The sequence below is a fragment of the Helianthus annuus genome, chromosome 6, assembly GCF_002127325.2.
Source record: "Helianthus annuus cultivar XRQ/B chromosome 6, HanXRQr2.0-SUNRISE, whole genome shotgun sequence".
Lineage (NCBI taxonomy): Eukaryota > Viridiplantae > Streptophyta > Magnoliopsida > Asterales > Asteraceae > Helianthus > Helianthus annuus.
This window is the reverse complement of record NC_035438.2, coordinates 4,102,164-4,174,252: the sequence shown is the minus strand read 5'-3', so window position 1 is coordinate 4,174,252 and position 72,089 is coordinate 4,102,164. Positions and strand designations below refer to the sequence as shown.

Genomic DNA, 72,089 nt, shown 5'->3' with positions numbered 1-72,089 from the left:
AGTAGGCTGTTAACCCTTCAAGCCTTTTGGCTAGTTGTTTTTGGGTTGAAGCCTTCAACGTTTCAAGCTTATTACCCTGTTGGTTTGAAGCCATGATAGTTTCTGGTTTGGTTTGTATGTTTTATTGATGGGTCTGCTTATTTTTCCTTTGGCAATTGTCATTCTTTTTTAGCCTTGTCTTTGTTGAGTTTACTTTGTCTTTATGTTTTTTACACTTTAAAGGGTTCAGTGCTGCAGACACTTAGCCTTAGTGTTTATGAACAAGAAGACGTAGTATCTATCCTCGTTATCATTTCTTTGTAATTTATTCGATTTCGTAAGCCTATTTGTTGGTTATATTTCTAAGGCTTAAGGAACGATTGGTGTAGGTTGTTCAAACCTGTCTATGAGACATTATTGTTTTTGCTTAATAAGTCTCATGGAGTTGTATTGATTTAGGAACTCACCCCTTATATAGGTTCATTCAACCCCTGAACCTATTGAGCGATATGGCCTGGGAGCTCATCCCCTTACATGGCCCTTGCCATGGAGTTTTTTGCTAGGTTCTCAACCTGATATTAGGATAGAAAGACAAGTTTGATAAATCAACTTCATTCATTCAAGCAGTACCTGCTGGATTACATAAGGTTTTCATTTTGATACAAACCAAACTTTTCTGTCTAAACATAGAATTTTCTCAGGGTTTTTCCGTTCCAATGTCTTGGAAGCCTTTTGCCTTCTGAGTCTGCTAGCTTGTAGGATCCGCCCTTGTGTGCTTCGAGGATAGTATATGGACCTTCCCATTTTGGGCCCAGCTTCCCTTGACTTTCCTTTTTGCTAGCTTCGTTGTTTCTGAGGACTAGATCTCCTGGTTTGAATCGTTCATTCTTAACCTTTTTGTTGTAGTAGGCTTCCATCTTCTGTTTGTACTTGGCTTCTTGTATTGCCGCTTGATCTCGGGCTTCCTCTAGGAGTTGTAAATTCAACATGGTCTCTTGTTGATTTGTTTCGGGATCCATGTTGACAACTCGTTGGGTTACAACTCCTATTTCAGCAGGGATTACGGCCTCGGATCCAAATACCAAGCTATAAGGTGTTTTCTTGTGACTTGTTTTTTCGGTTGTTCTAATTGCCCATAGGACACTAGGCAATTCTTCAAGCCAATTGCTTTCATATCTTCCTAATCTCGTCTTGATGCCTTCCACTATGCTTCAGTTGGCCCTTTCAACCTGGCCATTTGATTGCGGGTAAGCCACTGAGCTAAAGATCTGGTTGATCCTGTATTCCTTGCACCAAAGGCTGAAAGGTTTCTCAGCAAATTGCTTTCCATTGTCGGTGACAATTACTCCCGGCAACCCATAGCGGCAGATGATGTTTTCCCAAACGAAGTCTATGACTTGTTTTCCTGTGATCTTGGCAAGGGGTTTAACCTCTGGCCACTTGCTAAAATAGTCAATTGCTACTAACAAGAATTTTACTCCCCCTTTGCTCAGAGGGAATGGCCCAACAATGTCCATTCCCCACTTATGGAATGGCCATGCCGAGGTTATTGGAACAAGATCATGTTTGGGACTTCTTGGGATTGGGGCATGAATTTGACAGGCATCACATTTCTTCAATTGCTCAATGGTGTCACGATGCATCGACGGCCAGAAATATCCAAGGTTCATGAGCTTTGCAACCACCGACCTAGCTCCAAAATGAGCTCCGCATACTCCTTCGTGTGTTTCCTTGATCAAATACTTGCTTTGTTCGGGACCAACACATCTTAGCAAGGGGGCAAGGTAACCTTTCTTGTAGAGGGTTTCTCCTTGCAACACATATTGTCTTGCTTTGATTTTAACCCTTTCGGCCTCAATTTGATCATTGGGTAGTTCATTACTTTGAAGGAATTTTTTGATGGGAGTCATCCAATTTGGATCTTCCTCAGTGACTACATCTTGGACTTCCAATTCATCAATCGATGGGGTCTTCAACACTTCAACCAACACCTTTTTAGTGAGGTGGGCAAAGGTGAGGGATGCTAATTTACTCAAGGCATCGGCCTTTTTGTTTTGGGACCTTGGAATTTGCTTGATGCTGCATGTTTGGAAGGTGTTCATTAACTCCTTGGACTTCTCTTTGTATCTTCTCATGTTGGGCTCTTTAACAATGTAGCTGTCGTTAACTTGGCTTGAGACTAGCAATGAATCTGTGAACACTTCAAGCTTCTGAACTTTCATTTCTTTGGCCAGTCTTAAACCAGCGATCAATGCCTCGTATTCAGCCTCGTTATTGGTGGTCTGAAAATTAAAACGGAGAGCATATGTGAATTCTAACCCTTCAGGGTTGATTAGAACTAAACCGGCTCCTGACCCTTCAACGCTTGAAGCCCCATCAGTAAATAATTTCCAGGCTTCAGGGTTGGAGGGTTCAGTGGTTGTGGTGTTTACTTCGTCAATTGTTTGGCTTGGGACTTCTACCAGGAAGTCGGCCAGAACTTGAGCTTTAATGGCTTTTCGTGGGACATAGGTGATGTTGTGTTCACCCAGTTCCACTGCCCATTTTGCTAGCCTTCCAGAGTTTTCAGGTTTTTCAAGCACATTCTTGACAGGTTGGTCAGTGACCACTTGTATAGGATGTGCTTGGAAGTACCTCCTAAGCCTTCTAGCTGTTTAGAGTTTTGCTGAAAAAATAAACGGGTACCTGGGCCTTGTCTCGCTCAATGGTGAGGACTGCACTGATGGCTTCGTCAGCGATTGAAAGGTACACCGATATTACCTCCCCAGTTTCTGGTGCTGCAATATTTGGTAGGGAAGCTAAGTGTTGCTTCATTTGGTTGAAAGCTTCTTCAGCTTCATCAGTCCATTTGAAATCTTTCTTGTCTGAGCAGTTCTTGAGCGTTTTGTAGAAGGGCAGGGATCTTTCGGCCAGTTTTGAGGTAAAACGCTTCAAGGCTGCAAGCTTCCCATTTAAGCTTTCAACCTCCTTCTTGGTTCTTGGTGGTTTAGCTTCAAGGACGGCTTTTACTTTGTTAGGGTTGGCCTTGATGCTTTGCTTTCCGACAATGTGACCCAAGAATTTTCCCTCCTCGAATCCAAATGAGCATTTCTCCGGATTAAGCTTCATGTTGACCTTTCTGAGGTTCTTGAAGGTTTCTTGAATATCGTCAAGCATTTGGTGTTCCGTCTTGCTTTTAATCACCAAGTCATCAATGTATGCCTCCATGTTTTTGCCAATTTGGTTTTCGAAGGCCTTGTCGACGAGTCGTTGATAGGTGGCTCCTGCATTTTTGAGGCCAAAAGGCATCTTTTGATAACAAAAGATCCCTTTGTCCGTGTGAAAGGCTGTTTTTTCTTCATCCTCCTTCTTCATGAGGATTTGGTGATAGCCTTTGTATGCATCAAGAAAGCATTTAAACGAGTATCCTGTGAGGGAATCGACCTTGAGATCAATTTCCGGTAGTGGGTAACAATCTTTGGGACAAGCTTTGTTAAGATCTTTAAAATCTATGCACATTCTCCAAGAGTTTTCGGGTTTCTTGACCATAACCGGGTTTGCAACCCATGATTGGTACTTGACTTCTCGAAGAATGTCGGCCGACACAAGTTTTTCAACCTCTTGGCAAGCTGCCAGGCTTCTTTCGGGTGCCAGGCTTCTTTTCTTTTGGACCACCGGTTTGACATCCGGTGGTATTCTTAATTCGTGCTCGGCAATGTTCCGAGGGATCCCGGTCATATCTTCTGGACACCAAGTGAATACATCACTGTAATGTGCTAGCAGCTTTTCAAGGTATGAAAGGGTCTCCTGAGAAAGGTTTGGGTTGACTCTTATCCGTTGCTCAGGGTATTTAGGGTTTATGACCAACCCTTGCCTGTCTTCTTCACTGTTTGAGCTTTCACCCTCAATCATGTAAGCTTCCTGCGAGGGTTGAAGGGTTGCTATCCCCCTTTCAGTAGGGAATTTGACCGTGCCATGGCCAACAGACACTGCCATGTAAAATGCACATTGTCCGGGCCTCCCTATGATCACGTCATAACTTGAGGGGATGTTGATAACCACAAAGGTTAATGATTGGGTTCTCTCTTTTAATCCTTCACTGAAACGAACATCAAGGGTTAGCTGCCCCAAAGGCTTGAGGGGTATATCAGCGATACCTTTTATAGAGGTTCCAGAAGGTTGAAGCCTTAAACGTTCTTCATTGCTTAAACGGTTGAAGAACTTTTCGAACATGATTTCAGTGGCTGCCCCAGTATCTATGTATGCTTTACATGTTTGCAGTGTTCCCACGGTGGCTTCCACCACAAGAGGACTGGGAAGTGGGTCCTTCTTCGTAGGGGGGAAGCAAACACACTGAAGCTCCCAGGCTTCCAACCGCTGCTTCTTGTGAGGAACCTTTTCATCAGAGTATACCATATTGACTTCCTTTCCCTTGCCTTCAGCCATCTTGTCTCGAACTCCTTTTACCAAATGGGCGAGTTCTCCTGACTTAACAGCCTCTTCAATTCTCTTTTTTAGTTGGAAGCAGTCGTTGGTGTGATGTCCCCTTTCTTCATGAAACTCACAGAATTGCATGGAGTTCTCATTTTTTCTGCTTTTGGGAGAGGCCTGGGAGGTCTAAAGTTTTGTTTGACTTCTTCTGTTGCCAGGATTTCCTGAGGGGTTTTTGTGAGGGGAATGAAACTTATGCCTTTTTCTCTGCTTGAAGGGTTCCGACCTTCAGACCTTCGAGAGTCTAAACCCTTTGGGCGCCTGTCATAGGAGTTGAAGTTTCCCCTCTTTCTAGCTGGGCTATTGCTTCGCCAGCCGGACCCTCTTTTCCTTTGTTCCTTGATGTCTACAGCTTCCTCTCCCCGAATGTGAGCTTCGGCCCTTTCAAGGGCTTCTTCCAAGGTTTTGGGCAGAGATTTGTTGAAATCTCGTGTGAGGTATTTGGAGGTTATGGCATTCATAAAGCCAGCCACTCTCATTTTCTCATCTGCCCCTACATAGGTCAGACCTTCCTTCTTGTATCGTTCAATGAATGCTCGAAGACTTTCATCATCACGTTGTTTTATCTGGAAGATTACTGTTGCGACTTTGACATATCGCCTTTGTTGGGAGAAGTTTGCCAGAAAACCCCTGCTGAGATCGTCAAAGCTTCGAATGCTTTGAGCAGGTAGGTCGTTGAACCAGATTCTGGCGGATCCAACAAGAGTCTGTATGAACATTAGGCAACATTCAGCATTTGACCATTTTTCTATTCGAGCTGCACCAGTGAAGATCTGGAGATGGTCCTCGGGATCTTCATTCCCATCATACGTTCTGATGTGGGTTGGCATTTTGATCTTTGATTGAAAATCATAATCGGCTATCTGCCTTGAGAAGCATGAAAGGTTGCTTGGCTTATAGGGTTTAGCCAAGTCCTCTTCAGGCCTTGTATCTACATTGTTACTATTGCCGTGATTCCCCTGAGTGGCTAGCACTTGATTAATGAAGTGTTGCCACGGGAAGTTGGCCATCATCTGGGTCATCATATTGGGTATGAGGTTGAAGCCTTGAAGGCTTCCTGGACCAACCGAGCAGTTTATTCCAAGAGGGGTGCTAGTAACAGCACTTCGTGCTAAAGGGAGCACGGACAGAGCTTGCTCCCATGTGGTTGTTACAGAAGCTGGATAGCTTGTCACTGGGGACTGTAGGAGCTGGTCAAGCGTTAGCTCGTGTCCCAGAGGAGCACCACTAGTAATTGGTTGGGAAGAGAGGATAGGATGTACCGTAGGATTTGTCATAGTGGACATATAAGGGTGAGGGTTTGGAGGGTTGCTGGGACCAGCCTCACTTCTTGTGGTAAAAGGAGGTAGGGGTGGTCCGGGAGACAGCGTTGGCTCAGGTTTGTCATAATCTAAACGAATCCTTATACCCTTTTCCCTTTCTTTGCTCACATGCTGGTTGAGAAGTGACCTTAACTCAAGGAAATTATTAGCGACCCCCTCGGGGGTAAGTTCAACACGCGCCGGGGTGTCAGATACACCGACATTGGGAGACGGAGCCCCAGATCTGGATGGAGTTGGTGTGTTGAAGGTAAGGAACTCGGGTGTGCTCCCTGGAGTCGAGAAAGGTGTTGTTATAGTCATATGAGCTTGGCTACTACCCGGGGTGGAAGTGTTTGGAATCTGGTGTACTTCTCCCGGAGATCCACTTTCAGACACGGTGACTTTAAGTGAAGAGAGCTACACTACTAGGTCTTTTTTGAGAAGAAATAGCGGCGTAGCCCCACGGTGGGCGCCAACTTGTTGATGCAACAAACACGAGACCAAATAAGGTAGCTGAGTTGATTAGGCAAAAAGGTTGAAGGGTTCAACCTTGCCTAACGCAGGTCGCGGGGTCCCCCCACGTTTGCAAGACGTGGAAGGAGGTTTACTAGTTTGTAATTGTTGTTTGCTGAAAGTTCTTTCTCCGAGACGTACTCGAATCCAGAAGTGAGAGCAAACAGAATGTGTGTGGTGGATGTGACGAGGAGTGACTTGGACGTAAGCAAGTACTCCACGAATGACCAGAGATGAGAGAATCTCGACTGATCAGAGGATGTTTTTTTGGAGTAAATGAGATGTCTTTTTTATAAGGGAAGACATCTCCCAAAGTAGCATGCACAAGACTAGTAATCCTGCTTGCAGTGGAGGGTTTCCCCTTTTGGGGTTGAAGGCTTTTGACCCCTGGGTAATAACGTGTATTGTGCAGACCTGCTTTGCTTTTGCGGGCGTGGGTTGGTGAAGCAAGCGCTGGATGTGATTGATTACTGTTCACTCCTCGCTTTTCCCATCTTACAGCTTTTCAACCGGTGAACCATTTAACCATTTAAGCATTTGCATATCTAGTCACTTTATTTAATCTTGGGCTACCCCCGTCATCAGTACTTTTTTTTTGCTTTTAAGTTTCCATATTTTTGATAAATAAATCCAAGGCATTAGCAGCCAACATACATTTTTTTTTTTTGGAATTATTGAAATTGCATCAGAATATCAACAACGTATAATAAAGCTTAAATGAATTTGGGCAGGAGCATCAAGACGTGTTCCAGCAGAAATCAAAACATAAATTAGTTGAGCGTTAAAAGAGGATTTGTAAAGGTTTGAACCAGAACCTAATCTGGGACCTAAAGGAAACCAAAGAATAGAGTAAACTGCCATTTTGGTTCCTGTGGTTTGGTCACTTTTGCCACTTTAGTCCAAAACTCAAACCTTTTGCATCTGGCTCCCTGTGGTTTCAGTTTTATTGCCATTTTGGTCCAAAAATGAAATCAGATCATATTTGTCTTATAAAATCCTGCAATTTTGTCCTTTTCCTCAGGGGCAAATCAGGTCATATTTGTCTTATAAAATCTGGTATTTATTTATAAAAAAGAAATGATCATTTTGCCTCTGAGAAAAACGACAAAATAGCAGGATTTTATAAGAAAAATATGATCTGATTTTATTTTTGGACCAAAATGGCAATAAAACTGAAACCACAGGAACCCAGATGCAAAATGTTTGAGTTTTGGACTAAAGTGGCAAAAGTGACCAAATCACAGGGACCAAAATGACAGTTTACTCCAAAGAATACTATTGTGAATTACCACTCCAAGTAAATGGTTTTTAGCAAAATATATACTTAGTACGTCTGCTGGGTTGATCCAGGTGGCAAACCGACATAACACTCGGTTTGTCAGCTGTGAACCAAACTGTAATACTTCTAACCCACGCTGAACCGACCACTTTGACTCGGTTTGGACCATAGTTATCGATAGGCCCTGTTGGGATTGCTAAATTATTTGAATATTAAAGCATGATATTTATCTATATTTATTATTCTAAACAGGAAATTTATGAGCTGAAAGGCCGAATGGACTCCTTGGATGCTAAGTGGGCTGCCCAACTGGAAGGAGTGATGGCAAACGTGGAAGCTGCAAAGTATGAGGTGAAGAAGTATTGTATCGGAGCCGTTATATCGGTAGGAAGTCTTGCTATCGGGGCCATCTGTATGACGGCGTCACCACCAGGTGCTAAGGACCCTGATCGGCTGTTAGCTGTTTGAATATTATGTTTCATTTGTGGTTTTATGTGAACTGATTCATCGTTGTATGTGAAGGTAGATTGAATTGGACAATTGGTTGTAAGTTGTGCGGGGGGGGGGGGGGTTTGATTTTGGAAATGAGTCTGGTAGGGTTTGATATTAGTGTGTGACATTTTACTCTAAAGATACATCTCCGTTTCCACCAATGCATCTTTTAAAGTTTTTTGTTATCATGATCAACAATCACTTTTTCCTGATTGGTTCTTCGACTTTCGGTCAGCACATCATTTTGACTTTCTTCTTTCCTTTCATCATTATTGAAGTCTTGGTGTCTTGGTACCAATTCTGTAATATATGCAAACCAACGGGACCAACCAGACATTTAACTCTATTATTAATAAACTTTAAACTATATATATATATATATATATACATACACATTTATAAACTTTATATTGTAAAATCAAAGATAAATTATTTTCCAACTTTCCTACCAACGAAAATTCAACGAACAATAAAATTTCAGTTTTTTTTTTATTTTTTCACTCACAAACAATATTTAAATATTTTTTGATACTTGATTACAAGAGGATTAATAATTAAAACTAAATATAAAAGGTGTTGATGATGACGTGTCAATGTTTTTGATTGCCTTTTTAGATTTCCTTATTCAGTGAGTTTTAGATGTTTTTAAGAATGAATATGTTTTTTTTGGTTTCCTTATTGTGGATGGCCTTAAAAGTGTTAAATGTTGATCTCTCAAGCACACGAACCTTTATGTTATAGAACCAATGTCTAGGCAAGAAAGTCGTACGAAACTAGCTTCTAAATTAAAATATGTTAGTTGGCTTTGATCTTGGATCCACGCCATGGTTATACATAAGTATTTGAGTGTATGATCTACAAAGACATAACTATGAGTTGGGTATGAACAAGAAGTAAGATAAATACAACACATTGTCTTGTTTCTGACACGAGTTCATCAAACCAAGAAGATAACTTGGTGGGGGTGTTAGGGTGAAGGCGTAATAAGACTTAACCACTCTACAATTGCTACACTTGGAATTTCAACAAGAGGAACTCGGATTCCTTTAGTTATCATAATTCAGTAGTATTCACACTTCCAATAACAACCATATGACTAAACCAAGTCATATAGCCAAGAGACGGCCATAATAAGACTTAACCACTCTACAATTGCTACACATATGATGTATTTGCAGACCTTGATGGTTCCACCTCTAAGTTCTTCGGTTAGACAGTTTAATTTATTGATCTTAGGTTCTAGGTTATGCTCCAATGCTTCAAATCTGGTGTTTATTACTTGAATCTCTTGTTGCAAATACAAAGATTAACTGTTAAAATATGTTTTCTAAAATTCAATAAAATACATTACTTTGCCAAACGTTTTCATAACGCGAACTCTTTTTTTTTTTTTTTTTTCAAATCGTGTATTTTAAAAACCGTTCTTTTTAAAATAGTCCGTTTTTTACACATTGTATTCTATAATTTATTTATAGCCGTTAGAAAAAAATAAACATAAAAAATAGAACGATTTTAAAAATCAAAGGAATTTAAAAGTCAACGATTTTAGAAATCAAAGGAATTTAAAAATGAACAATTTTAAACAAACGAATGTTTTTTACGAAAATTTAAAAGAACGGCGTTTATAAAAAAGCAAAAGGTATTAAAAAATTATGTTAAAAATATAAGGGAAAAATTATGTTAAAAATACAAGGGATTAAAAATCGAATGATTTCAAGAAACAGAAGGTTTTAAAAATGAACGACTTAAAAAGACGAATTGTTTTCAAAAACACATGATTTTGAAAAAGATGGTAAAAAAATGAAATGTTCATTTTTTTAGAACAAACGACTTGAAAAATCAAACGGTTTATAAAAAGAAACGAATTAAAAAACGATAGACGGTTTTAAAAAGGTTTGAAAAACAAATGTTTTTTGTTTTCTAAAAATGACGTGTAAAAAAACAAATTGTTAAAGAAAATGTGTATTTATTTGTAAATTTAAAACGTATTTTGTTAAATAACAATTGTGAAATAACGAAATATAAATAATTGAGTAATTACACAAATAAAAATATTAAAAGAACTTTGTAACTTACATAAACAGCCCCTCAGGTGTAAAAGGACCATAATACCCTTACACTTAACTGGAAACAAGTAATAGAGTGTGTTAGGGGCCAAAACCATGCAATTTGAGGTAGTCTGATATGTTAAAAGATTCCCTTTTGGACTGAAGGGGTTAAACCACAAGGGCCAAAACAGTAATTTAGTCTTTTTATTTTATTGTTTGTCCTAATATGAACTACAAGTTATTAATATGTAGTCTGCTGCGGTTCATGATGCTCACTTCAGTGCCTTCAAATGAGAAATGAAGTGCTTACAGGTATAAATCTCTAAAGTATAGATCTTTTAGTTTAATATTGGACCATTAATCAATTTTTGTCTGAATTTAATGCTTCAGGACAATCAGTTGTTGATGCTAGAGCAGGAACGCCTGAAGCTAAAGAGTGATCTGGAACAAAAGATTGAAAGCCTAAAAAGGAAGTTAGAGAAGAAGCATGCCGAGTTGGCTGCATATGAAGCTGCTGCAACAGCAGAAATCAAAAACCAGTGTGACAGGGTAAGGCTTTTATAAGTTGTCAAACGTAAACCAAACTGGTTGGTGGTGGTTTGGTGGTCAAAACATTATGTCTAGACGGGTTGGTACCTTTTGTTTTTCCCTTTAAGTTTCCATATTTTTGATAAATAATCCAAGGCATTAGCAGCCAACATACAATTTTTTTGGAATCATTGAAATTGCATAAATATCAACAACATATAATAAAGCTTAAATGAATTTGGGCAGGGGCATCACGACATGTTCCAACAGAAAATAAAACATAAATTAATTGAGCAATCAATGTAGAGGGTTAAAAAAAGACTAAAGCGTTAAAAGAGGATTTGTAAAGGTTTGAACCAGAATCTAAGAATCTAATCTGGGACCTAAATGAAACCAAAGAAGACTACTATTGTGAATTACCACTCCAACTAAATGGTTTTTAGCAAAATATATACTTAGATCCCGGTGGCAAACCGGCATGACACTCGGTTTGTCAGCTGTGAACCAAACTGTAATACTTCTAACCCACGCTGAACCGACCACTTCGACTTGGTTTGGACCATAGTTATCAATAGGCCCTGTTGGGATTGCCAAATTATTTGAATATTAAAGCATGATATTTATCTATATTTATTATTCTAACAGGAAACTTATAAGCTGAAAGGCCGAATGGACTCCTCGGATGCTAAATGGGCTGCCCAACTGGAAGGAGTGATGGCAAACGTGGAAGCTGCAACGTATGAGGTGAAGAAGTATTGTATCGGAGCCATTATATCAGTAGGAAGTCTTGCTATCGGGGCCATCTGTATGACGGTGTCGCCACCAGGTGCTAAGGATCCTGATCGGCTGTTTGCTGTTTGAATATTATGTTTCATTTGTGGTTTTATGTGAACTGATTCATCGTTGTATGCGAAGGTAGATTGAATTGGACAATTGGTTGTAAGTTGTGCAGGGGGGGTTTTGATTTTGGAAATGAGTTTGGTAGGGTTTGATATTAGTGTGTGACCTTTTACTCTTTAAAGATATATCTATCTCCGTTTCCACCAACGCATCTTTTAAAGTTTTCTTGTTATCATGATCAACAATCACTTTTTCCTGATTGGTTTTTGGTCAGCACATCATTTTGACCTTCTTCTGTCCTTTCATCATTATTGAAGTCTTGGGTGCTGTTTGTTTTTGCAGACAAAAACTGTCTGCAGTCTGATTTCAGCTGATTTTATGTCTGCAACTGAAGATATGGTCTGAAGGTCTGCAAGCTGAAAATATAATACTGTTTGTTTTATAAACTGGATATCGTCTGTATAAGCTGAAAATTATTTAACGATCATACTTATCACAGTTGATAAAAGTCATTTAACATTCAAGTTACATAAAAAAAAACCATAATAGCACCAAGTATCAATAACCTAAACAATAGTAAAATAAACTCAAAGTACATTGTTTTGCATTAATTCTTGTGCTATTTGATCTCGAAGTTGACTCATAAATTCACGGTCCGCTGAACTTCCATGTCGTGGTACTTCTTCTTCCCTATTTTCACCACCATCTTGTACATGTTCATCTCCATCTTGAAGGCGTACATTTGGGTGATCATATTCATCAAAAAGGTCATCGCTTAAACCCTCTTTCCGTATAAAATTATGAAGCGCAAAACATGCAACGGTAATATTTCGTTGCGTAACCAACGAAAAGGGAGCCATTTTCTTTAGTATTGGAAAACATGCTTTTAATACACCATACGCACGTTCAATAACATTTCTAAGCTTTGCATGTGCGTGGTTGAATTTTTCCTTGTCGTTTAATGCACGATTTCGACGAAAATCTCCAAGCCAATACCTCACATTTCTATATGGTGCCATAAAGCCTCGAGTGTGTGCATAAGCAGCATCACATAGATAATATTTATCTGAAAAAAAAACAATTCAATCTTCAAACTATATAATATAAAAAATAAAGTTGGAATGATAGATATATACCCGGAGGAGGAAATGGGATGGTGCATTTGCATTTGTTAAAGATTCGGACAATATTCTAGAATCATGTGCCACTCCTTCCCATCCGGCCAGAGAAACGTAAACATCATGTTGAAGTCACATATGGCCAAAACATTTTGATAGCAATCACCTTTTCCTCTTCCCCTATATAAATGTTGTTTCTCAACAGGGACAATAGCATGTATCAAAGTACCATCAAGTGCACCAATCGCTCCCTATGTAGAATTTAATAGTTACTAATATACGTGGAAGGAAATCACAAAAGTATTTGTATAACGTACCTTAAAAACTTTTCGTAATCTCTTATGATGCCCCGGAATATTTGGATTAGGATTAAAAGATGTTGGTACAATAACCTCTTTAGCAAACTCCATCATTCTTGACAATACTTCATGAAAATACTTATGAATTGTTTGTTTCGAGTGTTGAAATCTACGCTTAACAACCGAAAAATGTTGATTGTGACCAAGCATCATCAAAAACATTGCCATTTTTTCTTCAAGGGATACATGTTTACTATTTTTTAGCCAACCTTTTAGTCTAAAATGTGTGCAAAGTCGAACAAAAGAATCACGTGACATACGTAGGAGTTCAATGCATTGCGTATCATTCCCTTGCAACAACTCTAAAGTAAAATGGTGTCCAGACATAACCGAAGTATTATCTCTTTTTCTTTTAAGATGTCTCGGCCAAAAGTATCTAACATAAAAGAACATCACAATGAGGAGCAATAACCTTTGATTATAATCCATGAGAAACCTGTCAAAAACAAGCAAAAAGACTCAAAAACTACCATTTTACTTAACAAACACACATAATGTCATACCAAAACAACAAAAAACAGAACACATAGTGGTTCAAATTACACCAAACACATATAATGTCATACCAAAACAACCAAAAACAAATACCCATATCCCTCCCTACTTGAACATCCCCAGTGTTATCCCAGTCATCTTAATCCACTCTTTCAACACCTCAGGGTCTAATGGCAATGTCATCCATGCTTGTCTCATGTATGTTGACTGACCAAAGATGTTAAATGCTCCCAAAAACAAGGGATCTATAGGCTCTAACCCAACTGATTTCAACTTTTCATAACATTCATCAATCGATGGTCCTTCCATGTTTTTCACCATATGCTTAAGTGCATCACGCATATCACTAGCCAAGTCATCTAGGGTAATGGAGTTTTTAGATGTTTTAGCCTTTTTCTTGGGCCTAACTTCTGAATCATCATTGGGTCGAACACTAGGTCCCTCATTATTGATAGGATCTTCATCACCCATTGGAAAACTTTGTTCATGAGAGTCTCCATCATCATCTTCTAAATGAACACTAGCACCTTCTATCTGAAGTGTTTGGACTTGTGGGGATGATGAAACCCCAGATGTTTGGGTGGATGTCCATTGATTACCACCAGTTGCACTAAGGCCTTCAAACACAGCTATGAAAAGGTCAGGATGAGGCAATGGTCGTGTTCTCAATGACATTGCCCTTGGGTGACCCTGCGCCAAATTAATAGGGACTATAATAAATACTTTTCTATTCTCATTATTCTTATTAATATTAATATATAACAAGATATTGAAATTCTAAAAATCACACCTTCTTAAAGTCATCCTATTCTTGAGGCGTTAAAGTGAACATATTTGTTCGTGGGTTGTAGAGATTTCCAGTCTTGTTTCTCAAATAGCACCATCCTACGTATTTTGATTTCATGGTATCAAAAGCATTTCTAATTTGCTTTTGATTCAAATCAAATCCAAACTCATCCTTAAGTTTCGCTCCTACCCTACCCCAAGACTCTCTATGCAAGCTTTGTCCATTTCTACCTACTCTCCCTATTTCTTCAAGACATGTTTCTAACATGCATTTGATAGCCTCATGCGTCCATTGTTGTCGACCATCATTAGTTTCCATCTAAAATTCAATCACAAATAACATACAGTCGCAGCCATAAAAAACGCAGCCATAACTAACAAAAAACGCAGCCATAACTATCAAAAAACGCAACCATAACTTACAAAAAACACAGCCATAAAAAAACGCAGTCATAAATCACAAAAAAGCAGCCATAACTAACAAAAAACGCAGCCATAACTATCAAAAAACGCAGCCATAACTTACAAAAACGCAGCCATAACTAACAAAAAACGCAGCCATAACTAACCAAAAATGCAGCCATAACTTACCAAAAACGTAGCCATAACTAACCATTACTGATAGTCTTATGGGTCAAAGGTTACATAAGGAAATAATTATCAGATATGGTTGTGTTTAGCAGACTGTAATTGGGGCTGGGTCAAAGGTTAGTATCGCAGCCAAGTTTGAATAGATGATTTAAGTTGGAGGTAATTTTGGGTTACCTGTAATACACTCACTCCTAGTTTTGATGATGATTATTTTGGAGATTTAAATCCTTCTCTCTACTTTTTTTTTTTAATTCCCACCAATCCACGTACATATGAGTCAGTAACACAAATGCCATTAAATATAAAGAATGAATCTAAAAAACTCAACAGACTACAAATGCCATTAAATATAAAGAATCCATTCCTGTTATGTATCTAAGCTATTTACCGTTCAAAAACAAAAAAAAGACTACAAATTCAACCTATAAAATCGAAACCCTAATCCTAGAAAACTGCAAACAATCGGAGTAGATTAATCGATTCGATAGATGAAAATTGTACCTGTGGAAGTTCGATCGACGATGGCCGGAGGAGAAGATCTGTGGCGGCGGGAGGAGAAGCGAATGAGTGAGCGTGATATGTTTGAAGATCTGAGGGTTTGTGAAGATGTTAAATATGGGCTTCTTTTTTAAGCCAATAAAAGAACTTTTCGGATCTTCTTTTAAAAAAAAAAACAAACAGTCTTTTAAGCCTTATGTCTGCCCGCCTGCAGACATAAGCTCCTTGCAGACATTATAAGCAAAAACAAACAGCCTCTTGGTGTCTTGGTTCCAAGTCTGTAATATATGCAAACCAACGGGACCAACCAGACATTTAACTCTATTATTAATAAACTTTAAACTATATATATATATATACACATACTTATAAACTTTATATTGTAAAATCAAAGATAAATTATTTTCCAACTTTCTTACCGACGAAAATTCAACGAACAATAAAATTTTAGTTTTTTTTTAATTTTTCCACTCACAAACGATATTTAAATATTTTTTGATACTTGATTACAAGAGGATTAATAATTAAAACTAAATATAAAAGGTGTTGATGATGATGTGTCAATGTTTTTGATTGTTTTTTAGATTTCCTTATTCGGTGGGTTTTAGATGTTTTTAAGAATGAATATGTTTTTTTGGTTTCCTTATTGTGGATGGCCCTAAAAGTGTTAAATGTTGATCTCTCAAGCACACGAACCTTTATGTTATAGAACCAATATCTAGGCAAGAAAGTCGTACGAAACTAGCTTCTAAATTAAAATATGTTAGTTGGCTTCGATCTTGGATCCACTCCATGGTTATACATAAGTATTTGAGTGTATGATCTACAAAGACATAAATATGAGTTGGGTATGAACAAGAAGTAAGATAAATACAACACATTGTCTTGTTTCTGACACGAGTTCATCAAACCAAGAAGATAACTTGGTGGGGGTGTTAGGGTGAAGGCGTAATAAGACTTAACCACTCTACAATTGCTACACTTGGAATTTCAACAAGAGGAACTCGGATTCCTTTAGTTATCATAATTCAGTAGTATTCACACTTCCAATAACAATCATATGACTAAACCAAGTCATATAGCCAAGAGACGGCCATAATAAGACTTAACCACTCTACAATTGCTACACATATGATGTATTTGCAGACCTTGATGGTTCCACCTCTAAGTTCTTTGGTTAGACAGTTTAATGCATTGATCTTAGGTTCTAGGTTATGCTCCAATGCTTCAAATCTGGTGTTTATTACTTGAATCTCTTGTTGCAAATACAAAGATTGAGTAACTGTTAAAATATGTTTTCTAAAATTCAATAAAATACATTACTTTGCCAAACGTTTTCATAACGTGAACTCTTTTAGCTCTTAAACCTTTACTAACTTCCATTGACAACCGTTTGTTGTTTTCTTCACTCTATGAAATCTTAAGTTCTGTTTCATGACGAAGTTTTTCGTTTTCATCTTTCAGGGCCTGAGAACCGAAAATCCCACCAACATGTTTCCTGCTGAATTCAATGAAACTGGAATTAGCGAAATCTCGAAACTGACAGTTAAGAAGTTGCTTGTTGCTCGTCGGCCGGTGATGGAGTCTACCGGTGACGGTGATGACGTTGACGTGGATGGGAACAAAGGTTCGTTGCTTACTTCATCGTCAGTTGTCGATGCTAAGTTGTGTAGGTTTTCGAAGAAGATCCCGAGGAGAATCGATTCGATTTCTGGTGACGGTGAATTTCCGCCGCACCATTTTCGGCACTGGTTCAACACAAATCCAAATCTACACGACTATGGTTTTCCGATCTAGACGGCGGTTCGTTCATTTTAACAACAGTTTTCCAAATCTACATCAACACGACAAACGTATGGGGGGTGTTTGGGATTCCTTTTAACTTATGACTTATTAACTTTTTGTAAGTCATAAGTCACAAATTTTAACTTTTCATTTTCTCCTTTTCAAACCATAAAACTCATTTTCAACCCTTATCCAAACACAATCAAAATCATGGCCTTCCCTCCTCAATTCATTAGAGAATCAGTTGGTTGGTATATCCTTTAAGTTGATATGACTTTGTTGTTGACCGAACGATCTATCAGTTAAGGGCTTGTGTCTATGTTAATTAACTACTTGCAGACATTACTCAACTTTTGTTTGAATGAAATGTTGTAGGACAATCTATTAACCAATCCCGATCACTGTTTCAAAGAATGCAACTGAGAAAAACTTGCATGTATATAGTACAATGGAAGGAATTTCTTCTTCATTTTCTCCTTCATTTGCTACCATGAACTGATCTTTTCTTTCCTCCTTCGTTCCTATTGTAAACAAGTGTAAACAAGCTTAAGAGCAACGATCTTGGCCTTATATTAGCCTGCTTATAATCAAAAGCTTATTCAACAGAGCGAATCCATTCCACAAATTCACCAGGATTCAATTTGCCATCATACTTATATATTTCTACTTTTATATCATTTGGATGCTACTCGGTTCCCTACTTTCCACCACCGATTCTTGGATGTCCACGGGGTTCATCATCACCATCACTTCGCCTATTCTGGGAAATAATCAACTCTTGTAGTTCTTACAACATTTTCATTTGTTGGCCATATCCCTCTTGTCATTTTCGAGAGCCTTAGTGATCAATTTCTTCAATTGAGCAGAGTTTATAGTCTCCATATCTCTAGCTTTGATACCAAATATTATGAACATGGGTAAAATATGAGGAAAAAGCAATAACCAGGATTGGGATTAGGGTAGTTCTAATAGATCACATGATGTTGGTTTTAAAATGCGCGCATAATGTGTGATGTGCATGATACGATGCTGAAAACGCATCAAGTGTGGCGATGCTCTAAGATTCCCTGATGCGAGATTATTGCGGCGGAATCGCATGATGCGCTCTGTTGCGTGCAATATGAAATGGTTCAGATTTTTTAGTTGCAATTAAGGCCTTTGCATCTTTTAAGCATTAGGAGTGTTTAGTTGCAGGTTCATGGTGATTTCTCTTTGAAGGTAAGAAAGTAAAAAGGAGAGAAAGAAAGAGATATCTGCCTATTAGTGAATTACAAAGTATATAGAAATATCAAATACTTAGGTAAACAAAAGAATAAAATGATAATAAAAATATGTATTCTGTTACTTCTTGCAATGGGTAAAAACTCTACCTTTTCTAGAGTAGTCAAATGTACGGTCAAAATAGTACTTTTTCTGATTTTTGTTGTTTTTGCCATCTCATCCGGTCATCCTTTGGCTGATTTTTTAAAAGTTTTTTTGTTTCTTTATTTGTTTTCTTTAATTGTTATAGAGCTTACTTGGTTATACATTAAGTTTGTTTGGTATGTTTTTATGTTTAAGAATTCAGTATAAATGTCTTTAATGTTTAAGTATCAAGAATATAATTTTTATGGATAATTAGTTTTTTATAATGACAAACACATCGCATACGTGAAGCGCGCGCATCACGCATTGCGCATCACATTTTGCAACCAAACAACGTCGAAGCGCTTCGCACAATTTAAAACAAAAAGAGAAGTGAAAACTTAGGAAAATATATTTAGATGGTTGAAAATTTAACTTTTTTTTTTCACATTTTATGTCACACCCCGATATTTCCACGTATTACCGGTGGGCCCAGTGGAGAGTATCGTGACGTAGTTGATATCATCATTGTTAATACACACAATAATAGAGCACAGCGGAAGGCTTGGTAAAATAAACTATTACAAACCATAACGTCTTAGCGTTCGAGTTTATGAATGTACAGACAGGAATGTAATAAGATCCACAGGCGGATCATGATGTACAAAGAAACAAAAACTACAGACTTCGGGTATCTATTGGATTTGCAAGATCCTCTATAACACCCTATAGCTCCAGCCTATTTCGGGAAGTACCTGTCAATCAATCTTTAGGAAAATACGTCAGTTTACACTGGTAAATACAATTTAACTGACTCGTTTTGAAAACATTTAAGAAAATTGATTTAGGTGCACAGGGCACAAATCCTTTATAACTTGGGACAATCTTATTAAAATCTTGTATACAGTTTTACATGCTTGTCATACATGTGGGGCCGGTTTGTAAGCCGGACATGATTAACTGACTCACCACTTATAGAACCCACAAAGGAGTTATCCCCAACTTGTGGGTAATTTAATATTTAGCATTTGCACCTGTCGGGTGCATGCCTGCACCCCGTGCATAGGTCGTGGCCATTAATAACTTAAATGAGCCGAGGATATCCAGGACACGGTCGTTAACCCCCAAATGTTTATGTTATCAAACAATACAAATTAAAACGGGTTATGCGGATTTATTAAATCAAAATCCGAAAAAATAATCCCATACCCGACCAAGCGGTATTAATATACCGTATCCCAAGCCCGTATAGAGAAATAAGTTAAAAGTATTTACCTGGTGATAGCAGTAAAATTCCTAAGGTTCTTGAAAGGCACTTTTTACCGGAAGCTATTAATCTGTATAGAAGGTTTAATTAGCCTATTAGGATGCTAACGGGTCTTTAATTAAGTCAAGGACTTAAACCGGCTAGCTAGAAGGAAACCTTATGGTTCTAAACACTAGATTAAGCGGAGACCGGGATAGAATGTGATTTAGACCCGACAAGCTTGGATACTTGTATAATATGGGTAAACTAAATACATTCTGGAAAAATGAGAAACAAATGATAAGGTTAAGCCCGTTTCAGTTATTTTACGTAAACTAGTCACGTAGACCGATCCGAACGCGTAAATGCGTAACGGGTAACCAAATAAATTATATACAGGTCTTAATCATTATTATGCTCAAAATATGCTAATATATCAGTAATATATTAACATATATGCCCAAAAAGCAAATTAAACCAAAATGAGTCCCATAAGGGCATTTTGGTAATTTTAATGCCCATAAAAGAGTTTATTTATAAAACTGAGTTTCAGGTCTGATTAAATTAGTAAAAACATGTATTTTAATAGGTTATATCAGTAGGATACTTAATATGTGAGAAACATACCTTTTATAACCATTTATGCACCGTAGGGGCATTTTGGTAATTTTACATAAGCTTTTAAAGGTCAAAATAGACTTCTGAGTTTAAAAACTTTAGCTTACTGTAATATTACATATATTAGTTTAATACATCAGTAGGTAATGAGTTTTATATGCCAAATATAGTTTTGACCCATACTAGGTGCTAAAAATGCTTAAAAACCGATTTAAAGGGTTATTAGGATAAAAATAGGAAATCTGAGATTTTGATCAGTTTATAAGGTTCAAAATATTATATTTATCATATAAAATCAATAGCAAAAAGTTTGGCATTAAAATGTTATGTAAAACTTATTTTATGTATGAAAAGGGTAAAACCGACAATAACCGAAATTAGGCTATAATCCTATGTTATGCTCAGCCTAAAAATAAATAAAAATCTTCAAAAACCCCAAAATATTATTTAACATCAGTAGGTAAAAAGTTTGGTGTCAAAAATCGGGTTTAGATAGGCTTTATGTTAATTACGTCTTTTAATTACTAAAAAGCTCCTTAATTACGCTATTGAGCATAACTCCCATTCTAGACCTCAAACTGATGTCAAATTTTCGGGACATGTCTAAATATCAGTAGCGAAGGTGTTAGTACGTTCACATTGCTAAAAATCTCGGTTTTATACAAAAAGGGCGTTTTAGGCATTATTAAGCATAATCACGATCAAGAGCATATAATTCAAACCATTAGGCACCATGTAATATAACTCCAGAGGGTCATACTACTAAGTAATGTGGTCCTAATGGAAGTTTAAAATATAGAAGAATTAAGCTTGGACGGGTCAGAACTGAAAGTCAAAGCAAAAGTCAAGCTTTTGCGACTTTCGGTTATAAACTGCCCTTAGACTATTAAGTGTCGAATTAGGACTGATGAAACATGATTAAATATTAATTACCAAGTCATTAGAATGTTAATATATAATTTAGAACCTCTGGTTTACTAATTAGAATCATTTTTGTAATTTCTGTCCAGTTTGACTTTTTGTCAAACTATTTTGACCCGACAATTAATTGGTCAAACGAGATAATTAGGAGATGCCCTTTTAAGGGTTAATCACCTATACTAATGTGGTTCTATAACCACTTTCAATTTGATCAGTGGTTAAGCCACTTGTAATTTAAACGAAAGTCAAACTAATTTTACAATTAGTTTGACTTTAGAGTAATTTAAGCTAATTAAAACAACTATACAAGAAATTAGAGGCTTACATATGGTCCTAGCAAACTTTTCTACACTTGATATACCTCTTCTTACTGATGGAAGCTCCAGAGCAAGTCCCTCAAATGAAAGTTTGCAAGTGTGTTTATGAACACAAGAATAGGTTCACTTATATAGCAATTCCCATGAATCTTGATTACTTCGAGGTGTTTTTGGGGGCTCTGAGATCATCCCAGGTGTCCTACCTAATGTAATAAACCGACATATAGACCTCCAGATCGTTATAACCAAGAATAAGGCGGTGGAACAGCTTAACCCGCACCTGGCAGCAAGTTTCTATAACTGGCACTCCCTCGTGGCCCGCGTAAGAGTTCTATGTGGACTTACGCGGCCCGCCTGGACCCTGAGAACTGGCAGAACAGGTTTCAAAGTTGGCAGTTTCAGTCCCTGGACGTTTTTTTTATCCTTTTTAGCCTTATTTTTGACACATAAGGCCCTTGTAGTTAGTTTGATGAAGCTCTAGGATGAATAACCAAACTTCGTTAGGCTCGGGTTCGATAAATATCTTCATGAACGCAAGTTTCATTAAGTTGACACTTTTAACCCAAAGTTTGGAAAACATGCTTAACGATCTCGAAACTACGTGAAATTTTTACCACTTATTCTCGGGAGTATATTTGAATATTTCGAAGCCTCGGTTTCGTTAAAAGGTCACTCAGAGGTCAGAATTGACATATTGACGCTTTTAGCCCTTGTAATTTATAATCTTCCGATTATTTTCATAAACAGCTTCTTATATCCAATTGATCACCCGTTTAAGAATATTTTCTTCACGTATGGTCATTCAGAGGCTCAAGTTTGGCATGTTGACACTTTTAGTCCTTCTGTAAGCATAATTTCACTGTTTGTCAACTTTAGTCCTTCAAACTCAGTCTTTCTCACAATTAGAGTGTAGGACACGTGTCTATACATTATTGGACACGTTTTTACGTGGTGTTACATCCTCACCCCCTTAAAAGAAATCTCGACCCTGAGATTTACTGGAACAAGTGAGGGTACTTCTGTTTTATTGGTACATACTTCCTTTGGAGCTTTTTGACTTGTCGATCCTCGATCGATATAGGTTTCTCAATGAACCTCAAGCTTTTATCAACTTGTACATCTTTATGAGACATAGCTAGCGATTCATCGGCTTAGCATTTCTTGAGATTACAAACGTGGAATACATCATGAATTCCACTCAGCTCCTCTGGTAATCTTAGCTTATAAGCTACACTGCCGACACATTCGATGATCTCGAATGGTCCGATATATCTAGGGCTCAGCTTGCCCTTTTTACCAAAGCGCATCACACCTTTCCAGGGTGACACTTTCAATAGAACTTTATCGCCTACTTCAAACTTTAGAGGTTTTCGCCTCTTATCGGCATAACTTTTCTGCCTATCCCTGGCAGCTTTTAGGCGATCACGAATCTGGACAATCTTGTCTGTTGTCTCAAGGACTATATCAGGTCCTGATATCTGAGCTTCTCCTTCTTCTGCCCAACAGACAGGTGTTCTGCATTTCCTACCGTATAATGCCTCAAAAGGTGCAGCCTGAATGTTGGTATGGTAACTATTGTTATAGGAGAACTCGATCAAGGGCAGGTGGTCATCCCAACTACCACCCAAATCAATAACACATGCACGAAGCATGTCTTCCAAAGTTTGAATAGTACGTTCACTCTGACCATCAGTCTGAGGATGGTAAGCAGTACTAAAATTCAAACGAGTGCCCAAGGATTGTTGGAAACTTTTCTAAAAATGAGAAGTGTATCTAGTATCTCTATCAGAGATAATAGCCACCGGTACTCCATGAAGAGCTACAATCTTATCGACGTACAACTGGGCTAACTTGTCGGAGCTATGAGTCTCCTTGATGGGTAGGAAATGTGCTGACTTTGTCAGTCTATCAACAATAACCCATATAGTATCGTTTCCCTGCCTCGTTTTAGGTAACTTGGTTATGAAGTCCATGGTTACCATTTCCCACTTCCATTTAGGGAGTTCTGGTTGCTGAAGCAGACCTGATGGCTTTTGATGTTCAGCTTTAATCTGTGCACAAGTCAGGCATTTCGCTACATGGGTGGCAATAGATTTCTTTAAACCTATCCACCAATAGTTAGCCTTCAAATCTTGATACATTTTGTCACCTCCAGGGTGAACCGAATACTTAGAATTGTGGGCTTCCTGAAGGATCACATCCCGAAGTCCTCCTTGAATAGGAACCCAAATTCTACCGTTCATCCTGAGAATTCCATCCTTCCCAGGTGTTAACTGTTCGGCAGTTACACCTAACTTCTCATTGGGTAGGTTCACTGCTCTTAGCTCAATGCTCTTAGCATTAATCCTGATTGGTTTAACTTTTTCCTTTCGGCTTAGAGCATCAATGACCACGTTCGCTTTACCTGGATGGTAGCGTATCTCACAATCATAATCATTCAGAGTTTCCATCCAACGGCGTTGTCTCATTGAGCTCTTTTTGGTTGAACAGATGTTGGAGACTTTTGTGATCCGAGTAGATTACACATTTTGTTCCATACAAATAGTGTCTCCACAACTTTAGTGCAAATACAACGGCACCCAATTCCAAATCATGGGTGGTGTAATTCTTTTTATGCACCTTTAGCTGTCGCGATGCATAGGCAATTACATTGCCTCGCTGCATAAGTACACACCCCATGCCGGTGTGTGATGCATCGCAGTATACAACAAACTCTTCAATTCCTTTTGGTAAGGATAAAACCGGAGCATTGCTCAATCTTTGCTTAAGAGTCTCGAAAGATTCCTGCTGTTTGGGACCCCAGACAAATTTTACATTCTTGCGGGTTAAGGAGGTTAAAGGTGCAGCTATTCTTGAGAAGTTCTCAACGAACCTCCTATAGTATACAGCTAAACCCAAAAAGCTGCGAATTTCCGTAGGTGTCTTAGGTGCTTCCCAACTCATAACAGCTTCTACTTTGGCAGGATCTACTTGGATGCCCTGCTCACTGACAACATGTCCAAGAAACTTGACCTTACGAAGCCAAAATTCACACTTGGAGAATTTGGCATACAACTTCTCTTGTCGAAGTAGTCCTAAGATACACCGAAGGTGTTTCTCATGCTCCACATGGCTACGAGAGTAAATAAGTATGTCGTCTATAAAGACAATGACAAACTTATCTAAGTATGGTTTGCAGACTGTATTCATGAGGTCCATGAATGATGCAGGCGCATTAGTGAGCCCAAAAGGCATCACTAAGAACTCGAAGTGTCCATACCTCGTTCTGAATGCCGTCTTCGGAACATCTTCAGTTCGGACCTTGAGTTGATGATACCCAGATCTTAAGTCGATTTTGGAGAAATAACCCGCTCCTTGGAGCTGATCAAACAAATCATCGATCCTGGGTAAAGGATAACGATTCTTGATCGTCACCTTATTCAGTTCGCGGTAATCAATGCACAAGCGCATTGATCCGTCCTTCTTTTTCACGAACAGTATTGGAGCTCCCCAAGGCGAAGAGCTGGGTTGAATGAAACCTTTTTCCAATAAATCATCCAGTTGAGTTCTGAGCTCTTTCATTTCGGTAGGCGCTAGACGATACGGAGCTCGTGCAATAGGCGCAGATCCAGGGAGGATGTCTATCCTGAATTCTACTTGCCTCTCAGGAGGTAATCCAGGTAATTCGTCAGGAAAGACATCAGGATACTCTGAAATGATTGGAATGTCTTCCATCTTTGGCTTTGGATCATTCACAGTCACTTGTGCCATGTAAATGACACATCCATTTTTCAAGCACTGAGATACTTTGAGAATAGACACATTGCTGGGTAATCCGTACTGGGTATCTCCTTGAATAGTGACTGATTCACCAGAGGGGGTTTTGATAGTGACAAGCTTTTTATCGCAGGCAATTTGGGCTTGGTTATGCGACAACCAATCCATGCCTAAGACTATATCAAAACCAGCCAATTTCATTGGCAGGAGGGATAGCGGAATAGAATGATGCTTAATGGATATGGAACATCCATCAAGAAGAGTTGAGGCTGACTCTAAGGTACCATCAACAAGTTCTACCTCATACTTTATGTCTAGAGTCTTAATAGGCAAATTCAACAACTTACAGAACTTATGGTCTACAAAGGACTTATCCACATGTAACAACCCACACCTTTGTGCGTTGTTACTACTCGATACACTCGTTACGCCTAGCACCAGAGATTCGGATCATAATGTAACTATATCAGATATATCGCTAAATCGAAGTATAATCGAATAATTACGCATGTTCTATCGCTATTACAAACCTATTTTCATAAATTATAACACTCACGATGATGTTGAGTGAGGGCTTAATCTACCCTCCTCGATAACCGTGAGGTGTCAGAACGTAAGCAAGCAACGCTAACAAAGACTATCGGGTGAGTACCATGTCTCCAGCCATCATGACGATGACGGCAACACGAGCAAGTAGTGCCCCGATAATCATTGTGGCACATCACATCGAAGAACGCACTCGAAGGCACGCGTAACTCGATCATCGCACCGAATATTGGTTATATAGATACGTATATACGGCCCTTTTGGTGAGTAATTATGATAAATAATTAAATAATAATATAAATATACGAAAATATGGCCCAAACAGTCGAAAACGCGCCAAAAAGGAGGATTAAAGGCTTCCGTACGGACGGGCCAGCCGATCAGCTGGGCCGCCCGATCGAACGGGCCAGCCGATCGGCTGGGCCGGCCGTTCGGACAGAACAGCCAACCACTTGTTGTTGCTGCTACTACTCGACCAAGACATTCCAGTCCCTTAATCTTCCGATTTCTCACGATTCTTGTAAGTTTCCAACTCAAATCTTGTACTTCCTTGATCTATATGCATTCTTTCTTCTTCCTACCTTTCAAATCTCAACTTTTAACCGTGAAATCATCGGATTTGGAGTGTTCCAGGGTGATGTCACCATGGAGTTCTTCAAGGGTGATGTCATCCCATGAAGAACAACTCAGATTCGAATGGTTTCCATACAACTTTACATAAATCTCGTCTAAATCAATGTTTTCTAATCAAGAAGCCATGGATTTGAGATGTTCAGAGTGATGTCATCACAAAGTTCTTATGAACTTCAAGTATTGGCCTCATTCCACCAAGAACAACTCAGAACCCAGGGATTTTCCAAGAATAATCAAGGTTTCCACATCAGATCTATATATAAAAACGGTGGAAACAGAGCTTAGACCGACCTTCTACTCATTCCTAGTGTCGTGTTGGTCAAGGATCTGATTCCTGCCGAAGAGACGACCGGTTTCGGGTTAAACACGGAAAAACCGCCAAGAACGGCCAGTTCTGATGAAACGGGGTGATTCCCGGCCGTTAGAACAGGTCGGAATTGATGGGGTTTCAGTTGTTCAACACGTCACGACAACGCCTCGACCAAGCAGTCCATCCGAACGGCCCACTCGATGGAGCAGCCCGGCCGATCGAGCAGTCCATCCGAATGGGCCAATTCCAATCCAATTTTCGTTCAATTTCATGTAATTCGATACCGTTTAACGCGTAACCCAATACTCATGTAATTAGTCTGAAATCAGGACATTCTCAGGCATCATCCCGTCAATCCAACCGAATACGCACTGTGAGTATACTTGACCCCTTTTATCGAATTTTGGGTGTAACATACGTTCCTTATAAATCGAACTTATCAAACGAATGAATCAAATTGTCAATCTATCACTTGCGAATAACTGTTTGCATAGATATACGTGATGCTAGTTGCATGTATGCTAGGACTTATACTCGTGACATCCCACCAAGACTAGTATAGTACTATTGCGCCCAACGGGGTCTAGTTATGCCATCGAAGAGTCGAGCATCGAGGACTTAGCTGGTAGTATCAGTTTTGTGAGTATATATGTCGTGTATTACGTTTATGCTTATGGAAATTCGCAGCACTTTTAATCTATTAATCTATTACATATCAAACCTGTATACTCGCCAATACTTTTGTATTGACAATATTTTAACGTATGTTGCAGGTTTAGTCGAAGTCTACATCAAATCAAGCTAGGAAGTCTAGAAACTCACCTAAAATCTAGGTTGTCGGATTTGAATTGTTCGAGAGGACAAGAAATCTATGATGACTTATGTGATTGTATTATTTGTTAGTATGGGATAACGAATGTAATAAATATTATCGCAATATAGTTGTTATGGATTCTCTTGAACAATCTGATTCGCTTAGTGCCGCGCCCCGATGATTCCGCCATCGGTTGGGGTGTGACAGATTGGTATCAGAGCCATAACTATAGGGAACTAGGCAAGACTCGACCTAGTACGGGTCGACGTCTTAGAGAATGACCTAGTCTATAGCCTAAGCACCCACAGGCTGCCTCGTACGAACCCAGTAGGGTTTGTATTGCGCCTACCTGATGCTTCTGATCGAAATTGCAAAAACTATGACTTTGTGTGAACCCCGCATACTACAACTTCACACGAAGAAGCCTTTCCTAAGGCTGGAATACTACTAGCCTTTCCTAAGGCAGACATAATGCACATGTTTTCGAAAATACTCGCATCTCACAACCGAGCGATCTAGTTGAGACCATGTGTGAAAACCAGTAACTCTCGATAGGATTGCTCACTCAGCGCATTTTTTTTAGCACGAGAATCTTTCGTTGAGTCAAGAGTGACATCCATACCTCGACGAAAGCCTCCCTTCGAAATTCTAGTGAAGCTCTCGGATTCATTCGATGAGCGTAACCACAAATTTGGAACGAAACTGTTAAGTTAGGGGTGAAACCCGCATCTTAATGAACCGTTCCGCTCCCTAAAATATTTTTCAAAAAGCTCTCACCAGGGACTCGACCATCACAATGACTCGAGCCTCGCGATGACTTGGAGGATGAATGCCATGAGCTGCATCCCAGTGGAAGCATAAACCCCAAGAGTCAACGCGTGTGCACGAACTTGTTGGGTGTGATTGAGTTACCTTGGGTAGTCGACGCCTAAACACCCAAGGCACTCCGAGTATCTTACTAAGCCTACAACTCGCCAGATTTTACGATTTGATGACCTCAGTTACGTTTTATGTGTTTAATTACGATTATCAATTTTCGCTCCTTGTTTTACAAAGCACACAACTCGCACAGCCATCGCAATCCAAAACAAAGACCGAATGATCGCAACAAAACTAATGTCCAATTGTCCGATTTCCCTCGCAATCCCTCTCTTAACGCGTCCTCGCGCATTCTAAACCGTAATATATGTGTATGTAAGTATGAACTACAACTATCTATATCTAAGTACAATCGAGACATTGTGTGAAAATCTAGGAAGTTTTCGTGTCTCTTATATGGCTCCTATGTGAAGTTTACTTATATTACCCATTACAAGTTTCGATCGCGCCAAATCGCATCGTAAACCCGAAATCATTATGATCGAATCTCATTCCAAATCTCTCTCTCTGTCTAGATGCCTTCCAACAACTATATCTCGAAACGAATAGCTAGGAGAAGAGCCAAACGAAGCGTCGATAAGAGGATTGCCTCGCTTGTGACCAAGGAAGTGGTCAAGCTCATTCCTCAAATTGTCGCTCAAGTGCACTCTCTCAGCAACGCTCGAGCTGCGAAGGACTCTAAGACGGAAGAGCCGCAATCTACTTTCCTCTACAAACACTTCAAAGCCTGTGACCCGATGGAATTCACAGGTGAAGGAGGTGTGACCCAACTGCTCCAGTGGTTCGATTCTATCGAAGTCACCATTCGACAAAGTGGGTGTCCCGATAGTTTCCGTACTACTTGTGCTACCGGAGTATTTCAATCGCGAGCACTCGACTGGTGGACCGCCGAACGCAACAAACGTGGGATCTGGGACGAGCTGAAGGAACTCATGAAGGAAGAATATTGCCCCCCTCATGAAGTCCAGAAGCTAGAAAACGAATTTTGGGAAGTCAAGCAAACTGAAGGTGACAATGCTGACTACACAGCAAGGTTCAAGCAGCTTAGTGCAATCTGCCCAAGTCAAGTTGACACTCCAAGGAAAGCCATCGCGAAGTACCTCCACGGCTTACCTGAGTGTGTGGGTGATTTTGTAGAAGCTGCAAGACCTGCTACCCTCGAAGAAGCCTACCGTTTAGCCGCAGAGATCAACAGCAAACGAGTCTTGGACGGGTTCTTCTCCAAGAAGCCTGTCAAACAAGCTCATCAAGCAATCATCATCAACTCCTCCGACGATTCCTCTGGCGAATTGGTCGGTGGATCATCCTACAACTCCTCTGAAGGTTCTTCTAAGGATCGCTCCGACAATGTCTCTGTCAAATCATCAGGCGAATCCGACAACGACACTGCATCATCTCAGGAAGCGCAACCTAGCCGCAAGCGAAAGACCGTGAGCCCAGACTCTTCAACAACCGGACTACCGCAACCCGAACCTCTCCAATCAGTTCCAGTTCAACCGAAACGTGCTTACAATGGACCCCATCCCCTGTGTTTCACGTGCACGTATCATCACCCGCCAGAAGCAAATTGTCGCTATTGCGCAAATTGCAACTGGTATGGTCATCATACATAGTACTGCCGCACAGGACCGTAACTCTGAAGGAAGTCAACAGCAGCCGCAGTCTCCGCAGGTGTCCTCCACAGCAACATTATTTTGCTTCTAATGTTGTAATAATACGACTTATCGTTATCGTTTTTTTATGTGTGGAGCTTATTTCATCTATCGTCGCATGTGAACTCTATTTCTCTTTTACTCTAGCACCATCTAAACGCTAGCACTATGCACTATATAATGTATTTTACCCTTACAACACTCTTAGAATGAGGTACGATGTACGTGCAAGGAACAACTAATCGTGGGTGCACACGGGATTTTTCTGGTCAGTGCACGGAGATCGTAGTGAAGTTCTAATGGTGCCATAACGTTCAAAAGCATGATCAAGGTTCTTGGCCATGTCAACGAAGCATGACACCAAAGCACGGGGCATAAGTAGTAGGGGTAACGCAAGGTGTGCTTTACCATACTACCAAAGCTTCGTGAAGAAAGTGCCATGTGGAGTTGGACGTTATTAGACCTATTATATTATAATGGTTATTTTCGACACACTACAATCGATCGCAAGGCGTAACAAAACTAAAATCGCATCACTGCGAGACTTCTCGTAAGTCTGCGTACGCAACACAATTGCCACGTAGATGGACTTAGGTAAGTTCACCCCGAAGAGCAATTGGAGCAACGCAAGACTGGTCGTAAGTCTAGAATGCAACTCAATCGCAGTTTTGCTGGATCCATCTCGCAATCTAAATCACTCAATATACGGCTCGAAATCGCAATCGTATCTGGTGTTTATCCCGCAATCTCTAACGCTGGTTATTGACTACTGTGTGAACTTCTACCGCCTGGTGTGGATCGCTTATTGTGGATCGCTAGACGAGTATCGAAAATCACTCGCCGCTTTTCGCTTTAACGCATTTCGCGCCTATTTCATCAACTCGATATTCTCATCGCGTGTCACTATCACTCATCGATACTCGTGTTATCTGTGTTATGTTAGCACGCACGACCTCGTTTCACGAGACAAAACTAATAGGGTCGAAACATGGTGGTGTTTCAACCATATTAGCAGACTTTCGTGGAAAAAGGCCATGTGGGCTAGCATTAGTTACTGTTTGTGGTATATTTAACTCAATCGAACCGCGTATCGTTCGCAACGCAACGATCGTCACTTATCATCTATCAGGGTCTATTGCCTATCAATATTCGGTTACCGCTTGGAAGTCATCGCAGTTGTGTAGAATTAGGATACATGACATCGCTTCACGAGACAAAACTAATATGGGAAACGTGGTGTTTTCTATATTAGCAACTCTCGTGGAAACATGCCATGTGGGTGTTATGTGGAACAAATCGAAATCGCATCTAGTCAAATCAAAATCGCGTCATTCGCCATCACTTATCAATCGTCGTCTAACCCAGTGTGCCATATCAATGTTTCGTATGATCGAACTACTCGCATTCGCTATCTATGCCTTGCTTGCATCCGACTCGCTCCCATTCACGACTCGGTCTGGCATTCTATCGCTCGAACCGACGAAACGAAATTCTATCTGTGTCTTATCGACGCACGTGACACCGCCTCACGAAACAGAGGTAATATGGGCGAAACATGGTGGATACGCCGCTGGTACTTCCTATATATAAGTGTTTTAATCATATTAACAAACTTTCGTGGGCAAGTGCCATGTGGGGCTCGATGTAAATTATTTTCCGTACGGTTAAAGAAAAACCAATTTTTATAAAATTTTGTTAAGACCATTGGACAAGTGAAATTTCCTTACAACATGGAGAAAACATCGAATCAGTTTAGCTCCGTGCCCAATGGAAGTTTCATAAGTCCAGTTTTTTCTTAAAACTTTTGCAATGACAAAAAGAAATCTTCCCGAAAACGATGGTTCGACAATCGAGTTTCAGCTCGAACTCACGTTGTAGGAAAATTTTCTTAAAACTTATTTTGCCGCCAAAATTCTTTTGCAATGTATAACTCAAAATCTGTTATCAAACTAACAAAAACCCTCCCCATAGCGCTGGAGTGGACATCGATGCAGTTAGCGCCGCGCCATGAGGGGATTTTCCTAAATATCTTCAAAGATTAATCGATTATCGGTAAGTTTAAAACGTTATGGAATCGCTTTTGTGTGTGTCATCGCTTTTGGTTATTCGAATCGTATTTTCTCACCGCTCTCGCTCGTCGAATCTTAATCGATCGCTCGCTCATCTAGACGCTTTTAATCGCTACCCTCATTCGCATCGACTCTTACGACCCTACTAATGGATTAATTTCGGGACGAAATTTCCTAAAGCAGGGGAGACTGTAACAACCCGCACCTTTGTGCGTTGTTACTACTCGATACACTCGTTACGCCTAGCACCAGAGATTCGGATCATAATGTAACTATATCAGATATATCGCTAAATCGAAGTATAATCGAATAATTACGCATGTTCTATCGCTATTACAAACCTATTTTCATAAATTATAACACTCACGATGATGTTGAGTGAGGGCTTAATCTACCCTCCTCGATAACCGTGAGGTGTCAGAACGTAAGCAAGCAACGCTAACAAAGACTTTCGGGTGAGTACCATGTCTCCAGCCATCATGACGATGACGACAACACGAGCAAGTAGTGCCCCGATAATCATTGTGGCACATCACATCGAAGAACGCACTCGAAGGCACGCGTAACTCGATCATCGCACCGAATATTGGTTATATAGATACGTATATACGGCCCTTTTGGTGAGTAATTATGATAAATAATTAAATAATAATATAAATATACGAAAATATGGCCCAAACAGTCGAAAACGCGCCAAAAAGGAGGATTAAAGGCTCCCGTACGGACGGGCCAGCCGATCAGCTGGGCCGCCCGATCGAACGGGCCAGCCGATCGGCTGGGCCGGCCGTTCGGACAGAACAGCCAACCGGCTGGGCCGCCCAATTGAACGGACCAGCCGATCGGCTGGGCCGTCCGATCGGCTGGGCCGGCCGACCGAACGGGCCAGCCGATCCGGCCCGCCTTTCCTCCTTTTCTCTCCTTCCTTGCCTATAAATACCCCCTCTTCACCCCCAAACACTTGTTGTTGCTGCTACTACTCGACCAAGACATTCCAGTCCCTTAATCTTCCGATTTCTCACGATTCTTGTAAGTTTGCAACTCAAATCTTGTACTTCCTTGATCTATATGCATTCTTTCATCTTCCTACCTTTCAAATCTCAACTTTTAACCGTGAAATCATCGGATTTGGAGTGTTCCAGGGTGATGTCACCATGGAGTTCTTCAAGGGTGATGTCATCCCATGAAGAACAACTCAGATTCGAATGGTTTCCATACAACTTTACATAAATCTCGTCTAAATCAATGTTTTCTAATCAAGAAGCCATGGATTTGAGATGTTCAGAGTGATGTCATCACAAAGTTCTTATGAACTTCCAGTGTTGGCCTCATTCCACCAAGAACAACTCAGAACCTAGGGATTTTCCAAGAATAATCAAGGTTTCCACATCAGATCTATACATAAAAACGGTGGAAACAGAGCTTAGACCGACCTTCTACTCATTCCTAGTGTCGTGTTGGTCAAGGATCTGATTCCTGCCGAAGAGACGACCGGTTTCGGGTTAAACACGGAAAAACCGCCAAGAACGGCCAGTTCTGATGAAACGGGGTGATTCCCGGCCGTTAGAACAGGTCGGAATTGATGGGGTTTCAGTTGTTCAACACGTCACGACAACGTCTCGACCAAAACCACCGAAGAACATGCGAAAATCGCCGAAAACAGCTGGACAGGCTGGCCGATTGAGCGGCCCAGCCGATCGGCTGGACCAGCCGATCGAACGGCCCACTCGATCGAACGGCCCACTCGATCGAGCAGCCCGGCCGATCGAGCAGTCCATCCGAATGGGCCAGTTCCAATCCAATTTTCGTCCAATTTCATGTAATTCAATACCGTTTAACACGTAACCCAATACTCATGTAATTAGTCTGAAATCAGGTTATTCTCAGGCATCATCCTGTCAATCCAACCGAATACGCACTGTGAGTATACTTGACCCCTTTTATCGAATTTTGGGTGTAACATACGTTCCTTATAAATCGAACTTATCAAACGAATGAATCAAATTGTCAATCTATCACTTGTGAATAACTGTTTGCATAGATATACGTGATGCTAGTTGCATGTATGCTAGGACTTATACTCGTGACGTCCCACCAAGACTAGTATAGTACTATTGCGCCCGACGGGGTCTAGTTATGCCATCGAAGAGTCGAGCATCGAGGACTTAGCTGGTAGTATCAGTTTTGTGAGTATATATGTCGTGTATTACGTTTATGCTTATGGAAATTCGCAGCACTTTTAATCTATTAATCTATTACATATCAAACCTGTATACTCGCCAATACTTTTGTATTGACAATATTTTAACGTATGTTGCAGGTTTAGTCGAAGTCTACATCAAATCAAGCTAGGAAGTCTAGAAACTCACCTAAAATCTAGGTTGTCGAATTTGAATTGTTCGAGAGGACAAGAAATCTGTGATGACTTATGTGATTGTATTATTTGTTAGTATGGGATAACGAATGTAATAAATATTATCGCAATATAGTTGTTATGGATTCTCTTGAACAATCTGATTCGCTTAGTGCCGCGCCCCGATGATTCCGCCATCGGTTGGGGTGTGACACCGCACCAGAATCAAATAAGACTCTAGCATAAATATTATTGATGAGGAAGGTACCTGTTATGACGTTATCGTCATTCACTGCTTCCCTTGCCTGCATCTGGAATACTCTGGCGTTGTTCTTCTTTGCCTCTTCAGGCTTCTTCGCATTCTTGGGGCAGATGGTTTTGATGTGCCCTTTTTCATTGCAACCGTAACAGGTTGCATCCTTAATATTCCGGCACTCAACAGACTTGTGCCCTATCTTCTTACAGATCCCGCATGGTTTGGCCTGTGGGTCCCGATTGCACTTTCCAAAGTGCCTTTTGTGGCAAGTTTTGCACCTGGGCTTATCACCAGATTGCCCTTTCTTGGAACCAGGGTTCCCTTTACCTTTCTTGTTTGCCTGAGAGGACTGATCATCCTCTCTCTTCCTCTTCCCCTATTCAGAAGTCTTCCTCGCCCGACTCCTCACAACATCCAATGTGAGGGACAATGATAGATCCACAGCGGATCTATAAGTGGTTGGCTTAGAAGCCTTTACATTCCCCTTCACTTCAGGGGCCAGACCACCAATGAAACACGCGATGCGTTTGGGCTCAGGAGTGACTAGGTATGGAACAAGCCTCGACATGGAATGAAACTAGTCACATAGGATCTGCAGTCCAGTTCCTTCATCACAAGGGTGAGGAAATCAGTCTCTATACGCTCAACTTCATGCTGCGGACAATAAGTGTCCTTAACCAACTCAACAAACTTCTCCCACAAGAGATTATACAAATGAACTTTCCCGGTGGACTGTACTAGCGCCTTCCACCATGTAAGGGCATCGCCCTTAAAAGATTGGGATACAAACAAGACCACATCCTCCTTAGCGCAACCGCTAATATCTATCACCGTTTCCATCTCATCTAACCACTTCATACAGTCTATTGCCCCCTTTTCTCCTCTAAAGTCTCTTGGCTTACAGGAAACAAAGTACTTGTAGGTACAACCCTTGGCGTGCCTAGGGGTAGGCTCAAGAACTACCTGCTTCTTGGGCTCACTGCCTTGGTTAGATGAGTGTCGAGACTCGCTCTTCTTATGAGTGTGCGATTGAGAATGGGTTTTTGAGTGAGTTTGAGACCGAACAACACTCGGCTCCTTAAACTTAGCATCTTCCGCCTATGAAACTGCCGCGGTAATCAATGCTTGCAGCTCGGCACCCGTGATATTTATCCTGGTATTGCCCTCTGCTGGATGACTGTTTGCTTCGTCTGAGCCAGCCATTTACTGAATACTATAATCAAACAATAATGATTATTCAAATCATATATATAAATACATCGCATTGATGATCAGATGGTCATGGTATTATATAACCCATTTAGACCATTTTAAATAATAATTAAAAGAATACACTATTCTTTATGCTATTAGGCAGGGGGAATAATAAAATTTCCACAACTGCTAATGTCGTGAAAGACATTTTGTTTATCATTAAGCTCGTCTCGAAGGAAATTTAGATAGCTTAGGAAGCTTGTCACAGGGACGATTTTAAGATCTAACCATCGATCTCTTGGATCAATGATCTTTTAAGGGTCGAACGAAGTTCATTACCATTTTTGACAAGAAATTTATAAATTAAACTTTCATTGTCATTTTTACACCTTTGCTTAAAAGCATGCATCTCAAACGGACGTCTTGGTGTACATATTATATTGATGTTTATTAGCCATGACTCGTATTGATCATTTTAGGCTATATGTGACTTGGAAAAATCCAAATACCGTTTGGAAGCTTGTGTGGTTTTTCGTACCGCACAGCTGAGAATGTTAACATGTTTTCAGATGTTAACAAGGATTTGCTATCTTAAAAAGGTTGTACCATCATAGCCAATTAATACTTTGGCTAGGTTATACCTCTAAGAATTTCTTTGGCGGATCAATTATAAATTGAAAAGATATAACATGGTGTAATAAAATACACAATTAAAACCAAAGTTAAAACTTCATTAAACTGAAATCAAGTACAAATGCCCTAAACGGGACTTAGAAAAAGACAAACTGCCCGCGCAGGGGCTTACAGGAAAGGAAAATAAGTCCACGCAGGGACTTTGATACAGAATTTAAACAAATATCCTCACAGGGACACGATTACAAACAAACAAAAAAATAAACAATCCCTTATTTCTTCTTCCCTTTGATAAGGTTTGCGAGGCCTTTCATGAAGCTAGTATGCCTCTCCTTGTTTTTCTTAGTCTTATGCTCGACCTTATCTAACCTCTCTAGGATTTCCTGAGTTTGTTGTTGCTGCTGAAGTTGCTGGGGAAGAGGAGGCTACTGATACGGAAGGTATGGATAATCCTGACCCGGGTATCCAGTTGGATAAAAAGGTGGGTAGGATGATGGGTAAAGGTGATGGTATTGAGCAGCCGTGAGGTAGGGATCCTGGTTTCCGTAATCTGACGGATATCCTGACGTGTTTTCATAAGGATTATACCCAGAAAAACCTGGGTAGGTCGGGATAGGGTTATCAAAACCCATGGGCGACTGAGGTGGCGCAAATGAAGCTGGCGGAGGGTCAATCTCCGGTGCCGCGTTTGAGGGCCCACCCAATTGGGGGTCCTCTGGAATGGGAGGATAGGAACTCGAACCACGAGGAGAGCTAAAACGAGGTCCTCCTCGTACTGACATGCGTGCATTCCTCCGTTGCCTCGGAGGCTCGAGAGGTGGTTGCGGTGGCTGCTGCGGTGGCTCCTCTATCGGAAGTGGCGGTGGTGAAACAGCTTGGAGTTGGGGTTTAACCAAAGGTGGTTGGGCCGGAGAACTATGATATGAAGGGGTAAAGAACCAATCATATGTGGCCATTTTCTCTTGGAACGAGTCGGGCCCACTATAAGGTGATCCCTGAAATAGGGACCCACTTGATATACTTATTGGATGGCCCGGCGTTCCGGTCTGCATCTCCGGATCTGGATCATCATCTGTTTCCATCTCCTGAGAGAAATGGTCCTCAGGGCCCAAAGGGTTATAACCAAGAAAATCGTTAACATAATCGTTAGGGTTAAACTGCCCCGGGGAATAGAGAGAATCAGAATGATGGAACGAATGGGAGTGCAAAGAGTGGTGTGATTGGTGAGACTCGTGAGAATGATGGGATTGTTGAGAGTGTTGGGGCTCATCTGGAACTAGCGGCCCAAACGATGGATGGAAGGAAGGCGAAGAGCTTAGCGAGACTGAGTGTCTTGCTGGCTCAAAAGGTTGACCCCACATATCGTGAGAGTCGGAGGTGGAAAAGGACGCCGATGGAGTGCGTCTATGAGATGGTCCTGCTGACGACGATCCCCCACGCATGGGACCCTTGCCTCTTCCTCTTACTCTTGGAGGCATGTTGACGAAATTCCTGTTGAAACAAGGAAACAAAAATAAAATAAAACATAATAACAACAAAGGAAAGTTAAAGACATATCCTAGGTCATTTGCCTAGACTCGAGAGTCTAAGGAATGTGCTTATTGTGTCATTGAGATTAAACACAAAAGGTTAGTGTTTAACACTCAATGTTGGCTCTGATACCAACCTGTCACACCCCGATATTTCCACGTATTACCGGTGGGCCTGGTGGGGAGTATCGTGACGTAGTTGATATCATCATTGTCAATACACACAATAATATAGCACAGCGGAAGGCTTGGTAAAATAAACTATTACAAACCATAACATCTGAGCGTTCGAGTTTATGAATGTACAGACAGGAATGTAATAAGATCCACAGGCGGATCATGATGTACAAAGAAACAAAAACTACAGACTCCGGGTATCTATTGGATTTGCAAGATCCTCTATAACACCCTATAGCTCCAGCCTATTTCGGAAAGTACCTGTCAATCAATCTTTAGGAAAATACGTCAGTTTACACTGGTAAATACAATTTAACTGACTCGTTTTGAAAACATTTAAGAAAATTGATTTAGGTGCATAGGGCACAAATCCTTTATAACTTGGGACAATCTTATTAAAATCTTGTATACAGTTTTACATGCTTGTCATACATGTGGGGCCGGTTTGTAAGCCAGACATGATTAACTAACTCACCACTTATAGAACCCACAAAGGAGTATCCCCAACTTGTGGGTAATTTAATATTTAGCATTTGCATCTGTCGGGTGCATGCCTGCACCTCGTGCATAGGTCGTGGCCATTAATAATTTAAATGAGCCGAGGATATCCAGGACACGGTCGTTAACCCCCAAATGTTTATGTTATCAAACAATACAGATTAAAACGGGTTATGCAGATTTATTAAATCACAATCCGACAAAATAATCCCATACCCGACCAAGCGGTATTAATATACCGTATCCCAAGCCCGTATAGGGAAAATAAGTTAAAAGTATTTACCTGGTGATAGCAGTAAAATTCCTAAGGTTCTTGAAAGGCACTTTTTACCGGAAGCTATTAATCTGTATAGAAGGTTTAATTAGCCTATTAGGATGCTAACGGGTCTTTAATTAAGTCAAGGACTTAAACCGACTAGCTAGAAGGAAACCTTATGGTTCTAAACGCTAGATTAAGCGGAGACCGGGATAGAATGTTGTGACACTCTAGGTTTTTCCGAACGAACACCTTGTAATATTTTTGTGTACATATATGTTATTAAATGAAAACGTGATCCTTTTTGCATTTTATGTGTTGTATGTATGTATTATATATATATGTAAGTGAGTCGAGACCACGACTCGCAACCACTCGGTTGCGAGTGGGCCACTCGGTCTCGAGTGGGCCTCTTGGGCCGTAACCGGTTTGGGCCGAAACCCCTTAGCCTACTTCGAAACCTTGCATATAAATCCCCACTTTCCCCACTTCCCTTCATTTTACACAAACACATACACTTCTATTCTCTCTCACTAGGAAAACCCCAAACAACACCAATCTCTTCCAACTTTCGGACCAAGCTCGGATCTCGCAAGGAATCTCGGTCAAGACCATCATCACTCGGATACTTCATCTTCTCGGTTTCTTCCTTTTATTCGGTGCCTTTTTCACAAACCGGTTAGTGTTACATATGTGTAATAGTTGTCTTGTATGCTTGATGAATGAAATGGTTATGAACTAGAAAATGTTTAGTTAAAATTGTTATGCATGACTTTTAGGATGATTTGTGAAGTTTGACATTATGTGTACAACCCTTTAGTAGGAAAGCTTGATAACATGTTTAGAATGGCCAAAGAATAGTGGTTTAAGAATGATTAGGGCCAACCGAGTTATGTTTAAAGTCACAAAATGTATGTTCCTTTGTTCTTGCATAATGATCTTGATGAAATATGTGATTTTTCGGTTCAAAAATGTATGATTATGTTAAGATGAAAACCCTAGGAAACTATGAACTTGTGATGAACTTGTTGAATAAGGTTTGAAGATTTCAAAAAGGGCAAAGTTTGATCTCTTTTTTTCTAATGGTCAGATTAGGAAAAGTGTTAGTGAAACCTTATTGGCTATTACTTGATTTGGGCCTGATTTCATAGTACCATTGGACTGATGTATCTGAATCTACACGTGAACATGAAAGGGACAGCATTACGACTCGCAACCACACAGTTGCGACTCGCAACCACAGCGTGATAACTCGAAACCTCATGGTTGCGACTCGAGACCATAGCATGACAACTCGAGACCACGCGGTTGCGACTCGCAACCACAGCATGACAAGCCGAGACCTCCTGGTTGCGACTCGAGACCACCTGGTTGCGACTGGGCTGTCCACTTTGGTTATTGGGCCATAATGTGTGTAACATGGGCTACCTGTGACTGAACTATGTGTTGCTGTTTGACTATGTAAATGTTAGGGCCGGCCCAATAACCCCATGACTGTCTACTTGCATACGTGATACGTGTTAGTTATGTGTAAGTTTTTATGTGAATGCTTGTACACCAAACCTGACCTATACCGGTAACCATGTTAGGACGTGGTGACCAATGTATTTGACAAGTAACCTAATCTGCCGAGCAACCCAAGGTGAGTTCACACACTAAAAGCATGCGTCCCGCGGAGGGACACGGACCAACTACCAAACTTTGGGAGAACACTTTTGACCCATTACTCCGGGGGAAAACAGAATGGGTAATTACTATCTCCGAGGGAGATACGTTTGGATATTATTTATAAATCACAACTAGCCATGCTAAACGAAACTCTATCACTTTAAGTCCCTGCTTACAGTACCGATTAATCGCCGGGGGCGAACGGGTTATTAGTTGATAGCGCTATTAGGTTTGACAACCTCACACCGTGACCGGGGGAGATCGGGCGTGAACTAGTAGACCTTGCAACATGGTCAATGACGATAGACATTGACTCGGGGCACGATAACATTCCGTCAACAGTTTCGGTATCTACAGTTTAGTGAGCTTACAGATGGGGTAGCTCCCCACAACGTGATTATAAATGCTTTATCTAAACAACTTAAGTTTTTGGTAAACTAAAACTGGACAACTAGTGAACTCACTCAGCATTATTGTTGACCCCTTACTGCATGCTTTGCAGGTAACCAGTAACTCAGGAGCTGCTGCTTGGGGATGTGTAGTGTTCGTCAAAACCCGTGTGTTGGGTTTAACTATCTTGAACTAAGAACTATCTTTAAAACTATTTGGTTTATGCTTCCGCTGTTTTGTTAAACCCATTATCGAACTTAACTATGGTGTTGCTAACTACTTTGGATATTAAATATTTCTACTATTAATTCAATGCTCAGTATAATTGGTGGCTGGATCCTGGTCAGTCACGCCTCCAAGCGGTGGTGTTCCGCATGTGGATTTTGGGGGTGTGACAGATTGGTATCAGAGCCATTGGTTATAGTGAACTTGGTTTTAAAAAGGGGAAAATCTTTTTGGGAAAAATCAGACTATAACCTGTGACTCGCGACGACACTACACTCCAAGTGCAAGGCTCAACACATTTGACCTCATAGCTCGGACTAGTGTTTACTTGTTTGCTTATCTTATGTTTCCTGTTCTGCTATACGTACTAGTGTGCCTAAATTAGATAGATACACCTCTCTCTTCTATCTCATTCTCGCTACGTTACAACATCACACTCATACTGTGTTTTCTGGTTATGAAGACAATGAGTGGACGCGGAAGAGGAAACATTAACATGACTCAGGCTCAATTCACTAACCTGCTTAACACGGTGGCTGCAGCTTTCGCGGCTCACCCTGGAGGTAAACTCGTTACCCTAGGATGTTTAGATCCTACCGCCACATCGCCTTTTATCCCTAAAACTGTACGCTTCGCTTCTCACGAACAGGTCAACATGCACCGGCGCAACCACCCGTGTGTACTTTCAAAACTTTCATGGATTGCAAGCCTCTCCCTTTCAACGGCACTGAGGGTGCCATAGGTCTTCTGCATTGGATTGAGAAAATTGAAGCTGTCTTTGCTATCTGTGAGTGTCCCCCTGCAAATTGGGTGAAGTTTGCTACTGCTACACTTGAAGGAAACGCGCTCTCTTGGTGGAAGGCGCAAATTCAGATGTTTGGGTTAGAAACTGCTAATGCTACTGCGTGGGAGGATTTCAAGGACATGATTAAGGAGGAGTACTGTCACCGGGATGACATCCACAAGCTTGAGAACGAGTACTATGCGCTTAAGATGGTTGGGTCAGAGATTGAAACCTACACCAAGCTGTCCAATGACTATGCTGCCCTTTGTCCAAACATGTCTCGACCCATGTATCGAAGAATCGAGTTGTACGTCAAGGGTTTGGCTCCAGAAATTCGAAGCCATGTAACTTCAGCCAACCTCACTACCATTCAGCCGATCGTTCGACTTGCTCACAAACTTACTGATCAGGCCGTAGAAGAGGGCAGGTTGCCCAAAAGGATCAGTGCTACTGTCGGAACTTCTAGTGACAACAAGCGTAAGTGGGAAGGAAATCAAAGCAAGGATGCTAACCCCACTCAGGCCCCAGCTCAGCAAAGGAAAACTGAAAACAACAAGGGCACTCAACAACAGGGTGGCTATCGTGGTAACCACCCCAAGTGCAACAAGTGCAATCGACATCACAGTGGGCCGTGTGGGAAAAGTCAGTGTCAACGATGTAACAAGATGGGGCACGAGGCCAAGGACTGTAGGAGTCCACGTCCCGTGGGGCAGAACCAGCAGCAACAACATCACGGGAATGCCAAGGGTTGTTTCCAGTGTGGAGCTGAGGGGCACTATAAGAAGAATTGCCCTGAACTGAACCAGAACCGCAACAACAATCAGGGAGCTGGAAACAACGATCAGAACAACAATGCTGGGAATGGTGCTAGAGGAAGGGCTTTTGTGATTGGAGCTGGAGAAGCGAGGAATGACCCCAATGTCGTGACGGGTAAGTTCCTACTCGATGATCGTTATGTTTCTGTATTATTTGATTCTGGAGCCGATGCTAGCTATGTGTCCCTACGTATTAGTAAGAAGCTTAAGCGTCCGCTTTCGTTACTAAGTTCTCCTCATATCGTCGAGTTAGCTAATGGTAGAAACATCGAGGCCTCACATGTTATCAAAGGCTGCAAACTAGAATTGTCTGGTCAGACATTTAGTATCGATCTTTTCCCTGTTACACTTGGAAGCTTCGACGTCGTTATCGGCATGGATTGGTTATCCAAACATCGCGCTGAGATCCTCTGTCAAGAGAAAGCAGTTCGTATTCCCCGCCGTTCTGGCAAACCTCTTATTGTACAAGGTGGCAAAGGCGGAGAAATCTCCGGTGTTATCTCGTTCTTGAAGGCCCAGAAGTGTTTACGAAAAGGGCACACCGCTGTCTTAGCACTCGTCACCAACACACAGGAAAAGGAAAAGAGGATTGAAGACTTTCCAGTAGTGCGTGACTACCCCGAGGTATTTCCTGAAGAATTACCTGGACTCCCTCCCCACCGTCAGGTCGAATTCCAAATCGAGCTAGCTCCCGGAGCAGCGCCAATAGCTCGTGCACCTTATCGACTAGCCCCCGCAGAATTGAAGGAACTCTCTACTCAACTACAGGAACTATTGGATAAAGGGTTTATCCGCCCTAGTTCATCACCCTGGGGAGCACCGGTACTCTTTGTTAAGAAGAAGGATGGCACGTTCCGAATGTGCATTGACTATCGTGAGCTGAACAAGGTTACCATCAAGAATCGTTACCCTCTCCCGCGAATCGACGACCTATTCGATCAGTTGCAAGGATCGAGCTACTACTCTAAGATTGACCTGCGATCGGGCTATCATCAGCTAAGGGTCCGTAATGAAGACGTCTCCAAGACTGCATTCAGAACTCGCTATGGTCATTATGAATTCCTTGTTATGCCCTTTGGAATGACCAACGCGCCCGCGGTATTCATGGATCTCATGAACCGAGTGTGCAAACCTTACCTCGACAAATTTGTGATCGTGTTTATAGACGACATCCTGATCTACTCAAAAAGTCAAGAAGAGCATGAACAGCACCTACGCCTTATCCTCGAACTCCTTCGCAATGAGCAACTGTATGCCAAGTTCTCGAAATGCGACTTCTGGCTTCGGGAAGTCCATTTCCTTGGGCACGTGGTTAACAAGGATGGAATTCACGTCGACCCAGCTAAGATCGACTCTATAAAGAACTGGCCTACCCCTAAGACTCCGACCGAAGTCCGCCAATTCTTGGGACTAGCGGGATACTATCGAAGATTTATCATGGGATTCTCAAAGATCGCTCAGCCTCTCACGGCTCTTACTCAGAAGGGTATGGTTTATAAATGGGGTGAAGCTCAGGAAACCGCATTTCAGAAACTAAAGGATAATTTCTGTAGTGCTCCTATCCTCTCGTTGCCTGAAGGAACTGACGACTTTGTGGTTTACTGCGATGCATCCATCCATGGGCTCGGTTGTGTGTTAATGCAACGCGACAAAGTTATTGCTTACGCCTCTCGACAACTTAAGACGCACGAAAGGAACTACACTACGCACGACTTGGAACTAGGAGCAGTGATCTTTGCGCTTAAGATATGGAGACATTACCTGTACGGTACCAAGTGCATTATCTACACCGATCACAGGAGTCTCGAGCATATCTTCAAGCAAAAGGAATTAAACATGCGGCAACGTCGATGGGTCGAACTCCTGAATGATTATGAATGCGCCATCAAGTACCATCCGGGCAAGGCCAATGTCGTGGCAGATGCCCTCAGCCGAAAAGACACTACGCCCAAGCGCGTGCAAGCATTACAACTTACCATCCAGTCTAATCTCCCTACCCAGATTCGAAATGCTCAGATTGAAGCTTTGAAACCGGAAAACATCAGGGCTGAGTCCCTGCGAGGATCGAGACAACGACTAGAGCAAAAAGAAGACGGCGCCTACTATGTGGCAGGGCGCATTTGGGTCCCACTTTACGGAGATCTACGAGAGCTTGTGATGGACGAAGCCCATAAGTCCCGTTATTCAATACATCCTGGTTCAGATAAGATGTACCACGACTTAAGGACCACTTACTGGTGGCCTGGCATGAAAGCCCACATAGCAGCTTACGTTAGCAAATGTTTGACCTGCGCAAGAGTCAAGACTGAGTATCAGAAACCAGCAGGCCTACTCCAGCAACCCGAAATCCTGAAGTGGAAATGGGAGCAAATTTCCATGGATTTTGTTACGGGGCTACCTAGATCCCAACGCGGGAATGACACTATTTGGGTGATAGTAGATCGATTGACTAAGTCTGCACACTTTCTGGCCATTAAGGAAACAGACAAGTTTTCTACCTTGGCAGAAATCTATTTAAAGGAAGTAGTCTCGAGACACGGGGTGCCAACTTCTATTATTTCCGACCGAGACGCTCGTTTTACTTCCGAGTTGTGGCAAGCTATGCACAAATCCTTTGGCTCACGTTTGGACATGAGCACCGCTTACCACCCACAAACGGATGGGCAGTCTGAACGCACCATCCAAACCCTGGAAGACATGCTTAGGGCATGTGTGATCGACTTTGGCAAGAACTGGGAGAAGCATCTACCGCTAGTAGAATTCTCCTACAACAACAGCTACCACACTAGCATTCAGGCGGCACCTTTTGAGGCATTGTACGGTCGTAAATGCCGATCACCTCTTTGCTGGGCGGAAGTCGGTGACAGTCAACTCACAGGCCCAGAACTGGTGGTAGACACAACGGAAAAGATTGCCCAGATCAGGCAACGCATGGCGGCAGCTCGTGACCGTCAGAAAAGCTACGCTGATAAGCGTAGGAAACCGCTAGAATTCCAGGTCGGGGACCGGGTTCTACTTAAAGTTTCACCCTGGAAGGGTGTGGTTCGTTTCGGTAAACGCGGCAAGCTGAATCCGCGATATGTTGGACCATTCGAAATTACCGAGAAAGTCGGTAAGGTTGCTTATAGATTGAACCTGCCTACTGAGCTGAGTGCAGTACACAATGTCTTTCACGTGTCTAATCTGAAGAAGTGTCTGTCAGATGAAACACTCATAATTCCTTTCAAGGAACTCACTATTGATGAACAGCTACACTTTACTGAGGAACCGATTGAGATCACGGATCGAGAGATCAAAACCCTCAAACGTAGCCAAATACCTCTCGTGCGAGTTCGTTGGAACTCACGACGTGGCCCAGAGTTTACCTGGGAGCGGGAAGACCAGATGAAGTCCAAGTATCCCCAGTTGTTCCCTAATGAAAACCCCAGCACTGAAGCTACAACTGAATTTCGGGACGAAATTCCAAACTAACGGGGGGATGATGTGACACCCCGCTGAAACACTCTAGCTTGACAGTGGCTGCCTTAACTTTCGGGACGAAAGTTCTTAAAACTTGGGGATAATGTGACACTCTAGGTTTTTCCGAACGAACACCTTGTAATATTTTTGTGTACATATATGTTATTAAATGAAAACGTGATCCTTTTTGCATTTTATGTGTTGTATGTATGTATTATATATATATGTAAGTGAGTCGAGACCACGACTCGCAACCACTCGGTTGCGAGTGGGCCACTCGGTCTCGAGTGGGCCTCTTGGGCCGTAACCGGTTTGGGCCGAAACCCCTTAGCCTACTTCGAAACCTTGCATATAAATCCCCACTTTCCCCACTTCCCTTCATTTTACACAAACACATACACTTCTATTCTCTCTCACTAGGAAAACCCCAAACAACACCAATCTCTTCCAACTTTCGGACCAAGCTCGGATCTCGCAAGGAATCTCGGTCAAGACCATCATCACTCGGATACTTCATCTTCTCGGTTTCTTCCTTTTATTCGGTGCCTTTTTCACAAACCGGTTAGTGTTACATATGTGTAATAGTTGTCTTGTATGCTTGATGAATGAAATGGTTATGAACTAGAAAATGTTTAGTTAAAATTGTTATGCATGACTTTTAGGATGATTTGTGAAGTTTGACATTATGTGTACAACCCTTTAGTAGGAAAGCTTGATAACATGTTTAGAATGGCCAAAGAATAGTGGTTTAAGAATGATTAGGGCCAACCGAGTTATGTTTAAAGTCACAAAATGTATGTTCCTTTGTTCTTGCATAATGATCTTGATGAAATATGTGATTTTTCGGTTCAAAAATGTATGATTATGTTAAGATGAAAACCCTAGGAAACTATGAACTTGTGATGAACTTGTTGAATAAGGTTTGAAGATTTCAAAAAGGGCAAAGTTTGATCTCTTTTTTTCTAATGGTCAGATTAGGAAAAGTGTTAGTGAAACCTTATTGGCTATTACTTGATTTGGGCCTGATTTCATAGTACCATTGGACTGATGTATCTGAATCTACACGTGAACATGAAAGGGACAGCATTACGACTCGCAACCACACAGTTGCGACTCGCAACCACAGCGTGATAACTCGAAACCTCATGGTTGCGACTCGAGACCATAGCATGACAACTCGAGACCACGCGGTTGCGACTCGCAACCACAGCATGACAAGCCGAGACCTCCTGGTTGCGACTCGAGACCACCTGGTTGCGACTGGGCTGTCCACTTTGGTTATTGGGCCATAATGTGTGTAACATGGGCTACCTGTGACTGAACTATGTGTTGCTGTTTGACTATGTAAATGTTAGGGCCGGCCCAATAACCCCATGACTGTCTACTTGCATACGTGATACGTGTTAGTTATGTGTAAGTTTTTACGTGAATGCTTGTACACCAAACCTGACCTATACCGGTAACCATGTTAGGACGTGGTGACCAATGTATTTGACAAGTAACCTAATCTGCCGAGCAACCCAAGGTGAGTTCACACACTAAAAGCATGCGTCCCGCGGAGGGACACGGACCAACTACCAAACTTTGGGAGAACACTTTTGACCCATTACTCCGGGGGAAAACAGAATGGGTAATTACTATCTCCGGGGGAGATACGTTTGGATATTATTTATAAATCACAACTAGCCATGCTAAACGAAACTCTATCACTTTAAGTCCCTGCTTACAGTACCGATTAATCGCCGGGGGCGAACGGGTTATTAGTTGATAGCGCTATTAGGTTTGACAACCTCACACCGTGACCGGGGGAGATCGGGCGTGAACTAGTAGACCTTGCAACATGGTCAATGACGATAGACATTGACTCGGGGCACGATAACATTCCGTCAACAGTTTCGGTATCTACAGTTTAGTGAGCTTACAGATGGGGTAGCTCCCCACAACGTGATTATAAATGCTTTATCTAAACAACTTAAGTTTTTGGTAAACTAAAACTGGACAACTAGTGAACTCACTCAGCATTATTGTTGACCCCTTACTGCATGCTTTGCAGGTAACCAGTGACTCAGGAGCTGCTGCTTGGGGATGTGTAGTGTTCGTCAAAACCCGTGTGTTGGGTTTAACTATCTTGAACTAAGAACTATCTTTAAAACTATTTGGTTTATGCTTCCGCTGTTTTGTTAAACCAATTATCGAACTTAACTATGGTGTTGCTAACTACTTTGGATATTAAATATTTCTACTATTAATTCAATGCTCAGTATAATTGGTGGCTGGATCCTGGTCAGTCACGCCTCCAAGCGGTGGTGTTCCGCATGTGGATTTTGGGGGTGTGACAAATGTGATTTAGACCCGACAAGCTTGGATACTTGTATAATATGGGTAAACTAAATACATTCTGGAAAAATGAGAAACAAATGATAAGGTTAAGCCCGTTTCGGTTATTTTACGTAAACTAGTCACGTAGACCGATCCGAACGCGTAAATGCGTAACGGGTAACCAAATAAATTATATACAGGTCTTAATCATTATTATGCTCAAAATATGCTAACATATCAGTAATATATTAACATATATGCCCAAAAAGCAAATTAAACCAAAATGAGTCCCGTAAGGGCATTTTGGTAATTTTAATGCCCATAAAAGAGTTTATTTATAAAACTGAGTTCCAGGTCTGATTAAATTAGTAAAAACATGTATTTTAATAGGTTATATCAGTAGGATACTTAATATATTAGAAACATACCTTTTATAACCATTTATGCATCGTAGGGGCATTTTGGTAATTTTACATAAGCTTTTAAAGGTCAAAATAGACTTCTGAGTTTAAAAACTTTAGCTTACTGTAATATTACATATATTAGTTTAATACATCAGTAGGTAATGAGTTTTATATGCCAAATATAGTTTTGACCCATACTAGGTGCTAGAAATGCTTAAAAACCGATTTAAAGGGTTATTAGGATAAAAATAGGAAATCTGAGATTTTGATCAGTTTATAAGGTTCAAAATATTATATTTATCATATAAAATCAATAGCAAAAAGTTTGGCATTAAAATGTTATGTAAAACTCATTTTATGTATGAAAAGGGTAAAACCGACAATAACCGAAATTAGGCTATAATCCTATGTTATGCTTAGCCTAAAAATAAATAAAAATCTTCAAAAATCCCAAACTATTATTTAACATCAGTAGGTAAAAAGTTTGGTGTCAAAAATCGGGTTTAGATAGGCTTTATGTTAATTACGCCTTTTAATTACTAAAAAGCTCCTTAATTACGCTATTGAGCATACCTCCCATTCTAGACCTCAAACTGATGTCAAATTTTCGGGACATGTCTAAATATCAGTAGCGAAGGTGTTAGTCCATTCACATTGCTAAAAATCTCGGTTTTATACAAAAAGGGCGTTTTAGGCATTATTAAGCATAATCACGATCAAGAGCATATAATTCAAACCATTAGGCACCATGTAATAGAACTCCAGAGGGTCATACTACTAAGTAATGTGGTCCTAATGGAAGCTTAAAACATAGAAAAATTAAGCTTGAACGAGTCAGAACTGAAAGTCAAAGCAAAAGTCAAGCTTTTGCGACTTTCGGTTATAAACTGCCCTTAGACTATTAATTGTCGGATTAGGACTGATGAAACATGATTAAATATTAATTACTAAGTCATTAGAATGTTAATATATAATTTAGAACCTCTGGTTTACTAATTAGAATCATTTTTGCAATTTCTGTCCAGTTTGACTTTTTGTCAAACTACTTTGACCCGACAATTAACTGGTCAAACGAGATAATTAGGAGATGCCCTTTTAAGGGTTAATCACCTATACTAATGTGGTTCTATAACCACTTTCAATTTGATCAGTTGTTAAGACACTTGTAATTAAAACGAAAGTCAAACTAATTTTACAATTAGTTTGACTTTAGAGTAATTTAAGCTAATTAAAACAACTAAACAAGAAATTAGAGGCTTACATAAGGTCCTAGCAAACTTTTCTACACTTGATAATCCTCTTCTTACTGATGGAAGCTCCAGAGCAAGTCCCTCAAATGAAAGTTTGCAAGTGTGTTTATGAACACAAGAATAAGTTCACTTATATAGCAATTCCCATGAATCTTGATTACTTCCAGGTGTTTTTGGGGGCTCTGGGATCATCCCAGGTGTCCTAGCTAATGTAATAAACCGACATATAGACCTCCAGAACGTTATAACCAAGAATAAGGCGGTGGAACAACTTAACCCGCACCTGGCAGCAGGTTTCTGTAACTGGCAGTCCCTCGCGGCCCGCATAAGAGTTCTATGTGGACTTACGCAGCCCGCCTGGACCTTGAGAACTGGCAGAACAGGTTTCAAAGGCAGAACAGGTTTCAAAGTTGGCAGTTTCAGTCCCTGAACGTTTTTAATCCTTTTTAGCCTTATTTTTGACACATAAGGCCCTTGTAGTTAGTTTGATGAAGCTCTAGGATGAATAACCAACTTTGTTAGGCTCGGGTTCGATAAATATCTTCATGAACGTAAGTTTCATTAAGTTGACACTTTTAACCCAAAGTTTGGAAAACATGCTTAACAATCTCGAAACTACGTGAAATTTTTACCACTTATTCTCGGGAGTATATTTGAATATTTCGAAGCCTCGGTTTTGTTAAAAGGTCACTCAGAGGTCAGAATTGACATATTGACGCTTTTAACCCTTGTAATTTATAATCTTCCGATTATTTTCATAAACGGCTTCTTATATCCAATTGATCACCCGTTTAAGAATATTTTCTTCACGTATGGTCATTCAGAGGCTCAAGTTTGGCATGTTGACACTTTTAGTCCTTCTGTAAGCATAATTTCACTGTTTTTCAAGTTTAGTCCTTCAAACTCAATCTTTCTCACAATTAGAGTGTAGGATACGTGTCTATACATTATTGGACACGTTTTTACGTGGTGTTACATTTTATGTAATAAGGCATTTTACAAATTTATTATTTACATTTTTTTATATTCAACTCGTGTGTAATACAAAGGTTCGTAAGCTAGTTTAATAAATAAAAACGAATTGAAGACCATAAAGTGCCTACTAGGGATCTAGGGAGTTTGGTAGATGCACCGGCAACAACAAAGGAAAACTGGAGGCCAACTGGACGTATGAGACAGAGTCTTTCAGGGTGGCAATACACCGACAATTCATAATTCAACCAAGAGAACCGGTTCAAGCTGCTAGACCACCACCGGTTTTGAACACTCCCAGACCATTCATACCGCCTCAACTGTAAGCCCTAATGGCTAATAACCAAATACATCAAGCAAGAGGAACCAGTCCAGATACAGATAGTTGCATGGCTGCAGGTCCAGGTTCAGATAAGTGAAAGAAGTCAGTCACCAGGTACTGTGGTATAATTGTTTATGTTATGCATTCCTACTAACATAAAGGTTGATTTGTGCAATTTATTCTTATGAATTTAAATTCTTGTTATTTATAATTTTTTTAGATAAATCTCAAAAAGTTAATAGAATCTTCGATATTTGTAGGCAAAAAGCTTGGAAGCGGAGGGTTTTTCTGCAAAACAGGCAGAAAGCATAGCAAGTGAGCTTGCCGAAAACTTCGTCTCCAAAGCTGCGACGCAACAAGTAATAAATTTCCGTTAACTTTTAGGGTGTTGCTAAATGTACCCCTTTTTTTCAATTTTTTTACTGGCTACACCTCCCCCCTGAAGTTTGTAAATAAAAACAATGAACCCTTTTGTTTTCTACTTTTTTTAAAATTACATAAGGAACTATCCCTATTTTTTATAGGGGTTTATCCACTTCCCATAATTTGAATACTTACATAAACGTGTTTTGCTTTTACATTAGAACGGCTTCATAACAAAATTCCTGCTGATTGAAAAGAAGGAGATTAAGAGAGACCTTGAAAAACGATTTAGTGCAACTTTGATTTTCATCAAAAATCTAATTGATTGAGCGTTCTTGGTATCTATTCATCTTTCTCATTAATATAGTTCTTCTTCTTTTTTTTTTATTGAGTAGTTATAAGAATAATAGAATTTGCGGACGAAACTTTACCACAAATCAATTAGGAGATGTTTGTAGTGGATTTATAAAGAAACAATTACATTTATAATATTTGTCGTTCTTAATATATAGTACATATTAGGAACACTTCTCTCAATTTATTCTCGAATCTGCAAATTACACAGAAGTGTTTGAAAAGAAAATAAATTAATTTATGCACGAAGACTTCATGGTTGTGTGTTAATTTATGCATGAAGACTTCAGAAAATTTTTTCTTCTGCATTGGCCACAATAATATAAATAATCGAACATTCTTGTTTTTTCACAAAGAATTTTTCTACTTTGTCTTTTACATGTACTATTTTTGCTTACAACGTACCGTTTCATTGTTACAATTGTTTATATATTTATAGTTAAAAATGATTTCAATTGATCATGCTGTTTATGTAAATCAATTTCTGTAATTAAAAATGTTGATTCAGTTCAAGCTCCAAATGTATTCAGCCCTAAACCTTCACCATATATTGTCATGGTATAAAAAATGTGAGTAATGGATTTTTAAAGGGTGGAATTTGAAAAGTTTTAAAATGTTTTTTTTAATGGAAAGGGGGTGCATTTAGTAAAAAGAGGGGTGCATTTAGCTAACCCCTATTTTTTATTGAGTAAATTACTATTTTGGCCCCTTTGGTTTAACCGGTTTAACCCCTTTAGTCCGAAAAGGAATCTTTAGATATATCAGAGCCTAAGATTGCATTTTTTAATGGTTTTGGCCCCTAATGCCAACTATGTTACTTTTTTCGAGTTAAAGCTTTAGGGGATTATGGTCCTTGTACACCTTAGGGGCTGTTTATGTAAGTTATATAGTTCTTTTAATAATTAAGAGACTATTTATGTAATTACTTAAGTTTTTTATTTTATTTTTAAGATTATAATTGAATAAAATACGTTTTAAATATAAAATTTTGATCTTTTTAAAGTTGTTTTTAAAACCATTTGTTATTTAAACCTCTTTTTTTAAAACCATCCATCTTTTTTTTTAAGATCATTCAAATTTAAATTGATTGTTTTTAAAAATCGTTCTTTTATAGTCGTTTGTTTTTTTACAATTCATTTTTTACCGTTCTATTTAAAGTCGTTCGTTTAATTAGATTCCAGTTATTAGTGCTTGAATGTGGCGAGTGAAGGAGCTTCACAATCTGATCGATGACGGATTTCTGATACAATCCCAGTAATTTTATTAGGGCTTGAATGTGGCGGTTGGCTTTTGTTTCATTAGATTCTGCTTGAAAACCGCTTAATTTCACTCACACTTTGTGATTTCGGACTCGTCGAAACAATTCCATCAAGAGTTACCTAGGTAATTGTTCGTATTTGAATTTGATTGTTCTATCTGGATATAAGTTGTCCAGTAGGATTCCGGTTCAGTTTTGGTGGTTTAAGTAAGAAGAGTTTGATAGTTATTGGTGCGGTTGGTGTGTTTGGGGCTGTGGGATCATTATTGTTAGGGTTTTAAACTATTAGTACCTGATTATGAAACTTCTTATAAACCATAGGGGCTAACCATGTAATTAACTTGTTCGTTTTTTTTTTTTTTTTCAAATCGTGTATTTTTAAAACATTCTTAAAGTTGTTCATTTTTCTTAATATTTCATTTTAAACCTTTCTTTATAAAATCGTTTGTTTATTAAACTTCTTTTAAATAGTTTTTTTTTTTGGAAAAATTACAAGTTTTGTCCTTTATCTTTATACCACTTTTCAGGCGGTGTCCTTTTTAACGAATTTTGACAGACGGCGTCCTTTACTAGGTATTTTGTTGCAAGTTTAGTCCTTTACACCCAACCCAGTTAAAAAACCATGTTAATTGTTGACAGCGGTGTCCTTTACTAGGTATTTTGTTGCAAGTTTAGTCCTTTACCTAGGTATTTTGTTGCAAGTTTAGTCCTTTACACCCAACAATTAACAGGGTTTTTTAACTAGGTTGGGTGTAAAGAACTAAACTTGCAACAAAATACCTAGTAAAGGACACCGCCTGTCAACATTCGTTAAAAAGGACACTGCCTGAAAAGTGGTATAAAGATAAAGGACAAAACTAGTAATTTTTCCATTTTTTTTAAATCGTGTATTTTAAAAACCGTTCTTTTTAAAATAGTCCGTTTTTAAACTTTGTATTCTATTAATTTACTTATAGCCGTTAGAAAAAAATGAACGATTTTAAAAATCAAAGGAATTTAAAAATGAACGATTTTAGAAATCAAAGGAATTTAAACATGAACAATTTAAAAAAAACGAACAGTTTTTACGAAAATTTAAAAGAACGGCGTTTATAAAAAAGCAAAAGGTATTAAAAAATTAGGTTAAAAATATAAGGGTTTAAAAATCGAATGATCTTAAGAAACAAAAGGTTTTAAAAATGAACGACTTAAAAAATGAATTGTTTTTAAAAAACACATGATTTTGAAAAGGATGGTATAAAATGAAATGTTCATTTTTTTTAAAACAAACGACTTTAAAAGAACGGTTTTTAAAAATCAAACAGTTTATAAAAGGAAACTAACTAAAAAACGATAGACGGTTTTAAAAGGTTAAAAAACAAATGTTTTCTTTTTGTTTTTTAAAAACAACATTTGTAAAAAAAAAACAAATTGTTAACGAAAATGTGTATTTATTTGTAAATTTAAAACGTATTTTGTTAAATAATAATCATGAAATAATGAAATAAAAATAACTGAGTAATTACACAAATAAAAATATTAAAAGAACTTTGTAACTTACATAAACAACCCCTAATGTGTAAACGTACCATAATACCCTTACACTTAATTGGAAACATGTAACAGAGTGTGTTAGGGGGGCCAAAACCATTATAAAATTCAATCTTAGGTCGTCTGATATGTCAAAAATTCCCTTTTGGACTGAAGGGGTTAAACCACAAGGGCCAAAATAGTAATTTAGTCTTTTTATTTTATTGTTTTTCCTAATATGAACTACAATTTATTAATATGTAGTCTGCTACGGTTCATGATGCTCACTTCAGTGCCTTCAAATGGGAAATGAAGTGCTTACAGGTATAAATCTCTAAAATGTAGATCTTTGAAGTTTAATATTGAACAATTAATGTTTGAATTTAATGTTGCAGGACAATCAGTTGTTGATGCTAAAGCAGGAACGCCAGAAGCTGAAAAGTGATCTGGAACAAAAGATAAGAAGCCTAGAATCCAATTTAGAGAAGAAGCATGCCGAGTTGGCTGCATATGAAGCTGCTGCAACAGCAGAAATGAAAAACCAGTGTGACATGGTAAGGCTTTTATAAGTTGTCAAACGTAAACCAAACTGGTTGGCGGGTGGTCAAAACTCGACAGGGTAAGGCTTTTATAAGTTGTCAAACGTAAACCAAACTAGTTGGCGGTGGGCCGGTGGTTTGGTGGTCAAAACTCAAAACGTTATGTTTAGACGGGTTGGTACCTTTTGTTTTTCCCTTTGAGTTTCCATATTTTTGATAAATAATCCAAGGCATTAGCAGCCAACATACAATTTTTTTGGAATTATTGAAATTGCATAAATATCAACAACATATAATAAAGCTTAATTTTTTTTCAGTAAATAAAGTGTATTAATTCATTTCAAATAAAAACTTTAAGGACAATTACACCAAAATAGCCGGTAAGCGGGCAACAAGCTGCGCCGCTACCCCTTTTTGAATAGCGAAACCTAACCTAGTAAAAACGAAACCCCGATCTCTAGGAGACGAAATGTTGCTGTGAACAACCCGTTGGACCCGTTCAAGAAACCTGATGGCTTTTGGGGCTAGCGAGCCAAAGGTATCAAAGGCAAAAGGGATAAACGAATGTTGATTATCCTTGCAGGCTTTTGCATGTTTGTCCATTTTCTTCGCTGCCGCCTTTGCAATTGCCTGACCAGGGACAAAACCTGTATCCCGTAAGCCTACAAGGGGGGAAACCCCGGTAAGATCGACACACGCGTGTTTACCTGCATCCCACCCGAAAACTAACACGTCCGCAGGGCGCAATGTGGATCTTCCTTCCCTCGGATCTGTCAAAAAGTTTACGGGGGCTTCTTTCTTCACCGAGATCCCCGCCCGTTTGAGGATGTCCCCCAAGACATCCCGCACCCAGTCGTGCCTATACTTAAAACCTGGTTTTTAAGACTTGTTCCAACATAAAATAAAACATAAATGGTTTTTAGCAAAATATATACTTAGATCCAGGTGGCAAACCGGCATGACAATCGATTTGTCAGCTGTGAACCAAACTGTAATACTTCTAACCCACGCTGAACCGACCACTTTGACTCGGTTTGGACCATAGTTACCAATAGGCCCTATTGGGATTGCCAAATTATTTGAATATTAAAGCATGATATTTATCTATGTTTATTATTCTAACACGAAATTTATAAGCTGAAAGGCCGAATGGACTCCTGGGATGCTAAATGGGCAGCCCAACTGGAAGGAGTGATGGCAAACGTGGAAGCTGCAACGTATGAGGTGAAGAAGTATTGTATCGGAGCCATTATATCAGCAGGAAGTCTTGCTATCGGGGCCATCTGTATGACGGCCTGTGGTTTTATGTGAACTGATTCATCGTTGTATGTGAAGGTAGGTTGAATTGGACAATTGGTTGTAAGTTGTGCAGGGGGGTTTTGATTTTGGAAATGAGTCTGGTAGGTAGGGTTTGATATTAGGTTTGTGACATTTTACTCTTTAAAGATACATCTATCTCAGTTTCCACCAACGCATCTTTTAAAGATTTCTTGTTATCATGATCAACAATCACTTTTTCCTGGTTGGTTCTTTGACTTTCGGTCAGCACATCATTTTGACTTTCTTCTTTCCTTTCATCATTATTGAAGTCTTGGTACCAAGTCTGTAATATATGCAAACCAACGGGACCAACCAGACATTTAAATCTATTATTAATAAACTTTAAACTATATATATATATATATACACACACTTATAAACTTTATATTGTAAAATCAAAGATAAATTATTTTCCAACTTTCCTATCAACGAACAATAAAATTTTAGTATTTTTTGATTGTCTTTTTAGATTTCCTTATGCGGTGGGTTTTAGATGTTTTTAAGAATAAATATGTTTTTTTGGTTTCCTTATTGTGGATGGCCTTAAAAGTGTTAAATGTTGATCTCTCAAGTACACGAACCTTTATGTTATAGAACCAATGTCTAGGCAAGAAAGTCGTACAAAACTAGCTTCTAAATTAAAATATGTTAGTTGGCTTCGATCTTGGATCCACGCCATGGTTATACATAAGTATTTGAGTGTATGATCTACAAAGACATAACTATGAGTTGGGTATGAACAAGAAGTAAGATAAATACAACACATTGTCTTATTTCTGACACGAGTTCATCAAACCAAGAAGATAACTTGGTGGGGGTGTTAGGGTGAAGGCGTAACGTGTAAGGGTCTGAGACCGGGTTGATAAAAAATGTGTTTTAAACCGGTTTTTTCGTTGAAAACCACTCAAACGACTATAGGGGGTCCTTTTTGACAGTAGTTATTATTATTATTATTATTATTATTATTATTATTATTATTATTATTATAGTAGGTATTTTAGATCCCTCCCCCCCCCAAAAAAAAAAAAAAAAAACAACTATTAATACGTGTGGGTTGAATCACAACAACAAAAAAACGCTCTCCACTCTCAAAAAACGATAAAACAACGCTCACTCTGTTCTTTCTTACATTTAATCTTCATCAATCGCTCAATCTTCGGTTGGTTGTGGACCACCTAGTGAAGCTACGGTGATTCGCACTAAAACCTACAAAAAGAAACCCCGACATACGGATGTGGTGACTAAGGCGGCTTGAAACACTTGCACCAATGTTTATGAGCCTATTGATAGAATTATGATAATAAGTTTGATTTATTTTACAAGATTAATTGAGCTGTCATCTTAATTAAATATATATTTTTACTATCAGGATGTCGAGTTCAAACGAGGATCAACAGATTTTTGAGCGTCTTGAAAAGATACCGGAAGATACGAATGACGTTAAGAAAATAGATTAGAGTTTAATGTATGATGAATTTTGAATGTTTGTTGTAGATTTTGTATTATATTAGTATGCAATCAATGGTACGCTTTTTATTTAAGTTAGTATTTAGAGTGCTTACCATAGCTTGACGCCTCTCATGATAGCGCGGGGAAAAATATATATAATATAATAATGCTTACAACAATATGGAATATATTTATATATAGCTATAAAAATTCGTAAAACTAAAAAATCTATAATAAGCAATAGATTAGAAAATTATAATTAAATCTAGTAATAAGAGGGTGAAAAAAAAGGATAGAAGAAAAATACAAATTAAATAAATGATATAAATACATGTACAAACACTTGCATACATTTGATTGGTGAAGTACACTCAAATTAACCTTTCAAATTGAGAAAATTACCAAAATGTTGGTTGACCAAGTGTGTTTTCAAATTTGTCACCCTCCTGTGTCCTTGGAAGGACTACTCAGCCTCGGAAGCGTCCGTATGTTTTGTTGAAGCGTCCATGTCCTAGAAGCTGACACGTGTCCGACATATTTATGCGTCCTTGAAAGGACCATTACGGGATGCGTCCTTCAAGCACGGGATGCGTCCTTCAAGCACGGGATGCTTCCTTCAAACACGGGATGCGTCCTTGGAGTACGGGATGAGTCGGGCAAGTTTCTAATGCGTCATTTTCTCTCTCCTCTCTCTCTTTCTGTCTCTCTCTCCTCTCTCTCTCTCTTTTCTCGTTCTCTTCTAATTAAAATGGAGAAGATGGTAACAACAGTGTTGAAGATCAACACAGTCAAACAGATTCGTGGAGTAGTGGGATGTATTCAGAAAGTGTGACAACGAAAATGCAGGTCTGATTTCTTTGGCATGCCCAAATGGAGTTCAAGGAAGAGAAAGAGAAGAGAGGAGAGAGGAGAGAGAAAGAGAAAGAGAAAGAGAGGAGAGAGGAGAGAGAGGAGAGAGGAGAGAGAAAGAGAGGAGAGAGAGGAGAGAGGAGAGAGAAAGAGAGAGAGAGATGCCTAGGCCAAAAGAAGAGGAAGAGAGGAGAGAGAAAGAAAAAGAGGAGAGAGAGAGGAGACAGAAAAAGACGCATTGGGATGCGTCTGGGCCCACATGCAAAATGCCACGTGTCAGCTTCTAGGACATGGACGCTTCAACAAAACATACGGACGCTTCCGAAGCTAAGTAGTCCTTCCAAGGACGCATGAGGGTAACAATTTTGAAAACACACTTGGTCAACCAACATTTTAGTAATTTTCTCCAAATTTCTGTTGCATGCAGGCAAAACTGCAACTGCAAAAAGGGACCTCAGGTACAAATCCCAGATATCACGCACCATGATCTGTCGCTTTCAACCTCTTTTCTGTTCGACTACAAAACCCAGACTTACCCCTGTCCCAACATGAAATGAATTTACTCAAATCACCCTCTCCTCTCCATCTCTTGCCGGCCACTTCTTCTTAGTTAGTATTTTGTCAAAAACTCCTTTTTCTATTTTTTTGTTCCTTTTTTAATTGTGAAACCCATTTATTTAGGGTTGCAAAAGGCATGAATACATAAATTGCACAACCTCCAGCTTCCACCCTACCAGAGCAGCAGCCACTCCTCCACCTTCGGCGAACCGACCAGAGCAGCCGCCACTCCACCTTCGGCCGCGTGCGCTCCACCTTCGACCGTCCACCCTCCTCCGACCTTTCTAGCAGCCGAATCCAGGTATGTTAACTGTTATAATCTGTTGTTGGTATCATCTTAGGGGGTGTTTGGCCTAGCTTTTTTAACAAAGCTTATAGCTTTTTTAGCTTTTTTTTTTTTTTTACAAAATAAGCTTAAGTTGTGTTTGGTTTAGCTTTTTAAGGTTATGCTTATTAGCTTATATAAGCTAATTTGAATTTGAAGATGGTTTTCTAGCTTATTTGAAAAACTTCTTTGTGTAAGAGCAAATTATATAAAATAAGCTATAAGCTAATCCAAACACTCAAAAAAAAAAGCTTATCAAATGATAGAAAATAAGCTATAAGCTACTCTAAATTATAAGCAAAAGCCAAAAAATAAAAGCTAGGCGAAACACCCCCTTAAATTGTTAATAAAAATAAAAGAGTAAACTTCCGTTTTGTTCCCTGTGGTTTGGTCATTTTAACGGTTTTGCTCCAATAGTTTAAAAATAGTCATTTTCCTCCCTGATCTTTCGAGTTTGTCGCCAGTTTGCTCCCTAATCTTTCGAGTTTGTCGCCAGTTTCCTCCCTGATGGAGTTAGAGGCTGGGAGCAAAATGAAGATAAGTTAGAAAAATTAGGGAGGAAAATGACTATTTTTAAACTATTGGAGCAAAACCGTTAAAATGACCAAACCACAGGGAGCAAAACGGAAGTTTACTCAAAATAAAAATTCCTGGTGAAGAAGTTGAATTCCTTTCTTCCTCGCGTCGCGATGCTGGTTACGGGACCTCCATTTTTATCTCTCGTAGCGCCCCCTGTTTTGGTGTTGGGCGGCGCTATAGCTCAATTCCACACATAGACTTAAATCCTTGTAATATATAAAACTTTAAAACATAGATCTTTGAAGTTTAATATTGAACAATTAATCAACTTTTGTTTGAATTTAATGTTGCAGGACAATCAGTTGTTGATGCTAGAATAGGAACGCCTGAAGCTGATAAGTGATCTGGAACAAAAGATGGAAAGCCTAGAAAGGAATTTAGAGAAGAAGCATGCCGAGTTGGCTGCATATGAAGCTGCTTCAACAGCAGAAATCAAAAACCAGTTTGGCAGGGTAAGACTTTTATAATTTGTCAAACGTAAACCAAACTCGTTGGCGGTGGTTTGGTGGTCAAAACATTATGTTTAGACGGGTTGGTACTTGGTACTTTTTTTTTTTGCTTTTAAGTTTCCATATTTTTGATAAATAAATCCAAGGCATTAGCAACCAACATACAATTTTTTTGGAATTATTGAAATTGCATCAGAATATCAACAACATATAATAAAGCTTAAATGAATTTGGGCAGGAGCATCAAGACGTGTTCCAGTAGAAAATAAAACATAAATTAATTGAGCAATCAATGTAGACGGTTAAAAAAGACTAGAGCGTTAAAAGAGGATTTATAAAGGTTTGAATCAGAACCTAATCTGGGACCTAAATGAAACCAAAGAAGACTGCTATTGTGAATTACCACTCCAACTAAATAGTTTTAAGCAAAATATATACTTAGTTCGTCTGCTGGTTTGATCCAGGTGGTAAACCGGCATAACACTCCGTTTGTCAGCTGTGAACCAAACTGTAATACTTCTAACCCACGCTGAACCGACCACTTTGACTTGGTTTGGACCATAGTTATTAATAGGCCCTAGTGGGATTGCCAAATTATTTGATTTCTAAAGCATGATATTTATTTTTCTAACAGGAAATTTATGAGCTTAAAGGCCGAATGAACTCCTCGGATGCTAAGTGGACTGCCTAACTGGAAGAAGTGATGGCAAAAGTGGAAGCCGCAAAGTATGAGGTGAAAGATGAAAACGAAAAACTTCGTAATGAAACAGAACTTAGGATTTCAATGAGTGAAGAAAACAACAAACTGTTGTCAAAGGAAGTTAGTAAAGGTTTAAGAGCTAAAAAGCTCGCGTTATGAAAACATCTGGTAAGCTAATGTATTTTATTGAATTTTAGAAAACATATTTTAACAGTTATCCAATCTCTGTATTTGCAACAGGAGATTCAAATGTTAAACACCGGATTTGAAGGATTGGAGCACAACCTAGAACCTAAGATCAATGCATTAAACTGTCTAACCGAAGAACTTAGAGGTGAAACCATCAATGTCTGTAAATACATCACATGTGTAGCAATTATAGGGTGGTTAAGTCTTATTATGGCTGTCTCTTGGCTATATAACTTGGTTCTGTCATATGGTTGTTATTGGAAATGTGAATACTACTGAATTATGATAACTAAAAGAATCATAGTTCCTCTTGCTATGATTAGGCTATTTGAGAATATAATTAGGCCAAAGTGGTGGCCTAATAATTGAAGGGGCGGGAGTTGGGGAGCAGCCATTGGCGCATATTTATACCCCCTCTGACTTCACCCTATTGGTGGAGATTTTCGCATACGGATTATACCCCTAGCATTTCGACCTCAAATCCAAAATTCATTTTGACCTCAAATCCGCCAGTGGCTGCTCCCCAACTCCCACCCCTTCAATTAGGCCACCACTTTGGCCAAATTATATTCTCAAATGGCCTAATCATAGCAAGAGGAACAATGATTCCTTTAGTTATCAAAATTCAGTAGTATTCACACTTCCAATAACAGCCATATGACTAAACCAAGTCATATCGTCAGAAGACGGCCATAATAAGTCTTAACTACCCTACAATTGCTACACATATGATGTATTTGCAGACCTTGATGGTTCCACGTCTAAGTTCTTTAGTTAGACAGTTTAATGCATTGATCTTAGGTTCTAGGTTGTGCTCCAATGCTTCAAATCAAGTGTTTAACACTTGAATTTCCTGTTGTAAATACAAAGATTAAGACTGTTAAAATATGTTTTCTAAAATTCAATATAATACATTACCTTGCCAAACGTTTTTATAACGCGAGCTCTTTCGGTTCTTAAACCTTTACTAACCTCCTTTGACACTAGTTTGTTGTTTTGTTCACTCTTTAAAATCCAAAGTTCTGTTTCATGACGAAGTTTTTCCTTTTTATTTTTCAGGTCTGAGAACCGCAAATCCCGCCAACACGTTTCCTGCTGAATTCAGTGAAACCGGAATTAGCGAAATCTCGAAACGGACGGTTAAGAAGTTGCTACAATTTAACATGGGTTTTTTTACCACGAAGTGCTTGGTTTTAGTTTATTATTTTATTTAACTGGGTTTTTGTATAGAACATATGTTACCAAACTTAATTCACCGGACATCCCGGAAGGGATTAAGGGCATATCATCCACTTGTTTTGTGACTCAAAATTTCAATTGTAAGACCTCCCAAAAAAAAAAAACAGCGGGTTGAATCACAACAACAACAAAAGATTTAGGCGTGTAGTTGGAGCCCAAAGTAGAAATCCATTAATAATCCAATGGGCCCACAGACTTTGTAAAAACGATTATGACCTAGCCACCCACCCAACACACACACGTATTCCACCCAAATCAGAACCCTAGACCCGGCTTACTCTCTCTCACCCAAGACGACGACGATGAGGAATTCAAATCGTGCAATCCAAAAGATCTCTTCAAGCTGCCGACGTATGTTGCATTGCAAACAAGAGAACCTGGTATGTAATTTTCTTCAACTACTTTGTTAATTGAATTGCTGTTTTGAATGATGTGAAATGTTTGTTTGTTGTATGTATTAGGTTTTGAATTTGGAAATGACTTGGTTGTAAAAATTGAATTGAATTGGACAGAGTTGGTTGTAAAAATTGTGAGTGTGTTAGGGTTTGGTATTAGGTTTGAGTTTGCGATAGTTGTTCACTTTTTAACCAAACCAATGGTATGCAACTTTTCTCATTCTGTTTTATAAATGTTTGCTGAGCGAATTTGAATTTGGAAATGAGTGTGTTACGCTTTGAATTTGAGTATGTTAGGTTTTGAGGTTATTTGAACTAATTGATCTGTCGTTATAGGTGCTATCAAATCAGAGGTTTTACAGCATGGATGAGCAAGTCGACTACATCGACACTTTAAGTGTGGTATATTAGAATTTTTGTCAACTTTTATAAAGCTTTTCCGGTTAGTCTATTAGAATTTTGCCATTTTATCTTTTCATTTTTTTATTTTTTAACTTTTTAATATGTTCACACAAAATGTATAGGTTGTCCCTGTTGATGCCATAACAACATTTGTCTCCAAGACTGATATGCAGGAAGTAAGAAATATTATATATATATATATATAGAGAGTAAGGTTAACATACAAAAAGCCTTATCATACATCACGTAGTAGACAATGGTAACCGTTGGATCAGGGGTATAATCACGCATGGGACCACATAATCACGCATGGGACCACATAATCACGCATGAGACTATAATCACGCACGTTCTATGATAATAACGCACGTTATATTTTTTGTCATGTATGTTAATGTAGGTTAAGCCTTGAAGTACATTATACTTTCTCTCTATATATATATATATATATATATATATATATATATAGGATAAGAGTTGGTCAGAAAGTCCAAATTTCCTAAAAAGTGTAAAAAGTCATAAAACACCATAATGTCAACCATAAAACACACCAAAAACCCACAAATAATATGATGAAGATTACTAAAACATCATGTATGTGGGTTTTGTGTTGTGTTTTAGATGTTAAGGCTCTGATTGTGGAATGACAAATATTATTGTGTTTTATGTTGTTTAGCATTGTGTGTTTTATATTCATAGTTCTACGATGGTGTGTTTGAAGTTTTTGTGGACTATTAGAGTTTGAATATGGTGTTTTAGTAATATTCATTCTATTATTTGTGAGTTTTAGGTGTGTTTTATGCCTGAAATTATTGTGTTTTATGACTTTTTACACTTTTTAGGAAAAATACACTTTCCGTAGGATCCCCACTCTATATATATATGTATATATATATATATATATATAGGGTAAGGATAGTGTAAAAAGGGCCTAAAGTGTGAGAAGTGTGAGAAGTGTGAGAAGTGTATTATAACACTATATATAATACTATATAACACCCTATAAACACCGTATAACAATATGTAACACTATATAATACCATATAACACTATGTAACACTATATATCGTTATATAACAAATATAACACTATACATCTATCATAGGCATCCTATCAGACAACCTATAGTGTTATATTTGTTATATAATGATATATAGTGTTACAAAGTGTTATATGATATTATATGGTGTTACATATTGTTATACTGTGTTTATAGGGTGTTATATAGTATTATATATAGTGTTATAATACACTTCTCACACTTTGAGCACTTTTTACAGGATCCTCTCTCTCTCTATATATATATATATATATTTTTTTTAGTGTTTTTATCTAACATGTTGGGTTTTTTTTTATGTAGAGATCACGACTTCAAGAAAAGCATTATTCAGTATTTAAAGGTGAAATCCAAAAGTTACAGGTACAATCTAACACTATATGTTAATCTGATCAAATGGTTTCAACTAGAGCTTGCAAAACGGGCAGGTCAGGTTGGGCTGGGTGATGGGTCAGAGTGGGTTTAGGTAAAATTGGGTTCGGGTCAGAATGGTTTTGAACAGAGTATGTAACTATATGGGTCAGAATGTTTGTAACCACCCAGAACTAAAAACCTGTTCACCCATCCTGACCCGCTATACTACCTTTCCCTACCCATTTTGACCCGTGGCTCTTTTTTTTTTAATCCTACCCATTGCACCTATTGCATAATAATACTGGAACCCAAATAGCCCAAAGGCTTTAAATTTAAGTCTATAATGACCCAAAACTTAACTTTTTTTTTTCAATAATGCTGTAGGAAATTCGGTTCTCAGACCTGAAAAGGGAAAACCAAAAACTTACTTGTGAAGCTGAGCTTCGGATTACAAACTGTGAAGAAAATGACAAAGTGTTGTCAAGGGAACTCAGTGAAGTTTTAAGAACCGAAAGATCTCACATTGTGACAGAGATTCACAAGCTAATCTATTTTATTAAATTATAAAAACATATTTTAATACTCAACTTTTATTTTTGCAATAGAAAATTCAACTGTTAAGTACCCAATTTGAGGCATTGGAGGCCAATCTACAACCGAAGATCAAGGCATATAGCTGTCTAGTTGAAGAAAACAGAGGTAGAACAATCAAGGCCTGCAAGTTCGCCGTATGTTTAGCAATTGTAGGGTTTATTCCTTTTATGATCGTCCCTAAGCTATTGCCCATAGTTTAGTCATATATATGGGGTTGTATTAATCGGGGTTTTACTTCATAACAAACTGTGTTTGGACGTGTGTTTGATAACATGTTACATATTATACAAGTGATTATAATATAACTGGTTATGGTTATTGAAAATAGTTTTGGACATGCTTCCTCTGTATGGAGCTGTAATAATCAGGGTTTTACTTCATAACAAACTATGGTATTTGATTTATATGTTATTATATAAATGCTGACAGAAGTCCCAAGCTCCCATATCATGACAACCGAGGGCACCTATAAATTGAGTGAAAATTGAGACAATTACTGAATCTTCAGGGGTATATGTGACAGATGCTATTCATTTTGATACTCTTAAACGTGTTATAGAGGACATACACCAGGTTGGCCAAGAGCCCACAAAAATCATATACCATATTTATGAAACGGTTTGTTCTAAATTCTATATATTTCTACAAATTCTATATATATTTGTAAACACTTTCATATGTAGCTTTATCGAATGTATAAGGCATTCATTGAACCCGGCCTCCAAATTTTTCGCTTTGAAAGAATTAATATAAGTAGTGGGTTCAACATGATTAAAAATCATATTTTTACAAGAACAGTCTATTTTTTATAATACAAATATTTAGGAGGTTGTATGATTTCATAAACTGTTTCGACCGTTTCCTTTTTAGCTTTGTTTTCATATTTTAGCCATTGACATGTTAGAAATAAAAATGTAACTAAAATAAACCAATTTACAAGTAAACGGTCAAAACTACCACAAATTCTACAAACATGTTAACTAGACTGTATGGTCTTCTATGAATGATTAAATAATACTTATCTTACAACTCCCTAATTTATACCCCACAGGAGGTTTACAATTGGCTCAGAATGACACTTTTAGTTAACCATCCAATATCTAAAAACGCCTATTTAACAAGAATATATTAAGAAACATGTGAGCCAAATCATATACAACGGGTTGGACAAGAGCCCGAAGAAATCATGTACCAGATTTCTGAAACGATTTGTTCTAATTTTTATATATTTTTACAAGTTTTTTTTATGTATATATGTAAACAGTTACATATGCAGCTTTATTATGTAAAAGGCATTCATAGAACCCAACTTCCGAATGGCCCATATAATGATCGCAACAAGTTTAATCCCTTCATAGGATTCCAAAATCCCACTTATATTCTAAAGGCTTGATTTATCTATTCTTTTTTAATTATTGCTATTTAATTAACATATTGAACTGATTAAATCATGATAATTTTAAACATTTTAGTCATCAAGAAATGTTAGTGGGAACAAGTCAGATCCGCCATGTCAAACGGATTAGGTTATTTCTTCTCTTCAATTTCAGTTATTTGTGTAATAGGAGTTACCTTTTCTTCTGAGTATCAAGTCCATTGTTATGGCCAGGTTCTTTTTTACTAGGAAAGTTGCAGCTAATTAATCCTTTTTGTGGTTTGAATGCAGCATGATAAGACTTCATAAACTATCAAAGAAAACTTCGAAAAACTCAAAATCTGCTCTTGAATTCGCCTAGGGTTTCTTGGATTCGTAACTAGGGTTTGTGAATGATTAATGATTAATTTATAGTAAACCTTGGATCGTTAACGAAGAAAAGCTGGCCAGACACCCCGTCGAGTCGCGCGACGGGTATATACCCTCGGTGTCGTGTGGCGCTACGCCACGTGATGTTAGAAATTAATATTATAATGCTAGCGGGGCGCGACGGTTACAAGAGATCCTTGTGGCACGACGCGAGGGCCCTTTTTTTTCACAGAATGCCTCGTTCTTTTATCAGCTTCAGCATCCCAAAACTTTAGAAATTATTCTAACTTCTTTTCAACTCATTTCCCAGCCTTTAACACTCCGTTTTTCGACGTTTTTAACACCAACGACCTGGAAACACAAGATTGGATCAAAGTAATGAAATTCCAAACGAAACTAAACTAATGAATACGAAAAATGTACAAACTCTGCACAATAAATGGATGTATTTTTGCAATACATCACACACTCACTCGAATAGCCATCCAATCGAATGGCCATCCGTCCGGATGACCATCCGACCGGATGACTTGGCATCTATGCTACAACGAAAACTTCAAAATTTTCAAAACGATTTACAAACACCCACATCTCATTCGAATGGCCATCCGTTCGAATGGTCATCCGCTCGGATGACCATCTGCTCGGATGACCATCCGATTGGATGGGTTATGCTCATACGAGCGGATCATCATTCGACACTCATTTTGTTTACACGCTGTTCAACGCTTACGCTACTATTCTATGCTCAGGTTAAACTCCAACGTGCTCCCTTCAATCCAATCAAGGCTGTGTTTATTTATTAAACACATACTGTGAGTATACTCGAACCCATTTTCATTTAACGCACTTTTGGGTGTTACATACGTTCTCTATATCAAAACACAACTACACACAACGCAAACACTTTACAACGCTAACCGCTCCCGTATGTTATACGTATACTTTGAATGCTTGTACTATGCCTAGACAGTGTTACACTTTACCGCCACTAGCAACGATAGTACTATTGTTTGGACTCAGCACCTGTGGTGGACAGGGGTTGCTAGGGATCTCATCTCTTTACCTCACGTGTCCGCTGGATATGTGTCGCGCATACTCTACAACGCAGTCTCGTGGTTAAGTGTGAACATAGTTTTGATAGTTACTTGCTTCGCCCGTTACGTGATACATGCTGGTTACGCGTAAACGTTTTTCGCTACTATATGCTATTTAAACTTGTGTAATCACCTTTACATTTTATGTATTGACTTTATTTTAACGTATGTGACAGGTTGATAGGATGCTACGCTTGCTGAGGCAAAGTAGGAAGTCTAGAAACCCACAATAAAATCTGAGTTGTCAGAATAGTGTTTTGTTTTTGAGACTTATATCTGTAATGACTGTTTTTGTTTTATATGTTGATGGTATGGGACATTAACGTTAAATATATTGTCACTAAATAGTTGTTTTGGATTCTCTTGAACAATCTGTTTCACTCAGTGCCACGCCCCGATGGTTTCGCCATCGGTTGGGGTGTGACAGTTGGTTAATCGTTGTGGGTATTTAGGTGTGTAGTTGGAGCCCAAAGCAGAAGTCCATTAATAATCCAATGGGCCCACTTAGCTTAGACTTTGTAAAAACGATTATGACCCAGCCACCCACCCAATACACGTATTCCACCCAAATCAGAACCCTAGACCCGGCTTACTCTCTCCCAAGACAACGTCGATGAGGAATCTAGTCTCAAATCGTATAATCCAAAAGATCTCTTCAAGCTACAGATGTATGTCGCATCGCAAACCAGAGAAGCTGGTATATAATTTTCTTCAAGTGCTTTGTCAATTGAATTGTTGTTTTGAATGATGTGAAATGTTTGTTTGTTGTATGTATTAGGTTTTGAATTTGGAAATGACTTGGTTGTAAAAATTGAATTGAATTGGACAGAGTTGGTTGTAAAAATTGTGAGTGTGTTAGGGTTTGGTATTAGGTTTGAGTTTGCGATAGTTGTTCATCTTCTTATGCAATCAGAAATTACATCATTTGATCTTACAAACAATTTATTCAACCAAGTTAAGTACCTTACATCTAAATAGAAGACTTTAAACCACTCAAATGCATCACTTATTTAGAAAAAAATTACGCATCTTAAAATCTTATCCTTTATAAGCTTAGCTGTGTGACATTAATTTCTTTTGGCACATCTACCTTCATCTCCTCTTTTTAATCTGTATTGCTCAATCTCATCTTCCAGGTTAGTTTTAATCTGTATTGCTCAATCACCACTTTGTTTAATATTTTATTGCTACGGTTTATTATTATGATGATTAGTGAGATTATTATGATGATTAGTGATTTGTGATCAGTGATAATTAGTGAATATTGGTCGATTATTGATGATTAGTGATTATCAATCTATCAGTTTATTATTAGGAGATTAACATGCTGTTTAGTGATTATCAATCTATCAATCTCAGATTAGTGATTATCAATTTATCAATCTACTTCAGCCACCGAAAACATGCTTTGATTATCAATAATCTGTTAACTGTTTAGTGATTATCAATCTATCAATCTCAGATTATCAATTTGTTTGATGTATATAATCTGTTAACTGTTTAGTGATTATCAATCTGTTTGATGTATATAATCTGTTAACTGTTTAATATTGTTGTTTTTAACTATATTGTTGTTTGATTATCAATCTGTTAACTTTTTAGTGATTATCAATCTGTTTGATGTATATCAATATGTTTGACTGTATATAATTTGTTTGATGTTTAATCTCAGATTTTCAATGCTTTGATGTATATCAATCTGTTAACTGTTTAATATTGTTGTTTTTAACTATATTGCTGTTTGATTATCAATCTGTTAACTGTTTAATATTTTTTATAATATATATATATATATATATATATATATTTATTAATACCGCCTCGGCCTTACGCCTCGAGGCATACGCCTCGTGAGGCGGAGGGAAAACGCCTCGAAAAGCGTTTTCGTTCTTTTAAACCTTAGTTTTGAATTTGGAAATGACTTGGTTATAAAAATTGAATTGAATTGGACAGAGTTGGTTGTAAAAATTGTGAGTGTGTTAGGGTTTGGTATTAGGTTTGAGTTTGCGATAGTTGTTCATCTTCTTATGCAATCAGAAATTACATCATTTGATCTTACAAACAATTTATTCAACCAAGTTAAGTACCTCACATCTAAATAGAACACTTTAAACCACTCAAATGCATCACTTATTTAGAAAAAAATACGCATCTTAAAATCTTATCCTTTATAAGCTTAGCTGTGTGACATTAATTTCTTTTGGCACATCTATCTTCAGCATTAAAAGGTACAACCGTATTAAGAGGAGATAGGTCATAATACGACCGTGTGCTTATCTTGATGTTCGGCATTGATCATTATGCTTCGTGTTCTATTTTTGTCAACTTTTATAAAGCTTTTCCTGTTAGTCTATTAGAATTTTGCCATTTTATCTATTCTTTTTTTTTATTTTTTAACTTTTTAATAATATGTTCACACCAAATGTATAGGTTGTCCCTCTTGATGCCATAACAACATTTGTCTCCAAGACCGATATGCAGGAAGTAAGAAATATTATTATATATATGTATATATATATATATATTATTTTAGTGCTTTTATCTAACATGTTGGGTTTTTTTATGTAGAGATCGCGGCTTCAAGAAAAGCATTATTCAGCATTTAAAGGTGAAATCCAAAATTACAGGTACAATCTAACACTATGTGTTAATCTGATCAAATGGTTTCAACTAGAGCTTGCAAAACGGGCAGGTCAGGTTGGGCTGGGTGATGGGTCAGAGTGGGTTTGGGTAAAATTGGGTTCAGGTCAGAATGGTTTTGAACAGAGTATGTAATTATATGGGTCAGAATGTTTGTAACCAAAGCAATAGGCAACTGCCGCACCTTTCACTGGTGTTTCACGTCCATCAGCACTATGTTCTTATGGGAGTTGTTTCTAACCGCCTTAACGTCGTCTTATTTGAGCTTCATCGCCACCAGCAACCACCACATCTACTACACCTCTTACTGGAGCATTACCGGGCCCACCAGGAGAAACACGTTCTTTTATATGCGGGAACCAACTTTGTGGGCTAGCAGGCTAAGTTCGGCCAAGGTTTGATAGGAATGTAGCTATAAAAAGTTAGCTACGTGAGGTT

The 72,089-nt window shown here is 39.0% G+C and overlaps 4 protein-coding genes across 7 annotated transcripts; 2 read left to right on the top strand and 2 right to left on the bottom strand.

The window, feature by feature from the left end:
- Positions 1-13,527: 13,527 nt before the first annotated feature.
- On the bottom strand, positions 13,528-14,221 carry LOC118479880. The gene is made up of 2 exons (XM_035974733.1): positions 14,213-14,221; positions 13,528-14,112 (listed from the first exon to the last, which is right to left on the bottom strand). The coding sequence occupies exon 2, from the start codon at positions 14,095-14,097 to the stop codon at positions 13,528-13,530; it is 570 nt and encodes a 189-aa protein (XP_035830626.1). The 5' UTR covers positions 14,098-14,112; positions 14,213-14,221.
- Positions 14,222-37,045: 22,824 nt separating this feature from the next.
- LOC110944301 (leucine-rich repeat extensin-like protein 5) lies at positions 37,046-38,098 on the bottom strand. Its single transcript, XM_022185962.1, has one exon. It carries the CDS (start codon positions 38,096-38,098, stop codon positions 37,046-37,048), a length of 1,053 nt encoding a protein of 350 aa, XP_022041654.1.
- A 12,355-nt stretch (positions 38,099-50,453) lies between these two features.
- On the top strand, positions 50,454-57,259 carry LOC110944300. Its single transcript, XM_022185961.1, has 5 exons — positions 50,454-50,561; positions 51,949-52,047; positions 55,437-55,496; positions 55,568-55,726; positions 56,837-57,259. The coding sequence occupies exons 1-5, from the start codon at positions 50,454-50,456 to the stop codon at positions 57,020-57,022; spliced, it is 612 nt and encodes a 203-aa protein (XP_022041653.1). The 3' UTR covers positions 57,023-57,259.
- Positions 57,260-59,891: 2,632 nt separating this feature from the next.
- LOC110864429 lies at positions 59,892-71,658 on the top strand. 4 transcript variants are annotated; one of them, XM_035974328.1, is made up of 8 exons: positions 59,892-59,938; positions 60,011-60,188; positions 61,085-61,243; positions 61,875-61,973; positions 63,189-63,748; positions 64,100-64,165; positions 65,526-65,585; positions 65,961-66,498. In XM_035974328.1, the coding sequence occupies exons 5-8, from the start codon at positions 63,671-63,673 to the stop codon at positions 66,141-66,143; spliced, it is 387 nt and encodes a 128-aa protein (XP_035830221.1). In that variant the 5' UTR covers positions 59,892-59,938; positions 60,011-60,188; positions 61,085-61,243; positions 61,875-61,973; positions 63,189-63,670; the 3' UTR covers positions 66,144-66,498. The 4 variants fall into 4 exon arrangements, 2 of the variants coding, with proteins under 2 accessions (XP_035830221.1, XP_021969183.1); XR_004859896.1 differs by adding an exon at positions 64,288-64,341 and having other exon boundaries at positions 59,913-60,188; positions 64,100-64,205; XR_004859897.1 differs by lacking the exons at positions 65,526-65,585; positions 65,961-66,498 and adding exons at positions 64,288-64,341; positions 71,580-71,658 and having other exon boundaries at positions 59,913-60,188; positions 64,100-64,205.
- Positions 71,659-72,089: the final 431 nt, after the last annotated feature.

What these genes read in the sequence shown, in the direction of transcription:
- LOC118479880 (XM_035974733.1), bottom strand. Translation starts at nt 14,097, where the DNA reads ATGTCATTGAGAACACGACCATTGCCTCATCCTGACCTTTTCATAGCT.
- LOC110944301 (XM_022185962.1), bottom strand. Translation starts at nt 38,098, where the DNA reads ATGCCTCCAAGAGTAAGAGGAAGAGGCAAGGGTCCCATGCGTGGGGGA.
- LOC110944300 (XM_022185961.1), top strand. Translation starts at nt 50,454, where the DNA reads ATGGAAGCTCCAGAGCAAGTCCCTCAAATGAAAGTTTGCAAGTGTGTT. An exon ending in TGAATCTTGATTACTTCCAG is followed by an intron (nt 50,562 to 51,948) that starts GTGTTTTTGGGG and finishes CGATATTTGTAG; the next exon opens with GCAAAAAGCTTGGAAGCGGA. An exon ending in GGGAAATGAAGTGCTTACAG is followed by an intron (nt 55,497 to 55,567) that starts GTATAAATCTCT and finishes TTAATGTTGCAG; the next exon opens with GACAATCAGTTGTTGATGCT.
- LOC110864429 (XM_035974328.1), top strand. Translation starts at nt 63,671, where the DNA reads ATGAGGAATTCAAATCGTGCAATCCAAAAGATCTCTTCAAGCTGCCGA. An exon ending in ATTGCAAACAAGAGAACCTG is followed by an intron (nt 63,749 to 64,099) that starts GTATGTAATTTT and finishes CTGTCGTTATAG; the next exon opens with GTGCTATCAAATCAGAGGTT. An exon ending in ACATCGACACTTTAAGTGTG is followed by an intron (nt 64,166 to 65,525) that starts GTATATTAGAAT and finishes TTTTTTATGTAG; the next exon opens with AGATCACGACTTCAAGAAAA.